Source organism: Rhinopithecus roxellana, chromosome 12, assembly GCF_007565055.1.
Source record: "Rhinopithecus roxellana isolate Shanxi Qingling chromosome 12, ASM756505v1, whole genome shotgun sequence".
Lineage (NCBI taxonomy): Eukaryota > Metazoa > Chordata > Mammalia > Primates > Cercopithecidae > Rhinopithecus > Rhinopithecus roxellana.
The window spans coordinates 112,336,644-112,408,732 of NC_044560.1; the positions used below are offsets into that span (position 1 = coordinate 112,336,644).

Below are 72,089 nucleotides of genomic sequence, written 5' to 3' on the forward strand. Positions count from 1 at the left end.
GAACTGAATTGGAAGACACCCAACTGGTGTCCACTTCTTGGTGTGTGGGGAAAACCCCTACATTTGGTCACATAAGGCTTATTCTGTGTTGATGATTGTGATGGTAGTGTGAGTGCAGAGGAAAAACACGGTTGGAGAGAGTTTTTCCTCCACCTGTGAAAGCAGTGAAAGAAGGAAGGACTAGGTAGCAAATGAGTCATATCTCAGCACACTTCTGATAAGTTTTGGACCAGGCTAGTGGGGAGTCCTGGAGCCATACAAACCCTGTAGAGGATTATCCCACTGGGCAGGAAAGGCCAGATTCTTGTACCTTTGCTGTACATGGTCATTAGATGGGAGGAGCCTAGGGGAAGGGAGACCTGGAATAAACCCTGTGGTGTATCTAAAGCGCAGCTCCTGGAAGCTGTCCATCAGCTGTGCCTGTGCCCTGACAGGTCTCATGAAGGTAGATCCAAGGGAGCACTTCCATGGCCACCACAGTCCACCCCTGGTGCTGCAAAGAGCCACTTCCCTGGGCACATTCATGGAGCAGCTCTTCCAAAGTCCCCAGGGGGAGCAGCCATGACTGCTAGCTAGTTCAAAAGGATCCTGCTGTGTCCCAGTCAACAGTGGGCTCTTTTGGAATTAGGACCACTAACCCAGCAGATCCTAAAGATATGGGTACTCCAAGCTGTAAAGGTAAACTGAGGCTGGAGCCGAACCGGGAACGAAGACACAAGGTAAATGGCAGTGAGAATAGCCTTTTATTAGGGCTTGCGGGTGAGGTTCCTCGGTCCAAAGGCGTGGGCCGAGGAAGTTGTGCTGAGGGAGGAAGGTAGGGGCTTCTTATAGCCTGAGAGGTAGGGAAGCTGGTTGTGCAAACAGGGCCTGGGGGGGTCTTGAAACTACTAGGGCAGGAGTTGAGTAAGGGTCATGAGGAAGGGGTCTTTGGAAACTGTCAACCGAAACTGCTGTTTACGAACTTGTGGAATGCAGGTGAGCTGCAGGTCATGGGGGAGTGTGGTTGCCCAGCCGGAACTCTGACGCATGTAAGTCTGCGGGTGTGTACAAGGGTGAAGGGAGTCTTTAACAAAAGGCCTGCTACGCCGGGTAACGCCGCCATGTTGGGTCTAGATTCCTGCCTAACACAAGCTAATGTCTCATTTCTAGCATCTGAGCTTTTATGACATAATATATAGAAGTTGTCTCTTTGTAATAGCTTATGAAAGTGACAATATTTCTCAATATTTTAGAGGAAGTTTCTGATCACGGCAGGGTATCAATAAATATTCTTTCTCCTTACCTCCAAGGACATTCCTTGTGGTGAGTCCTGCTAAAATGGCAGAGCACATGGCCAGTCCTTGAAGTGCTCCTAGAAGTAGTCTTTGGGAACAACAAGTGGAGCTCACATAGCACCTTTCAACTGCAAAGATACAAACTTGGAGCCAACCTGTTCTGTTCCCTGAAGACCCTCGCAGGCACCTGTGCTCACTAGGCTTCTTAGAGACTGCTCTAGCCAGCTCTTCCCCACACAAGTAGTCAGGCTGGAGGTTCTACTGCTTTCTATGAAGGTCAGCCACTTGTTCTTTCCCCTCTGGAACATGTTAGCACTACCTTCACAATGCTCTCTTTCCCTGTTCTGAAGAACATACTTCAAAGGGTCCCCCAAAAGCATGGTGGGATATGTCCCCATATCTGAGGACAGGATCCAGGACCTGAGAATCACCTCAAGAAGTGCTGAAGTGGCCCAGAACACAGTGTGGATTGGCGCTTCCCCTGCACACCTCTGCAGAGTGGCCAGTTCTCTATGGGGATGCCATTTCCTTTTTTTCTCCGTCAATTTCCTCTTCTCAAAATAACACATTTCCCCTCCCTCCCTCCCTCCCTGTCTCTCTTTTTCTTTTCCTTCCTTCCCTCTTCCCTTCCCTTCCCTTCCCCTCCCTTCCCCTCCCCTCCCCTCCCCTCCCTTCCCCTCCCCTCCCCTCCCCCCTTCCCCTCCCTTCCCCTCCCCTCCCTTCCCCTCCCCTCCCCTCCCTTCCCCTCCCCTCCCCTCCCCTCCCTTCCCCTCCCCTCCCCTCCCCCTTCCCCTCCCTTCCCCTCCCCTCCCTTCCCTTCCCCTCCCCTCCCCTCCCCCCTTCCCCTCCCTTCCCCTCCCCTCCCTTCCCCTCCCCTCCCCTCCCTTCCCCTCCCCTCCCCTCCCCTCCCTTCCCCTCCCCTCCCCTCCCCTCCCTTCCCCTCCCTTCCCCTCCCCTCCCTTCCCCTCCCCTCCCCTCCCTTCCCCTCCCCTCCCCTCCCCTCCCTTCCCCTCCCCTCCCCTTTGTCTTGCTCTGTTGCCCATGCTGCAGTGCAGTGGTGCGATCTCAGCTCACTGCAACCTCAGCCGGTTCAAGTGATTCTCCTGCCTCCTAAGCAGCTGAGACTGCAGGTGCTCGCCACCACATGTGGCAATTTTTTTTGTATTTTTAGTAGATACGGGATTTCGCCATGTTGGCCAGGCTTGTCTTGAGCTCCTGACCTCAAGTGATCAGCCCACCTCAACATTCCAAAGTACTGGGATTACAGGCGTGAGTCACCACATCCAGCTTCATCTTTCTGTCTTGGCCTTCTGTCTTTTCATTGTTCTGTCTACATTATCTGTGATTTCAGTTTTATTTTTATTTTTAGAAGTTGGCCAGTAGATATGAATAAGGAGAAGGAGTGTTTGTATGTTGACATATACTCTCCGAAATGTAGGATGAATGTATTTTTCCAAACTGAGTGTTGATATACATATAGGAAAAATCTCACAAAACAGGATGCAAATAAAATCAAATGATGGATCAAAAAACAGTAACAAAGAGGCCATGCAGGATTTCTATATCCTTAAATGATGATCAACTTATTAATTGATAGATCTTTTATTTTAATTTTATTATTGTTATCATTATTATTATTATTATTTTTGAGATAAGAGTTTCACTCTTGTTGCCCGGGCTGGAGTCCAGTGGTGTGATTACAGTTCACACTCAAACTCCTGGGCTCAAATGATCCTCCCACCTCAGCCTTCCAAGTAGTTGGGACTATCGGCATGCGCCACCACACCCGGCTAGACCTTTTAAGATTTTTATACTTATAAGATTGTTTATTTATTTAGAGACGGGGTCTCACTCTTTCACCTAGGCTGGAGTGCAGTAGTGCGATCATGGCTCACTGCAGCCTCCATCTCTTGGGCTCAAGCGATCCCCCTGCCTCAGCCTCCTGAGTAGCTAATACCACAGGTATGTGCCACCACACCTGGCTAATTTTTAAACTTTTTGTAGAGACAGGGTTGCTATATTGACCAGGCTGGTTTCGAACTCCTGGGGCTCAAGCAGTCTGCCTACCTCAGCCTCCCAAAGTGCTGGGATTATAGGCATGAATGCTTGGCCTTATAAGATTATATAAACAATCAATCTAAACTTTATATTTTCTTTAATAATAAAACATTGCTTTATTAGTAAATGTTTAAAAATATTAACAATAAAACACTTAATGTTTTTTCTACTTTAAAAATGTTATGCAACCCCTTGTTCTGTCAAAGCTGATTCATTGTTCTTCAAGGTTGTTGTGACCTTCCTGCTCCTACCTGATTATCGTGTACAACCCAGGGAGCAGATTCATTCTTCCTATTCTTGGTATCTTTCATCCATATCTGAAACTCTTTAGTGTACTCAAATTCTTCGTATATCTTTTGTTCGTTACTGACACAAAAAGGGAAGAATACACATTTCTAAGTAAAAAATTGTCATATAAAAAATCCCAGGATATATATACATATATGTCACATGCATGTGTATGTTTTTCTCCTAGATGAAATGGACAAATCTTGGAAACACACAAGCTACCAAAACTGACTCAAGAAGAAATAGAAAATCTGAATAAATTTTAAGAGATTGAGCCAGTTTTCAAAAACCCCACACAAAGAAAAGCCCAGACTGGATGACTTCTCTGATGAACTCTAAGCACAGCAACATGAACCTAGTGGGAGCAGCAGATGGAAAGGAAATAGTGACAGACCAGAGGTAATGTTCCATCACTATTGCCAAATCTGAGCCATCACTGTCCCTCGCCCTGACCACAGCCTTAGCCTCTTGGTGTTCTCCTGGCTTCCATGCTCCTGCCCAGCTACAGAACAATGCTGTCAGAATGGCTGTTATTAAAAAGTCAACAGATGCTAGCAGAGTTGCAGAGAAACAGGAACAGGAATTTTACACGGTTTGTGGGTGTGTAAATTAGTTCAACCATTGTGGAAGATGGTGTGGCGATTCTTCAAAGATCTAGAACCAGAAATACTATTTGACCCAGCAATTATATACACGAAGGAATATAAATCATTCTGTTACAAAGATACACACACGTGTATGTTCACTGAGGCACTATTCACAATAGCAAAGACATGGAATCAACCTAAATGCCCATTAGTGGTAGACTGGATAAAGAAAATGTGGTACATATATACCATGGAATACTATGCAGCCATAGAAAGGAATGAGAACATGTCCTTTGCAGGGACATTGATGGAGCTGGAAGCCATTATCCCCAGCAAACTAACTCAGGAACAGAAAACCAAACACCACATGTTCTCACTTATAAGTGGGAGCTGAACAATGAGAACACATGGATACATGGAGGGGAACAACACACACTGGGGCTTATTGGGGAGTGCGGTGGGGGAAGGGAGAGCATTAGGAAAAATAGCTAATGCATGCAGGGCTTAAGACCTAGGTGATGCGTTGATAGGTGCAGCAAACCACCATGGCACACATTTACCTATGTAACAAACCTGCACATGTATCTGGAACTTAGAATAAAAATTAAAATTAAAAAAAAAAAAACCAAAGTCTTCCAATCATTCCCATTTCTAAATTAAAGGCCCCTTTCTTATGACTTCTAACAAGGCCTTCATAGACTGTGCCCTGTCCTCTGCACTCTCCTCCTCTTGCTGTCATACTTGGCTCCATGCTATCTCCATTGGCTTTGATATCTACTCCCTGGGACCCCGGGCAGCCTTCTTCTGGGCCTTTGCAGTGGCTATTCCCACTCTCTGGGTTGTTCTTCTCTCAGATATCTGCGTGGTTCCCTCAACTGCCTGCTTCTTGATTTTGCTTAAATTTCATCTTCCTAGGGGGACCCATTCTGTCCATCCTGTGTAAAAACAGACACCCATGATTCTCCTTACTCCCAAATTTAGTTTCCCACAAATTGCTTTATCCTCTATAGCACTCATTAACTAGCTAATCTGCAAAATAATGCACATATTTTTTATGTGTGTTGTTCATATTCTCCCCCCGCCCCATTAAGATAGAGGCACCAATAAGGCAGGGATTTACCTTTTTTTGCAATTGATGCTACTTGAAATTGTCCCGAGTACATCCTTGATATTCAATAAATATGTTAAATTGATAAATGAGCCGGGCGCGGTGGCTCACACCTGTAATCCCAGCACTTTGGGAGGCCGAGGTGAGTGGATCACCTGAGGGTCAGGAGTTCGAGACCAGCCTAGCCAAGATGGTGAAACCCCATCTCTACTAAATATACAAAAAAAAATTAGCTGGGCATGGTGGAGGGCACCTGTAGTCCCAGTTACTCGGGAAGCTGAGGCAGGAGAATCGCTTGAACCCAGGGGGCAGAGATTGCAGTGAGCCGAGATCACACCACTGCACTCCAGCCTGGGCGACAGTGAGACTCTGTCTCAAAAAAAAAAAAAAAAAAAAAAAAAAAGATAAATGAATGAATGGCCTCCTGAGTAGTACCTGGACTTCACAGCTAAAAACTGAACTCACTATATGTTTGTCCAAATGACTCATGTCCATTTATCCAAGCCAGATGGCTAGAATAGCCCTGGCCTTGCTGTCACCTACTCTATCTTCTGTTGCCTCCTCGCCATCCCCACTGTCAAGTCCTCACCTTTGCTTTAGTCACAGCTTTAGCCATTGTCTCACTTTGCTTTAGTCACTGCAAGGAGTCCCTTAGTCTGCTCACCCCTGGTGTGGCACCCATCTAATCTCCCTCTCAGGTAGCCACAGTGTATTTCTCAAGCGTACATAGAATCGTGCCACTTTTTTTTTTGTTCCCAATCCCTTGGTGACTCCCTATATGCTCAGGATAATGAACAAATGTCCCATCATTGTATATATATTTGTCAAAATGTGTCCTTGCCAAATGCTGCAGCCACATCTCCCACTTTGGTTTCAGTTTCTACGCATACCTGACTATCTTCCTGGTGTCCCACTGGCTCTCTTTCTTCCCTGCCTCTTCACATGCTATTTTCTTGACCTTGGAAATAGACTTTCTCCACCTAGTTGGCTGTTCTTCCTTCTTTAAGATGCAGTTCATGTTTTATCTCCCCCAGACTTAGTTTTATGTCCTTCTTCCTCACCTGCTCCCTTCTCCCTATCACCATTCCTTCTAGTTGCAATTTCTGGTTGTTCATTTATCTCCCACACTGCCTTGTAAATTCTGCTGGAGTGAAAGATGTCGTCTTCTTCTTTTTTTTAATTTGAGACAGGGTTTGACTCTGTTATCCAAGTCGGAGTGCATTGGTGCAATCACAGCTCACTGCAGCCTTGACCTCCTGATCTCAAGTGATCCTCCTGCTCTCTAGCCTCTCAAGTATCTGGGACTACAGGTGCATGCCACCAAGCCCAGTTAATTTTTTAGATTTTGTAGAGGTGGGGTCTTACTATGTTTCCCAGGCTAGTCTCCAGCTTCTGGCCTCAAGTGATCCTCCTGTCTCAGCCTCCCAAAGTGCTGGGGTTATAGGCATGTGTCACTGTGCCTGGCTAAGAGATGTCTTTGAACTCAATACGAGTAAGGCCCGAGAAAGACTCTCATGTAGAATCATAACTGTTTTATAAACTAAAATTTAAGGAGTTGAGGAAATGCTTGTATGCATCACTTTCACTAGCTTCTGATGGTTCTCCTGGTATATGAAAATATTTTACTTTAGCACATAAGTCTAGCAGAGATGAGAACTGCTCTATCATCAGCCAGATCTGGATGAAATTTTAGCACTTGTGGGGTAATATTTAGGGGTTTAGAGTACAGCCAGCCTAGTCAGTTTTCCAAATAGGTCTCATCTGGGCATTTCCTTGATTTTTTTTTTTTTTTTTTTTGAGATGGGAGTCTTGCTTTGTCGCCAGGCTGGAGTGCAGTAGCGCGATCTCGGCTTACTGCAGCCTCTGCCTCCTGGTTCAAGTCATTCTCCTGCCTTAGCCTCCCAAGTAGCTAGGACTACAGACATGCGCCCCCACGCCAGGCTAATTTTTGTATTTTTATGAGAGACAGGGTTTCACCATGTTGGCCAGTATGGTCTCAATCTCCTGACCTCATGATCTGACCACCTTGGCCTCCCAAAGTGCTGGGATTGCAGGCATGAGCCACCACTCCCAGCCAAATAATGATTTCTTTTTAAAGCAGCATGCTAACAGCTTCTAAAAACAGGATATTTGTGCATATCTCTCATATATATGTGTATATACATATTCTCCTAGATGAAATGGAAAAATATGCTCACCTAGGCTTAACATTTTCAGTAATTACAGAATACGAGCTTTTAGTTCCTTTGTTTCTACAGGCCCAGGAGCCTGGATACCACATCCACTCTCTCTGGTTCAAGTATGAATGTTTGGGATGATTGACCTAAGTCAAAGTGAAAGAAAAAGACACTTCAGATGTTTAAGCATTTTTATTTTTTTCAAGACAGAGTCTCACTCTGTCACCCACTCTGGAGTGCAGTGGTGCAATCTCCGCTCACTGCAACCTCCACCTCTTAGGTTCAAGTGATTCTCCTACCTCAGCCTCCTGAATAGCTGGGACTACAGGCATGTACCACCTCTCCTGGCTAATTTTTGTGTTTTTAGTAGAGATGGGGTTTTACCATGTTGGCTGGGCTGCTTGGAACTCCTGACCTCAGGTGATCCACCCACCTTGGCCTCCGAAAGTGTTGGGATTACAGGTTTGAGCCACCACCCCCCGGCCAGTTAAGCATTTTGAAAGGATAAAATTGTCAAGTGTCATGTAACACATGTCCAGAATATCTGGCCTACATTGAGGTCAGATGGTGGGGGGAGAAGCACAGAGGGAGGAGGAAAGGACAAGTCATCCCATCTTATATATAATCTAGGAAAGAAAGGTGAGGGCCCACCAAGGCAAATGGGTGATGGGAAATGAGACAGCTATAGGTAGCATGGAGCATCCTTCTAGTTTCTTTTTTTCTTTCCTTCTAGTTTCAAGACAGGAAAATTGGGCCAGGGGTTAGGTCTGGCAGGCTGACAGTCAAAGCCAGGGATGCATGGTTGATGATACCTAACTAGTTTTCTTTACTCCCCACAGTGGAACTGCTTGATACCAGTGTGTTGAATTCTGACTGGTCTCATCTGCCTCACAATGTGTGGGCTTCCACCTTGCTTTAGCAGGACAGAGAGCAGGTTTGGTTTGTTTGATATCTCTAGGTGGGACTGAGCCTCCATCCTCAAGTGTAAGGTCTATTCATGACTGATAGTGGCCTCTCTCTGCTTCTAGAGGAAGCTTTTGCTCCTTAGTTGGTGAGATCCTCATTCTTTCACCAAATAAATCAATTGGCCACCCCAAATCTCTGTCTCCAGTGAGCTCTGAGCATGCACAAAAGTGCCCCAAAAGCAAGACTGTTGCTTGCCATGTCCACACCAGAAAGGAAGTTGCTCTGACCAAAGCTAGGAACACAAATGCTTCCAAGCACAAGAATTTTCTCAATGGTTCTGAAAGGGGGCTGAGCACAGTGGCTCACATCTGTAATCCCAGCACTTTGGGAGGCTGAGGTGGGCAGATCACCCAAGGTCAGGGGTTCAAGAGCAGCCTGGCCAACATTCTGAAACCCTGTTTGTACTAAAAATACAAAAATTAGCCAGGTGTGTTGGTGGGCACCTGTAATACCAGCTACTCGGAAGCTGAGGCAGGGAGAATTGCTTGAACCTGGGAGGTGGAGGTTACAATGAGCCGAGATCATGCCACTGCACTCCAGCCAGGAAAACAGAGCAATACTCCATCTCAAAAAAAAAAAAAAAAAAAAAGTCAAAAGTGCTACTCTGAATGGATGGACTCTGGGTGTTCTGACTGAAGGCAAGAATAGGAGTGGCTCCCTAAAATTATATGCTGTTATACCCTCTGATTACAACAAATATGGTCTGGTCAGGAATATCTGAGTCATTGTAGAAAGAGACATATAGACACGCACAAGTATGGTGTAGTCTCCACCCCTTATAGCTCTGTGCTTTGTCCAGGTGAGCCCTTACTACTCTGATTGGGAGACAGGAATATGGGGACTTTTAAACACACATTTGCACCTGCAGCAGACGTGCTACACCCACCTGAACCCCAGGCACTCTGACTGAGGTCATAAGCTTTGTACAGAAGTCATCTGTCTCCAACCAGAGGTATGGCACTGTCCCCTCTGATAGCAATTCAAGAGCACAGTGCTGGCATCTGGTGAGGGCCTTCTTGCTGCGTCATTACATGGTGGAGCACATCACATGGCAAGAGCAAGATCCTGTCAGCTCAGGTGTCTCTCTTTTTTTTTTTTTTTTTTTTTTTTCTTGAGACGGAGTCTTGCTCTGTCTCCCAGGCTGGAGTGCAGTGGCCGGATCTCAGCTCACTGCAAGTTCCTCCTCCCGGGTTTATGCCATTCTCTCGCCTCAGCCTCCCAAGTAGCTGGGACTACAGGCGCCCGCCACATCGCCCGGCTAAGTTTTTTTTGTATTTCTTTAGTAGAGACGGGGTTTCACCGTGTTAGCCAGGATGGTCTCGATCTCCTGACCTCGTGATCTGCCCGTCTCGGCCTCCCAAAGTGCTGGGATTACAGGCTTGAGCCACCACGCCCGGCCAGGTGTCTCTTTCTCTTACCAGTCCCATTATAGGGGTCCACCCTGATGACTTTATCGAATCCTCATTACCTCCCAAAGGCCCCCACCTTCAAACATATTGACATAGGAATTTGGGGATTGAGTTTTTAATACACGAAATTTGGTTGACACATTCAAACCATAGCAGATGCCAAAGGTGGACATGGGGGAGTCAAATTCCCAAAAGCTGACACAGTGGTGCTGTCATTGGTTAAGTTTGAAGGGTTTTGAGGGGCTGCCAGGTTCTTCAAAGGGAAACAGCTGTTAATGTTGCAGGGAGAGACAGGAAGATAACAGATGGGGAAATGGGCATGGTATCCATGTTGATTTCATCAGAGTCAAAGGCAGTCTGAAGAGGGTCTGCTTACTATAGTGGAAGTGACTGCAGAAGCAGTGGTAGGAGGGCCAGAAAAGATAGGGCATTGAAGAGAGTGGCTTCCTGTTGAGGCCTGTCAGGAACCCTAGATTTCAGCTGACAGGTGTTTCCTGGGTCAAAAGGCAATGTTGGAAATTCAGGTAGGGCTGTTGACCATAAAAACAGGTGGGTGGGTGGAGACTGCATTCCTTACAAGGGATATCTGCTCCATACTGGGATGGAACTGGTCAAATGGGAGAATACTCATCCTAGATCCTAGGGGAGACCAGGAGATGGAAACCTGTGAAAAGGGATTGGTATCCATGTAGTTTATACCAGAGTACAAAGTAGGCTTGAGGTTATGTCTGCAGATGACTGGCTGTAATAGTGAAAATGCTTGAGGCACCAGTGATGGGCTGCTCTGTGAAGATGGGCATACAGGTGGAAGAATCTGTAAGAAAAAGGGAGAAAAATCCACAACGAATTAATTCTGATTAGATGACTAGATAGATTCTGATTAGATGACTAGACTGATAGATGACTCAATTCTGCAGGAGGTAGACTTGAAGCAAAGGGCAAGGGGTTAGGAGATGTGGTGAGGTCAAAAGTAGAGATCTAGGCTAGGCGTGGTGGCTCACACCTGTAATCTCAGCACTTTGGGAGGCCGAGGCAGGCAGATCATGAGGTCAGGAAATAGAGACCATCCTGGCCAACATGGTGAAATCTTCCTGGGCAGGGATCTAGGCGGTAAGGATGGGACTGACCACACAGAGGAGACTGCCTACTAAAAATACAAAAATTAGCTGGGCGTGGTGGCACATGCCTGCAGTCCCAGCTACTCTGGAGGCTGAGGCAGGAGAATCGCTTGAACCTGGGAGGTGGAGGTTGCAGTGAGCCAAGATCGCACCACTGCACTCCAGCCTGGTGACAGTGCGAGACTCCGTCTCAAAAAAAAAAAAAAAAAAAAAAAGTAGTGGTCTGGGCTGGGTATGGTGGCTCACATCTGTAATCCCAGCACTTTGAGAGGCTGATGCACAAGGATCACTCAAAAGCAGGAGTTCCAGACCAGCCTGGGCAACATAGCGAGATTCCATCTCTACAAAAAAATAATGCCTGTAGTCCTAGCTGCTCTGGCGGCTGAGGTGGGAGGATGGTGTGAGCCTAGGAGTTTGAGGCTGCAGTGAGCCATGATTGCACCACTACATTCCAGCCTGGGATGAATAAATAGTGCCCCCCCCTCCAAAAAAAAAAAAAATCTGCAGATGAGGGATAGAAATGGAAATGGCTTTTATTCCCATAAAGGGGAACTCCCCAAATGATATCGAACCTAAGGGGAGAAACAAGAACAGAAAGAAAAAAAAAGGAGAGTTAATGATCTGTATATGGGGTGAGGACTAGTACAGGGGCAGAAGGGACTGGGAGCCTGGAAGACAGGACAGCCAAGTCAGTGGCTGATAACATGGTAGTATCAGCAAACTACAAGGTGAAAATGGCCAAGGGTGGGGTGCCTGCTGTCCCTGCAACAAGCAGGAAGAAGGAAGGGGCAGGCTGAGGGGCACTGCACTGCTATCTGAAGGGGCCTTGATTTTCTCTTCTAAGAACATGTGGTTAGACTGGGGCTTTCTTATTCGAGCCTACATCTTCTCCAATGACTATACAAAAAAGCTTAGGAGAGGTTGGGCAGCTCACCTTGACCTCAAAAAATAGCAGCGGCAGTGGGAGCAGCAGGCGAGTTGGAACTTTGTTTACAGAGTCTACAACTGGCAGACGTGGGTTGAGAGTTCCTGTTTGAAACCCTTCTTCCCTTCATCTTCTCTGTCTTCAGAGAGAACTGGACCTCCAGAGAGGTAGGAATCCCCTAGCGGCACTGCCTGAGCTGGTATTGGCATGGCCTTTGATGAATGAGCTCATACAATACCTCTTTCTCATCGAAGGCGTCTTCCGGGGGTTGGAGAGGAGGTTTCCCTTCAATGGCCCGGGACTGCACGGGAATGAAGTTAGGACTTCGTTGTCTTGGGGATAGATCTGATGACTCACTCCCACTGCGATGGGTGGGGGTAGGGGAGCTTCTCTGCGCTGGGATCACTATACTCATCCTTCACCTTCACTATGCCTGGCTGCTCTCTCCTATGGTCCTCATCTCCGTCTTCCTGGGCAGGGATCTAGGCAGTAAGGATGGGATCGACCTCACAGAGGAGACTGCCTACTCAGATAGCAATGGAGGAGAGTCGGTTTGGGCCCTGGATGACAGATCGTAACTGTCCTGCGTGGCTGAGCATCTTAGAGTGAACAGCAGACAGCACCGGCTTCATGTGAGAGTCCTGCCTGGACATTGAGGATGGATCCGAATGAGGAGCGCAGAGCCTGATGGATCAGACACCACCACCCCTTAGCGGCGATGAAACCGAGGGGTAGAGGTGCAGGATCGCGGGAAGCACTTGTCGAGCTAGGCCAAGGAGAGAGGTGCAGGGAGAGCGAGGTGATCCAGACCAGACAGGGAACTCTGTGGGGCGTGGCGGGGCCGGGGTGAAGCTTGCAGAGGTAGTTGCCCGTGAAGAGCAGCTTGTGCGCTGTTGGATCCTTGGAGTGGAGTGGGAACTCCGAGGCGAAGCGCACCCTGTTTTAGCCAGATGCCGGTGAGCGGCCGTTGGAACGCTTGGCAGAGAAAGCTTGCGCGAGCCCAGGGCGCGAAGAAATACAACAAAGGGCCAACGGTGAGGTCCAACGGTCCGATCCCATCCGGACTCGAGCTGCAACCGAGTGGTTGCAGGCGTTAGGCTCCCAGCGGCTCCCGGCCATTAAATGGGGATTCAGGACTGCCGAGGCTCACTCGGCATCTGGCCTGAGGGTGGGAGATTTGGCAACCAGTGCCCGTGGGTGCGCCCGCCCTTGCCGCTGGGGACTCTGGAGGCAGACCTTGCCCAAAGCTGGAGGCGGGAACTCCCCAGATCCTCCCACAGTAGGGAGCTGGCTCACAGGGAAGGTGCCTGGGGAGGGGCCGGGCGGTGCTGTCTCCTGACTCCGCCCAGGCAGCCCCGCCGCTGCAGCCGGCCTGGGCTAGTGTAGGGAGAAGACACCAGCGCAGGCAGGGAGCAAGCGCCCCCAGCTGCTTCCTTGCAGGCAGCGGCCACATTGCCAGAGAGGACCCAGTTTCCCTTCTCTCCTCTCTATACAGGTAGCGTGGGAGGATGCCGCCTCCTTCAGGAAGCTCTCTTGCGCCTCTCCGAGTCCTGGAGGCAGGCGGCACTTCTCTGTGGTCGCCTAGAAGGGTATGAACTTAGGGCATCCCCATCTGGGCTGTGAAGGTTTCTGACTTGGGGACCAGATGCTCAGACCTTCCTGGATGTTGCTTCCCACAATAGCTCTACCTGGCAGGCAGGTTCTCTTCATTTTGCAAATTTGGTAAAACAGCATTTGCAAAACTTTAGAACCTTCCTTGGCTCACACAGGTGGTAGTGGCCCTGCCAGGATTTGACCCAGGCTCTCGGATTCCAGAGTTCCTGAATTTAACTACCTGTACTGTGATGCCGCCTTATCATGTGTGCATCGTGCATTACTATTTTTTTATAGCCTGTAGGGTACTTAGCCCCATGCACACCTACAGTGATCACAGGCACTGCCCACTGGAAGGTCTTCTTTGGCTGGGTTCCAGTTTCCTCAGAAGATGTAGGGCAGGGAGTTCCACTTGTCAGCACATGCCACAGGGCCTTTCTCTTCAAATGGACCCCAGCAACCAACCACTCAGCTGTCTCAGCAAACATAAAAGATGGCACATCAGGTGGATGCAAGATTCACCGTGGCTTAACATCCTTGTGCCCCAAGGGACCAGGATCTCCCATAATAATTCCACAGAACAGATTTCAGAGTTTGGCCAAAATGGAAAACTTACCAATATTAACTTTTCTAATCCATCTCATGGGATATATTTCCATGTATTTCAATCTTTTACATTTTTTCTCAGCAATGTTTTATACCAAGGGTCAGCAAATTTCAGCCCATGGGCCAAATATGGCCCATAGCCTGTTTTATTTTCATTTTTATTTTTGAGAGGGAGTCTTGCTCTGTCACCCAGGCTGGAGTGCAGTGGCATGATCTTGGCTCACTGCAACCTCCACCCACCCCCGAGTTCAAGCGATTCTCTTGCTTCAGCTTCCTGAGTAGCTCAGATTACAGGCACCCGCCACCATGCCCGGCTAATTTTTGTATTTTAGCAGAGACAGGTTTCACCATGTTGGTCAAGCTGGTCTCGAACTCCTGACCTCAAATGATCCACCCGCCTTGGCCTCCCAAAGTGCTGAGATTAAGAGTGTGAGCCACCACGCCTCACTCAGCCTGTTTTTATAAGGCCAGTTAGCTAAGAATGATGTTAGTGTCTTTAAAAGGTCTTTAAAAACAACAGAAAATTCCAGAGAATATGTGACAGAGATCATACGCGACCTATAAAGCCTATATTATTTACTCCCTGGCCCTTTACAGAGAAAGTTTGCAGCTACTCTTTTGTAGTTTTCTGTGTATAGGTCTTACTTGGCTTTTGCTAATTTATCCCTAAGTATGTTATGGGATTTGCAAATGTTATTTTCAAATAGTTCATTGGTAGAACACAGAAAATGCATTAAATATATATGTATATATATAGTCCTTGTATACACACATACATATATACACACACACCTTATATTATTGGGGTCTTGCTAAATTCATTGTTTATTTTTGGTTTTGTGTGTGTGTGTGTGCAGATTCCTTTGGGTTTTCTACATATATTTTCCATGCATCATGTATGAATAAAGTCAGTTTTACTTTTTTTTTTTTTTTTTTGAGACGGAGTCTCGCTCTGTCACCCAGGCTGGAGTGCAGTGGCTGGATCTCAGCTCACTGCAAGCTCTGCCTCCCGGGTTTACGCCATTCTCCTGCCTCAGCCTCCCGAGTAGCTGGTACTACAGGCGCCCGCCACCTCGCCCGGCTAGTTTTTTTATTTTTTAGTAGAGACGGGGTTTCACCGTCTTAGCCAGGATGGTCTCGATCTCCTGACCTCGTGATCCGCCCATCTTGGCCTCCCAAAGTGCTGGGATTACAGGCTTGAAGTCCTGGGATTACAGGCTTGAACAGATTACTTCTGTTTCAACCTGCATGCCTTTTATTTCTCTTATCTTCTACGTTTGCAGAGACCAACAACTGTCAGCACAGCAAAACTGGGCATTTCTTTTCTAACTGAGCTTTGCAGCTACCTACACAGTTGTGTGTGGCATCTTCTCCTGGGGGCAAGGACATGAGATGACATCAGGTGGGTGCAGGATCTATCCTGGCTTAAAAGCTTTATGCCCCATGGACACCGATATCTCTGGTAATAATTTCATAGAAAACTTTCAGGGTCCTGGTCGAAATGGATGATTTACCTGTCTTAAACGTTATCTTAAGTGAATGACTTAACTTTTTCTGGTCCACTATCATAGTATGCATTTTGTGTATATGTGTGTGTGTACATATAGATAGACTTATATATATATATATGCATGTATATATATGCATGTACTCACATATATGCGTATATATACGTGCACATATATATCTATGCCTATGTATCTGTCTATTGGTATGTAGTTGGATACAGCAAAAGTAATTGCTTTTTTATATGGCACCTCAGTAAATTCCCTTCTTATCTCTTGTAGTTGTTTTGTATATCGGGTAGTGTTTTCTACATATACAATTATGTTTTCTATGCATAAAGGGACTTTTTTCTTTTTAATCTGTATGATTTTATTTTTCTTACCTTTTACAGTTACTGTGATCTCCAGTAAAATGTTTAATACAAGTGGAGACAATAGATAACCTTTTCCAACTCCTGATCGGGGGAAAAGTGCTCAGTGTGCGATTAACTTAAGGCTTTTATAGATGTGCTTTATCATGTAAAGGCTGCTCCCTTCAATTCTTTCTATACTGAGAAATTTTTTGAAAGCGGTGTTAAATTTTTTCAACCCATGTCACAAATCTGCATATGTACTCCTCTAAACCTAATATAAAAGTTGGAAAGAAAAATAAAACTATTACTTGAAACCCATGTTGTCATAGAAGAGATGTTTTTATAAATTAAGTAATGATTGCTTGTGAGCTATTGTGTCTGGAGTCAAAGGTGTATTAAAATTAATCTAAGAACTCTTGCCATAACTACAAAAACAAATGTGCCAGGCCACAAAAAAATACATGTTAAAAAGTTTTGTGCATCAAAAGACACTATCTAACAGAGTGAAAAGACAACCCAGGCAATTGAAAAAAATACTTGTAAGTCATATATTTGAGAAGGGATTGATATCCAGAATTAAAATTTTTTTCAATTACTTTGTCCAAAGCTATTGAGATAATCATATGACTTTTTGTTTGTTCTCTTAATATGGTGAATTACATTTTTAATTTTGAGTGTTAGACCAACCTTACATACCTGGGACAAACCCCACTTGGTCATGCTAAGTCATTCTTTTCTGTTTGGTTGAATTTAATTTCCAAGATGTTGTGAAAGAATTTTATGTTGGCCGGGCATAGTGGCTCACGCCTGTAATCCCAGCACTTTGGGAGGCTGAGGTGGGTGGATCACCTGAGGTCAGGAGTTCAAGACCAGCCTGATCAACATGGTAAAACCCTGTCTCTACTAAAAATACAAAAATTAATCGGGTGCGGTAGTGCATGCCTGTAGTTACAGCTACTCGGGAGGCTGAGACAGGAGAATTGCTTGAACCTGGGAGGCAGAGGTTGCAGTAAGCCGAGATCACGCCACTGCACTCCAGCCTGGCTGACAGAGCGAGAAGAAGAAAATAAAAAAGAATTTTATGTCTATTTTCATGAGGTTTATTAATCTGTTGTATCCCTTTCTTGCTCGGTTTTTATATTAGGGTAATGTCAGTTATACAGAATGAGTTAGGAAAAATTGCTTTCTCTATTCTCTGAAAGAATATGTTTAATGCTGGTAAAACATCTTTCTTATATGTTTCATAGAATTCACCATTAAAATCATTTGGACCTGCTGTTTTCTTTTTGGAAAGATATTTTTAGTTCCTTTTTGTTCCTTTAATATCTTTCAGATCTGCATTCATGCCCCATTTTTATTCATGATATTGGTAATTCTTGTTATGTTTTTACACTTTATTGAGATGTAGTTCACATAGCCATATAATGTACTCAATCAAAGTGTATAATTCAGTGTTTTGTAATATATTCATAGATATGTACAACCATCACCAGAGTCCATTTTAGAACCTTTTATCATCTCAAGAAAACCCTCTACTTTTCAGCTATGAGTCTATATCCTTCAACTCTTGGAACCCACTGATCTGTTTTCTGTTTCTATGGATCTCCTGTTCTGGACATTTCATATAAATAGAACCGTAAGATATATGGTCTTTTGTGTCTGGCTTTTTTCACTTGGCATAATGTTTTCAAGATTCATCCATGTTGTAGCACGGATGTTTTTATGGCCAAATAATGTGCGTTTTTATGACCAAATAACATTCTGTTATATGGATGTACCACTTTCGTTTACCCAGTAATCACTTTGGATTGTTTCTACCTTTCAGCCATTACGAAAAATGCTGCAAACACTGATATACAAGTTTTTGTGTGGGCATGGGTTGCTTTCATTTATCTTGGGTACATGCTTCAAAGTAGAATTACTAGGTAATACAGTAACTCTTTTTGATAGTTTGAGAAACTGACAGATTGTTTTCCAAAGTAGCCACCCCATTCAACATTCCCACCAACAGTGTTTGAGGTTCCAGGTTCAAATTTCCCCAGGTTTTTGCTTATTTGACTTTTTGATTCTAGCCATCCTAGTGGGTATGAAATGACACATCACTGTGGTTTTGATTTGCATTTCTCTAATGACTAATGTTGCTAACCATCTTTTTGTTTGCAAATTGACCATTTGTATGTCTTCTTTGGAGAAATGTCTATTCGTATCCTTTGCTTATTTTTAAATAGGTTTTTATCTTTTATAATTGAGTTGTAATAGTTAGTTATACATTATGAATACAAGCCTCTTACCGCATATATGATTTGCAAATATTTTTTTCCCATTCTATGGGTTTTATTTTCAATTTCTTGATGGTATCTTTTGAAGCACAAAAGTTACTCATTTTGATGTAGGAAAAAATTTATCTAGTTTATCTTTTGCTTGTTATTTGCTGCCACGTCTAACAAACCATTCCCAAAATCAATGTCATGAAGCTTTTTCTATATGTTTTCTTCTAAGAGTTTTATAGTTTTAACTCTTAATTTATGTAGTCAATTCACATTGAGTTAATTTTTGTATATGGTGCAAGGCAATGGTCCAACTTTATTCTTTTGCATGTGACTATCCAGTTGCCCCAGCACTATTTGTTGAAAGATTACTTTTCCCTCATTGAATGGTCTTAGCACCTTTATTAAAAAATCAGTTGACCAAAGATATATGGGTTTTGCACTGGTACTAGGTCCAAAATGGTGGAGTAGAAGCAAGCTGGCTTCACTCTCACCACAGAAAACAGAAACAAATATCCAGCACAAAGATAATCACCAGCAATATCCCAGAACTCAGATGAGAGGGTCCCCTGGGCAGAAACCCCTAGCTAGCCTTCCTACCCTGCCAGGGTAGCCCCTTTGGGACTCCCTCATTCAGGATGGGCAGATCTCAAAATGTTTGCTAGAGCAAAGACACACCTGGGCTTAAGGTGCCACCTAGCACCATAAAGGAGAGAGTGACCTAGTAAAAAAGATACTCAACAGATAAACTGCAAAGAATCTCTAAGCAAACATATCTAAGAAAAACAAAAACAAGGCCGGGCGCGGTGGCTCAAGCCTGTAATCCCAGCACTTTGGGAGGCCGAGATAGGCGGATCACGAGGTCAGGAGATCGAGACCATCCTGGCTAACATGGTGAAACCCCGTCTCTACTAAAAATACAAAAAACTAGCCGGGCGAGGTGGCGGGCGCCTGTAGTCCCAGCTACTCTGGAGGCTGAGGCAGGAGAACGGCGTAAACCCGGGAGGCGGAGCTTGCAGTGAGCTGAGATCCGGCCACTGCACTGCAGCCTGGGCGACAGAGCAAGACTCCGTCTCAAAGAAAGAAAAAAAAAAAAAAAAAAAACCAGACAGAGAAAGCTGGAATAACTAACACATCCTTCAGTGCAAAGACATAGATGTAGATCCATAAGAAACAATAGCAGACAGGGAACCATGACCTCCCCAAAAGGACAAAGTAAAGAGCCAGTGACCAATCCTAGCAAGATGACAATAGGCAAGCTCTATGATCAGGAATTCAAAACAGCAGTTTTAAGGCAACACAGTGATTTCCAAGATAATACCGAAAAGCAATTCAGAAATTTATCAGAGAAACGTAACAAAATGATTGAAATAATTAAAAAATCGAACAGAAGATTTATGGGTTTATTTCATGCAATTGTAGACACTCTATTTTATTGATCTATATGTCTATCCTTGTGCCAACACCACACAGTCTTGATTACTATTATATTGCAATAACTTTTTTTTTTTTTTTTTTTTTTGAGACAGGGTCTTGCTGTGTCATCCAGGCTGGGGTGCAGTGATATGAGCATGGCTCACTGTAGCCTTGATCTCCCAGCTTCAAGCAATGCTCCCACCTTGGCCTCCCAAAGTGCTGGGATTACAGGCATGAACCACCATGCCTGGCCCATTGCAGTAAGTTTTGAAATCAGTAAGTGTGAGTTCTCCTACTTTGGTTTCCTCCCTCCCTCCCTCCCTCCCTCCCTTCCATCCTTCTTTCCTTCCTTCCTCCCTCCCTCTCTCCCTTCCTCCCTTCCTCCCTTCCTTCCTTCCTTTCTTCTTCTTTCTCTTTTTTTATTTTTTTGAGATGGAGTCTCACTCTGTCACCCAAGCTGGAGTGCAGTGGCGTGATCTTGGCTCACTGCAACTTTTGACTCCCTGATTCAGGCGATTCTTCTGCCACAGCCTCTCCAGTAGCTGGGATTATAGGCACGTGCCACCACACCTGCCTAATTTTTATATTTTTAGTAGAGATGGGGTTTCACCATGTTGGCCAGGATGGTCTCGACCTCTTGATCTTGTGATCCGCCTGCCTTGGCCTCCCAAAGTGCTGCGATTACAGGCATGAGCCACCACACCTGGCCTCGTTTTTGTATTTTTAGTAGGGATGGGATTTCGCCATGTTGGTCAGGCTGATCTCAAACTCCTGACCTCAGGTGATCTGCCCGCCTTGGCCTCCCAAAGTGCTGGAATCACAGGCGTGAGCCACCATGCCCGGCTGTTTTTCTTTTTCAAACTGTTTGGCTACTTAGGGTTCCTTGTGATTCCATATGAATTTTACAATCAGCTTATCACTTTCTGCAAAGTGGTCAGCTGGGATTCTGCTAGAGTCGGCATTGAATCTGTAGATCAGTTTGGGGAATATTGTCATCTTAACAATATCAAGCCTTCTTATTCGTGAATGTGCATTCTTTTTCCTATTCTGTAGATATTTTTTATTCTTTTTTTTTTTTTTTTTTTTTTTGAGACGGAGTCTTGCTCTGTCGCCCAGGCTGGAGTGCAGTGGCTGGATCTCAGCTCACTGCAAGCTCCACCTCCTGGGTTTACGCCATTCTCCTGCCTCAGCCTCCCGAGTAGCTGGGACTACAGGCGCCCGCCTCGTCGCCTGGCTAGTTTTTTGTATTTTTTTAGTAGAGATGGGGTTTCACCGTATTAGCAAGGATGGTCTCGATCTCCTGACCTCGTGATCCGCCCGTCTTGGCCTCCCAAAGTGCTGGGATTACAGGCTTGAGCCACCGTGCCCGGCCGATATTTTTGACTCTCTTTAAACAATGTTTTGTAGTTTTCAGAGTATATATTGAAAATGTTTTTGTTAAATTTATTCCTAAATGTTTTATTCTTTATGATGTTACTGTAAATGAAATTGTTTACTTAATTTTAGTTTTGGATGATTCATTGCAAGTGTATACAAATACAATTGATTTTTATATATCAATTTATATCTTATAATACTGCTGAACTAGTTTATTAGTTCTAATAGATTTTTCATTGGATTCTTTTGGACATTTCCCACAAAATAACTCTAATCTGCAAATTTCCCTAGCTACAGACTCAAGTACAATAATAAATAAAAGTGATGAGAGTAGACATTATAATCTTGTTTTTTTGTTTTGTTTTGTTTGTTTGTTTTTTGAGACAGAGTCTTACTTTGTCACCCAGTCTGGAATGCAGTGGCATAATTACAGCTTACCACAGCCTTGACCTCCTGGGCTCAGGTGATCCTCCCACCTCAGCCTCCCAAGTAGTTGGGACTACAGGTGCCCACCACCATGCCTGGCTAATTTTTTTGTAATTTTTGTAGAGACAGGGTTTTGCCATGTTGCCCAGGCTGGTCTCGAACTCCTGGGCTCAAGCAATCTGCCTGCCTCAGCCTCCCAAAGTGGTAGGATTACAGACATGAGCCACTATGCCCAGCCTATAATCTTGTTCTTAAACTTAGAGGGAAAGCATCCAACTTTAATCATTATGATGTTTGCTGTGGGTTTTTTGTACTTGCTCTTATCAGGTTGAGGAAGTTCATTTTTATTACTACTTTGTTGAGTTTTAAAAAATTATTATTATGGCCAGGCATGATGGCTCACACCTGTAATCCTAGCACTTTGTTTTATTTTTTATTTATTTATTTATTTATTTATTTATTTATTTATTTATTTATTTATTTATTTTTTTGAGACGGAGTCTCGCTCTGTCACCCAGGCTGGAGTGCAGTGGCCAGACCTCAGCTCACTGCAAGCTCCGCCTCCCGGGTTCACGCCATTCTCCTGCCTCAGCCTCCCGAGTAGCTGGGACTACAGGCGCCGCCACCTCACCCGGCTAGTTTTTTGTATTTTTAGTAGAGACGGGGTTTCACTGTGTTAGCCAGGATGGTCTCGATCTCCTGACCTTGTGATCCGCCTGTCTCGGCCTCCCAAAGTGCTGGGATTACAGGCTTGAGCCACCGCGCCCGGCCAATCCTAGCACTTTGGAAGGCCAAGGCCAGCAGATCACTTGAGCTCAGCAGTTTGAGACCAGCCTGGGCAACATGGCAAAACTCCATCTCTATATTGAAAAATAAAAATAATTAAAAAATTACTATTATGAAAAGATGTTGAATTTTGTGATATGCTTCTTCTGCATGTGTTGAAATACCATATGATTTGTTTTTTGTTCTACTGATATTATGTATTACAATAGTTTATTTTTGGATGTTAAACCAACCTTGCATTGCTGGCATACATTCTTTTTATATATTGTTGGGCTTTGTTTACTAGTGCTCTGTTGAGAGTTTTGCATCCATATTTATAAGAATCATATTGGCCTGTACTTTTCTCTTTTTATGATGTCTTTGTCTTATTTTGGTATCAAGATAATGCTGGTTTCATAAAATGAGTTAACTGTCCATAAAATGAACAGTTCACAAAGAATTGGTATTAATTCTTTGTTAAATGTTTAACAAAATTCAGTCATCTGGACCTGGAAGTTTTTTTTTTTTTTTTTAGATGGAGTCTTGCTCTGTTGCCCAGGCTGGAGTGCAGTGCAGTGGAGTGATCTTGGATCACTGCAGCCTCCGCATCCTGGGTTCAAGCGATTCTCCTGCCTCAGCCTCCTGAGTAGCTGGGACTACAGGCATGCACCACCACACCTGGCAAATTTTTTTTTTTTTTTGTATTTTTAGTAGAGATAGGTTTCACCATGCCGGCCAGGTTGGTCTTGAACTACTGACCTCAAGTGATCTGCCTGCCTTGGCCTCCCACAGTGCTGGGATTACAGGGGTGAACCACTGCTCCTGGCCCGGAACTGGAATATTTTGTGGGTGGTTTTTTTTTATTATGAATTAATTACTCCTCACTTGTTGTACGCCTGTTTAGATTATCCTATTTCTTCTCAAGTTAGCTTTCATAGTTTCTATGATTCTAGGGATTTGTCCATTTCACCCAAATTATATAATTTCTAGGTATAAAATTGTTCTAGTATTCCTTTATAGTTCTTTTAATTTCTATAATGTTGGTAGTAACGTTTCCTCTTTCATTTCTGATTTTGGTAATTTGAATCTTTTCTCCTTTTATCTTGGTCAGTATAGCTAAAAGTTTGCCAATTTTTATTCAATGGCCTGATATTTTATAATTGAGTTGTAGCAGTCCTTTGTTAGATACATATTTTGCAAATATTTTTTCTTGTTAAGGTTTACCTTTTCATTTTCTGAATTCTGCCTTTTTTGAACAGTATTTTTTTTTTAGATGGAGTCTCGCTCTGTCGCCCAGGCTGGAGTGCAATGGCGTGATCTCCGCTCATTGCAACCCCCACCTTCCAGGTTCAAGTGATTCTCCTGCCTCAGCCTCCTGAGTAGCTGGGACTACAGGCGCGCACCACCATGCCCAGCTAATTTTTTTTGTATTTTTAGTAGAGACAGGGATTCACCATGTTGGCCAGGATGGTCTCTATCTTTTGACTTTATGATCCGCTGCCTTGGCCTCCCAAAGTGCTGGGATTACAGGCATGAGCCACCATGCCCAGCTGTTTTGTTGTGAGACAGAGTCTCGCTTTGTCTCCCAGGCTAGAGTGCAATGGTGCAATCTCGGCTCACTGCAACCTCTGCCTCCTCCTGGGTTCAAATGATTCTCCTGCCTCAGCCTCCCAAGTAGCTGGGATTACAGGTGCCTGCCACCACGCCCAGCTAATTTTTGTATTTTTAGTAGAGATGGAGTTTCACCATGTTGGCCAGGATGGTCTTGAATTCCTGACCCCATGGTCTGCCCACCTAGGCCTTCCAAAGTGCTGGAATTACAGGTGTGAGCCACCGTGCCCGGGCTGAGTTCTCAGTTTTCTTATGGATTCTTTAGAATTCTCAATATGTACAATCACATCATCTGTGAACACAGACAATTTTACATCTTTCTTTCTAATTTGGATGCCTTTTATTTATTTTACTTGCTTAATTGCTCTGGCCAGGACTTCCAGTAGTAAGTTAAATGGAAGTAGTAAGAGCAGGAGTCCTTGCCTTGTTCCTAATTTTAGAGGAAAAGCTTTCAGTTTTTCACTGTTGACTGTATGTTAGCTATGGCCTTTTCCTATTGGCCTTTACTGTGTTGAGATACATCCCGTCTAATCTAATTTGTTGAGATATTTTTTCTTACGAAAGGGTGTTAAATTTCATCAAATGCCTTTTCTGCATATTCCAATTTCCAAAAGCTGATGGAGTTGTGCTGCCATTGGGTTTCAGAGCCACATAAAATGATTTTTATCCTTTATTATGTTAATACAGTAAATCACATTAATTGATTTTCATATATTGAACCATACTTGCATCTCAGGGATAAATCCCACTTGATTATGGTATCTGATTATTTTAATGTGCTGTTAAATTCAATTTGCTAATATTTTGCTAAGGATTTTTGCATCTGTGTTCATCAGGGATATTGGCCAATAGTCTTCTTTTCTTGTGCTATCTTTGGCATTGGTGTCAGGGTAGTGCTGGCGTCATAAAATGAGTTTGGAAGTGTACTCTCCTCTTCAATGTTCAATTTCCACATATACATGAATTTTCCAGTTTTCCTTCTGGTGTTGATTTCTAGTTTCATTCCATTTGGCTCAGATAAGATACTTGATATGATCTTCTTAAATTTGTTATTTGATCTTTTCCCCTCAGTTTCAGCTGGCTCTCCTAAACTGTGAATTATCTTAGAAAAGACTATATTTTCAGGAATTAAGTCTAGTGGAGACATAGCAGGACTCGACAGCCAGCCAGATCTAGATAAAATTGTAATTGATCTATACCCAAGAATATTTTATGTGGGCTTGAGAATAATGTGTATTCTGTTGCTATTGAGTGAGATGTTCTGTATATGCCTGTTAGGTCTATTTGGTCTTCAGTGTTGTTTAAGTCTTCTGTTTACTAATTGATCTTCTGTCTGCATGTTCTTTCTATTCATACAGAAAGTCAGGAATTGAAGTCTCCTATTATTGTCTATTTCTCCCTTTAGTCCTGTCAATGTTTGCTTTATATATTTAGGTGTTCTTATGTTTGGTTCATATATATTTATAATTGTTATATTTTCCTGATGAATTGACCCATGTATCATTATATAATGTCCTTCTCTGTCTCTTACAGTAGTTTTTGACTTAAAGTCTATTTTGTCCAATATAAGTGTAGCTACCGGACTCACTTGTGGTTACTATTCATGGAATATCTTTTTCCATTCATTCAATTTCAAACGATATATGTCCTTAATCTAAAGTGAGTTTCCTGTAAACAGAATGTGGTTGGGTAATTCTTTTTTTTTTTTTTAGACGGAGTCTTGCTCTGTCACCCAGGCTGGAGTGCGGTGGCGCAATCTCGGCTCACTGCAAGCTCCGCCTCCTGGGTTCATGCCATTCTCCTGCCTCAGCCTCCTGAGTAGCTGGGACTACAGGCATGCACCACCACACCTGGCAAATTTTTTTTTTTTTTGTATTTTTAGTAGAGACAGGGTTTCACCGTGGTCTCGATCTCCTGACCTCGTGATCCGCCCGCCTCGGCCTCCCAAAGTGCTGGGATTACAGGCGTGAGCCACCGCACCCGGCGGTAATTCTTTTTATCCATCCAGCTACTCTGTGTCTTTTGATTGAGAAATTTAATCTATTCATATTTAAAGTAATTATCGTTAGGGAAGGATTTACTATTTTTTTTTGTTCATTGTTGTTAGTCTAGTTCTGTTAGTTTCTGAAGAAATATTCTTAGTTTAGTGTTTTTACTGCTCCCATATCCCTACTAGTAACCCCTCCAACTTTACTTTTGATATATTCACCCGTCAGTCCTACTATATTGTAAATTCTGTTGAGGCAATAGATGCCTTTCAGCTATATGTCACTAGGCTCAAGCACAATGTCTATTGTAGAATCAACTCTGAATAAATATTTAGTAAAATAATATGTGTCAGCTAAGTGAAATGCTTATATTTTTCTTCTCCTCCCAGCTTCAACTGGTTCTCCTGAACCATGAATTATCTTAGGAATGATTGTATTTTCAGGAATTAAATCTAGTGGAGACGCAGCAGGACTCCACAGACAGCTAGATTTGGATAAAATGGTAAGGACTGTAATTTGCCATTTTAGGGTTTTATACTAGAGCCAGACCAATTACTTTTCCAAATAGACCTTATCTAGGTATTTTCTTGAAAAAATAATCTTTTCTGAATTTTCATGGAGCATGAAAACACTTCTATATAATTTGTGACATCCTAGACTTAAAATTTCCAATAATCACAAAGGAGCCATGAGCTTTTTCTTCCTTTTTTTCTTCTAGACATAAGGGCCTCTATGCCATACCCATCCTCTCTGGTCAAGGTGTGAATATGTGGGGATGATTTTCTTAAGTCTAAATGAAAGAGAAAGACACAAAGGAGACATTTAATTATTTTCAAAAGACCAAATTTGTTAAGTTTGTTTCCCTAACACACATCAGGGGTGGTCTGGCCTACAACCAAATCAGAGTAATGGGAGAGACGCAGAGAAGGAAAAGGCAAGGGCGGGTCACCCATCCCTTCCTCCTTTGAGCTTCTCTTCCTCATGGCTGCTATCCCTTACATCAAAACACAGAGATGTCAGATGTCAGCCTGTGCAGTTGTAAAGTGTGGCTGCACCACATCCTACTTGCTGAGCCACAGAACTTTGAAAAGTTACATCTGCCTCAACACAGCACCACTTATAGAAGTCAATTCTTCTTCCACAATTGAGTAAAAGAGCAAAGACATGTGAGCAGGAGGATCAATGAACAAAAACAAGGCATTCTCTCTCTCTCTATATATATACACACACAAACACGATGTATATATGTAATACACATACACATAATGTATATGTGTGTGTATATATACATACGCACATACATATAATGTGTATGTGTGTGTGTGTGTGTGGTGTGTGTGTTTATCAATCTAGGAAAGAAAGAAAAGGGCCCACAGAGGCAAATGGGCCAGACAAAAGGAGGCAGCTACAGGCAGCAGGGGGTCCTGCCAGTGTAAGACGGGAGGAAAACTGGCCCATAGCTTGGTTCTACCAGACTGACAGTTGAAACTGGGTGTGGTGTGGTGGATACTTACTGATCTTTTTCTTCTTTCCACAGTAGACCGCCTCAAGGCCAGTATATTGACTTCTGACCAGCCTCATCTGAACCCACACCCTTTAATATCTATACAAAACACCCTGAAGGGTTGGGCTGCCAGCTTTCTTTAGGATAACAGAGGGCAGGTTAAGTTTGTTTGACATAACTAGAAGAGGCAGAGCCTCTTCCTAATGGAGCAAGGTCCATTTATGGCAAGTTGTGGTCCCCAACCACTACCAGCTACTTCTGGATAGCTTTTGCCTAGAGTTGATGAGATATTGTTTCTTTCACTAGAAGAAAATGAATGAGTTGGTGATCCCAAACTTCGATCTCCAAAGGAAGCCTGGGCAGGTGACAAAGGTGCCTTAAGCAAGACTGCTGCTTCCATGCTCACGCTGGAGGTACATTTGCTCTGAAAGATGGAGCAAAAGTGCTGAAGCTTAGCACAGGATTAATGAACAAGAACAAGTCTATATTATATTACATTATATTATGTTATATTACATTATATTATATTATATTATATATTATATTATATTTATATAGCAATCTGGGAAAGAAAGAATGGGGCTTGTTAAGGCAAATGGGCAAGACAAAAGGGGATAGCTATAGGCAGCAAGGGGTCCTGCCAGTCTAAGACTAATGGAAAACTGGCCCATAACCAGGTATTTTCTCAGTGGTGTTCACTACACCAAGTCAAAGGGCTACTTTGTCTAGATAGAGCCCAGGTATTCTGAGTGGGTGCAGGAATAGAAGTGCCTCCCTAAAAGTGTATGCATGGTGTTCTCCTGTGAGACTGTATCAGATGTGCCCTAAGCATGACCACACCAGCAGCGGTGAATGACGGTGAGCATACAAATACCCTGGAGCACAGAAATGGGGCTGCCTCCTCCCAGAGTATCGCCTGTGCTCCAGACTGTGTACCCCAGGTCCTCTGCCAGTAGCATCTCCAATCACAGGTGAAATGCCAGCCCTTCAAACAGCACAGGTGGGCCCTAGGTATCTGATGGAAGGAATGAACAGATATATCACATGGCATGCATTTCTTCTCAGTGGTGCAGGTATCTCCAGCAGGTTTGCTCTGGCCAGGTGGGCCCCAATACTTAGACCATATGCAGGAAGAGAAGACTTTCCAAAAATAGTTATGATGTTGGCCCCTTCCATTGCAACACATGTGCCCTGGACAGGTGGGATTCAGGTGTTCTGGCTATAGGTAGGAACGTAACGGCATCCAAGCATAGATACAGTGCTGGTCCCTTAGACTGCAATAGGTATAGTTAGGTGTGCCCCAGGTGGCTTGACTGGGGGCAGGAAGAGAAGGATCTCAGCACAGGTGTGGTGCTGGTCCCTTCCACTGGAACACAAGTGCTCTGGCTAGACAGGTCCCAGGTGATCTGAACAAAAGGGGGAACAGCCATGTCTTCTGAAACCCTCTTTCTCAGTGCTGACAAATCTTCCAGTAGTGGTAGGTGTGTTTTGGCTGGGCCGGCACCAGGTGCTCTAACTACAGTTGGGAAGGAAAGTGTTTCCCAGGACAAATTTGATTTGTTCTTAGCAGTGCTGTCTTCCCCAATTGCAGCAGGTGTGCATCAGGGCTGACAGAACCCTGGTGCTCCAGTCTAAGCCTCCCCCATCATGAGCTGTGGTACTGGCTGTCCCCCAGTCATTTTGCTCCAAAACTAAGTGATCCAGATGTGGTGGTAGACTCTGGGTGGTAGACCCAATGACCCCAAAGCTTTTACTATCCATGAGGGCTTCAGATCCCACAAATACAAATTGGTTTGGATTGGCATCAGCAAGAAATGAGCAACAGTCCTCAGTGTTGTGCTTTCTGGTAGCATTTCATGGCAAGAATAAGAGTGGCCACACCAATGGGTAAAACACCTGAGGCATCACCATGGGCTGGCTGAATGCTGACATTGATGCCAAAGTGGACATGGGAGTGTCTAGTTCCCAAAAGCTGAATGAGTTGTGCTGCCATCGGGTTCTAGGGCTGCAGTAGAGGTTAAGTATGAAGGGTTTTCAGGGACTGGCAGGTTTCTCAAAGGGAAACAGCTGTTAACATTGCAGGGAGAGACAGGATGATAACAGATGGGGAATGGGCATGGTACCCATGTTGATTTCCTTAGAGGCAAAGTCAGGCGGAGACACCGAGTCTGAAGACGGATTGCATACTGGAGTGAAGGTGACTGCAGAATCAGTGGTAGGTGGGCCAGAAAAGACAGGGCATTGGGGAGAGTGGCTTCTTGGCAAGGCCCTGAATCAGTACCCCAAGATTTCAGCTGATAAGTGTTTCCTGAATCAAAAACAAGCTTAGAAGTTCAAGTAGGGCTGCTGACCATAAAAACAGGTGGGCTGGTGGGGACAGTGGCCTTTGCAGAGGATATCTGCTCCACACTGGGATGGGCCTGGTCCAATGGGAGGAAGCTCACCCCAGATCTTGAGGGAGACCTGAAGAAAGCTTGGAAGGAAGAGTACTATCCACATCAATTATAACACAGTCCAAGTAGGCTGGGAAAGCCAGTCTGCAGACAGGCTGCCTGGCATGCTAGAAGTAACTGCAGAAGCAGTGATGAGTTGGCTGGTAAAGACAGGGGTACTGGTGCAAGCAACTTAAGGAGGGATCTGTAAGAAACGGGGAGGAGAATCCACATGCACAGGTGTATATGACAGAAGGCAAACTTTAAGGAGAGGGAGAAAGTTCTAGGACATGTGGGTTAGGCAGAAGTAGAGGATCCTGCAACTATGACTGAGGGACTGGAATGCAGAGGGCCCCTGTTCTCATTAAGTGGAATAGCAAACATAGGTTGGAAGCCAAAGTGAGAAATAGCAGGAAGAGCAAAAGGAGAGTCAGGAACTGTGCGTCTCATTTCATGATCAGTATCTGATGTGCGTGTAGGTACAGAGGCAAAGAGTACGGGTGGCCTAACAGGCCAGTCACGTCAATGACTGCTAATTTGATAGTTTCTGGAATCTGCAAGGAAAAGGTGACCAATGGCAAAGGATCTGTGGCCTCCACAGCAGATAGGGAGAACAAGCAGGCTGAGCTGCTCTGCTGTCTGAAGGGGCCTCAATATTATTCTCCCACCTTGAGGTTCCATTGGTGTTCAGGGTTCTCCAAGCTTAGGTCTTCTGCAGTAACTATTCAGGCAAGGTAGGAGATGGGGGCAGCTCTCTTCACTCTCACAACAGTGGCAATAGGGGCAGCAATGGCAGCAGCAGGGGCATTGACAATTTCTGTTCACAGAGTCTACAACTGGCAGATGTGAGTGGAGAATTTCTCATTGACAGAGTATCTGAAAGCTTTCCTCTGTGAGTTGTTGTCTTTGACTTCAATGTGGCTGGTGAGCTGAGTTGATAATGGCCTTCATCAAGCTCTTCCTTTCTCTGGCAGCAGGAAGGAGAATGTGGCTGGCCATTCAGCCCTGCTGCACCTCCTTCACTGCCATGAAGAGGCAGGAAGCCTGCAGCAGGCAGGACTATCTGGGCTGGTGATGGCATGATCTTTTGTGAGTGAGCTCATAGAAGACATCTGTAACATCTAACCTCAGCTGTCTTCTGAGTGATTGGAATAGAGGCTTATCTTCAGGGGTCCAGCACTGCTCCCAAATATGTGATGCTTCTGTTGGTTGCTAGGGACCTAGATGCTGATCGTACTCTCCCACTGCTATAGGGGTCCCTTTTCTCTAACTCTGTCTTCTCCCACACTGAGGATCTTCCTCCTTCAGTATCCGTTTCCTTCATGCCCCTGGTATCTTCATCTCGGTCTCCTTTAAGCAAGGATCTGGGGGGAGGTGTAAGTGGCTGTCCCAGGCCTCAAAGGTGACTGATCAGGTGATGAGGGAGGAGAGTCCATTTGTGCCTTGGAGGAGGGATCTTTGTCATTCTGGAGTGGCCACTTTGTGGTACAAGCAGACAGCAATGTCATTTTCAGAGCGTCATCTCAGGATCCCCAGAGAGGAACACTGAGGCTTCCTGGTGGGACACTATCCTTTAGGGGTATATGACACCAGGATCCCAGTAGAACTACCAGGCAAAAAGCCAAAATAGAGTGATCCCAGCCAGAAGGGGGAGCACACTGTGTAGGATTGAACAAGTGCGTGATAGCATGGCCAGGCAAGCAATCAGGATGGGGGCAAAGCTTGCTAAGCAAGTTGCCTATGAAGGGCAGTTTATGTGCTGTCAGGTCCTGGGAGGATATGACATTTGGAGAGGTCTCCTAACTACCTGCTACCTCCATGGCAAACCAGGTACTGTTCAGCTTGATGCATGTGACACATGGGACATGTGACAGAGAAAAAGTGCCCCAGCTAAGGGCATATTGCCAGGAAAATGCATGAGGAAAAGCACTGAAGGGCAAGAGGCCCAGAGGCCGAACCCCAGCAGGACTCTCTAGTACTTCTTGGCATTCCTACTACAGGTTGCAGGTGTTTGGCAACAGACAGTCTTGGTGGCAAGGTGGGACTGTCCAAGACTGAACTCCAGGAGCCTACATAATTGTCACTTCCAGGGCACCATGTCTGCAGGCACCTCAGTGCCACAGGGCGAATTTCAGGCTGTTCCTTTTGGACAACTGCTGCAGATGACACCAGTTCACCCTCAACACCTATCCCCACTCCTCCAGGCTGGTAGGTCAAGTCTCCAACACCAGCTCCTCCAGGGCCCTCCCTAGCTCTTCTTCAGTTCCAGGAGCTGGGTGCACCTTTTCTGTGGCCACCCAGGACAGGTGAGTATCCCAAGCATCTCTGGGGGACTGCTAGGCTTTCTGAGGTGGCAACGAGGATACCACAACACATTCTTTCCTGGCAGGCAGTTTATCTTCACTTATTTTTACAAATTTAGTAAGACAGCATTTAAGCTGTAAAACCTTCCTTGTATCACATGTGTACTAGTGGCCCACATTCCACACTGGGTGGAATTTGAACCCTGGTTGTCTGATTCCAGAGCTCATACATTTAACCACCAGACTATGGTGTCTTCCCATCATGTAGACATCACATATTACCATTTTTGACAGTCCTTAGGGTACTTAGTACAATTACACCTCTATAATGAACACAGGCACTGCCTATGGCTTTTCTCCTTTATTTTCTTAATATGGTGAATTACATTTATTTCTTAAATATTAAACCAACCTTGCATTTTTGGGAAAAACCCCACCCAAAAGTGGTCATGTTAGATCATATATATTATAATTGTTATATCTTCTTGATAAGCTGACCCTTTTATCAGTATATAATGTCTCTCCTTTTATAGTCTTTTTTTTTTTTTTTTTTTTGAGACAGAGTTTTACTCTGTTACCAGGCTGGGGTGCAATGGCGTGATCTCGGTTCACTGCAACCTCCGACTCCCTGGTTCAAGTGATTCTCCTCCCTCAGCCTCCTGAGTAGCTGGGATTACAGGCACATGGCACCATGCCCAGCTAATTTTTGTATTTTCAGTAGAAACAGGGTTTCACCGTGTTGGCCAGGATGGTCTTGAACTCCTGACCTCATGATTCATCCACCTCGGCCTCCCAAAGTGCTGGGATTACAGGCGTGAGCCACCGTACCTGGCCCTTTTAATAGTTTTTAACTTTATGTCCAATATTAGTATAGCCACTTCAGCTCTTGTTTGGTCATTATTTTTATTGGATAACATTTCCCATCCTTTCGATTTCAACCTATATGTGTCTTTAGATCTAAACAAATCTTGTTTAGACAGCATATCATTGGGTCTTGGTTTTCATTTATTATGCCAATATTCACATGTTTATTGGAGAGTTTAATTCATTTACATTTTAAGTAATTACTGATAAGGTAGAACTTCTGCCATTTTATTTGTTTTCTGTATATCTTATGCCTTTTTTGTTCTTTTCCTCCATTACTGCTTTTTTTTGTGTGTTTAACTGCTATTTTATAATAAATGTTTTTGATCCCCTCTTCATGACCTTATGTATATTTTTAAAGATACTTCCTGTGGTTTCCATGAGAATTATATTTAACATCCTATAACAATGTAGTTTGAAATTATTGCAAGTTAACTTAAGTGGCATATAAAGTATCTACTCCTATACAGCTCCTCCCTCTTTATCTTGTCACAGATTACCTCCTTATATATTGTGTGCCCAGTCATATACACTTATAATTTTTATGTACTCATCTCTTAAATTATGTAAGAAAAAGTGGATTTACAAATCAAAAGCACAGCAACACTGACTCCTATTTTTGCTTGTGCAGTTATCATTACCAGAAATCTTTGTTTCTTCCTACAGCCTTGTGTTACTGTCTAATGGTCTTTCTCTTCAATTTGAAAGGCCCATTTTAGAGTCTCCTGTAGGGAACAAACTCCTTCAGATTTTGTTTACCTGGGAATATCTTAATTTCTGCCTCATTTTTGAAGGACTGTTTTGCCAGATATACAATTCTTGGTTGACAGTTCATCTTTTTCTTTTAGCAACCCAATACCTCTGGCTTTTATGGTTTCCAGTGAGAAACTGGTTGTTGGGTAGGCATGGTGGCCCATGCCTGTAACCCCAGCACTTTGAGAGGCAAAGGCAGAAGGATTGCTTGGGCCCAGGAGTTCAAGACCAGCCTGGGCAGCATAGTGAAACTCATCTCTGCAGAAATAACAATAATAATAATAATAATAATAATAATTTAAAAATTAGTAGGCATGGTGGCATATACCTGTAGTCCTAACTACTCAGGAGGATGAAGTTGGAGGATTGCTTGAGCCCAGGAGGTTGAGGATACAGTGAGTGATGATCATGCCACTGCACTCCAGCCTGGGCAAAAGTGAGATCGAGTATCCCTTGTACATGATAAGTTCCTTCCCTCTTGTTGCTTTTGAGAGAATTTGTGCTTGTCTTTCAACAGGTTGATTGTAATGTATTTCAATGTGTATCTCTTTCAGTTTATTCTATGTGGAGTTTGTTGATTGATATGTCCCCACCCAAATCTCATCTTGAATTGTAATTCCCGTAATCCCCATGTGTCATGGGAGGAACCCAGTGGGAGGTAATTGAATTATGGGAGCGGTTACCTCCATGCTTCTGTTCTCAAAATAGTGAGTGAGTTTTCACCAGATCTGATGGCTTTATAAAGGACTTTTTCCCCTTTGCTTGACACTTCTCTCTCCTGCTGCCTTGTGAAGAAGTATGTGTTTGCTTCCCCTTCTGCCATGATTATAAGTTTCCTGAGGCCTTCCCAGCCATGCAGAACTGTGAGTCAATTAAGCCTCCATCCTTTATAAATTACTCAGTGTTGGGTATGTCTTCATAGCAGCATTAGAACGGACTAATACATTGATCATAGATTCATGTACTTCATCAAATTCGGGAAGCTTTCAGGCATTCTTTCTTCAAATGTTATTTCTTCCTCTTTTTCTCTTTTTGCTTCTGGGAATCCTTTACTGCACATGTTAATGTGCCTAATGGTGTCCTGCAGGTCTTGTTTTTTTCCACTTCATTTTTTTTTTTCTGCTCCTCAGACTACATACTTTTCATTGTTTTGTGTTCATGTTCACTGAATCTGTCTTCTGCCTGCTCAAATCTACTGTTGAACCCCAATAGTGAGTTTTTCACTGTAATTATTATACTTTTCAGCTTCAGAATGTTTTGGTTCCTTTTTGTAATTTCTATCTCTTTACTGATATTCACTACTTATTCAAACATAATTTTTCTGATTTCCTTAATTCTTTGTCCATGTTTTTCTTTCACTCTTTGACCATATTTAAAATGGTTGTTTCAAAGTCTTTGTCTCGTAAGTCCAATATCTGAGCTTCCTGAGGAATAGTTTCTGTGAATTTTTTCCCTTTGAATGGACCATTTGAAAGTTACAGTATGATAATTCTGGATGTCATATTTTCACCTTACCCAGGGTTTGCTGATTTAATTATTGGAAGCTATAGTAGTTCAATTGTTTACTGACTTTTCCCAACTACTTTTGCATAGACTGTTTTTCTTGTTATGTGTCCAACTGATGTCTCTCTTCCTTAGCTTATGTTCAGCTACTGTTTTGACCGAGTATTCCTTGAATGCCAAGGCCAAAAAAGAGAGAAAGATAAAGTGTATTAGGATTCTCCAGGGAGACAGAATAAATAGGATATATTGATAGAGGTACAGACATATGGGAGGGGATTTATTAGGGGGATTGGCTCATGTAATTATAGAAGCTGAGAAGTCCTGAGACAGGGCATCTGCAAGCTGGAGACCTGAGGATGCTGGTAGCATGGCCCAGTCCAAGTCTAAAGGTCTCAGAAACAGAGAAGCTGATGGTGTAACTCTCAGTTCGAGGTCAAAGGCCTGAGAATCCAGGAACCACTGGTGTAAGTCCTGGAGTCCAAAGGCTGGGGAGCCTAGAGTTGTTGTCCAGGGACAGCAGAGGAAGAGTGTATCCCAGTTCCCACAGATAGATTGACACATTCACCTTTTCTCTGGTTTTGTTCTCTCCAGACCCCAAGCAGATTGGATGGTGCCTACCCACATTGAGGATGAATCTTCCCCACCTAGTCCACTCAGACTCACATGGTAATCTCCTGTGGAAACACCCTCACAGACACACCCAAAATAATGTTTTACCCAATTTCTAAGTATTCCTCAATCCAGCCAGACTGACAGCTGAAATTACTATCAGAGAGAAAGGCATTGGGGTAGGGCAATAAACAAACAAAGAAACAAAAAACAGATGAGAGAAGAAGAAGCAGCTCTCTCTTCCAGTATTTTCAGACTGGCTCTGTGCTATGGCCCTCATTAACACTTAGCAAGGCTTTTATTGAGCCTGGGGACGAGCCCAAGGTGAAAGCTAAGGGTCTGTCTTTTCAGGTCTTTCTGAACATGTGTCTTGCCTTGAACATGCATGGAATTTTCTAAATTTAGTCATATTTAAGGGCGCTTTTAAGGCCCTAATTTCCCAGAGCAACTCTCTTCCTACTCTTCCTCTCTGGCTTAGGTGGTCTATTGTTTCTTTCAACCATAACTTTTGCCCTACACCACCACTTCAGGTTGTTTGCATTACAATATTTTCAAGCAATATCTGTCACTTTTCCAGCCTGTGTGACTTGAAGTTAGATTAATTGGAAATGAACACTTTGCATTGGTCCTTCATGTGTCCCCTAAGCAGGTTAGCACAGCAATACATGATAATTTGTGAGTAAGGTCTGCTCTGCTCCCTCTGAAACCAGGGAACAGGATCCTATGGTAGGAATGCGAACTGAAGTCTTCAGAACTGCCACTGAGCTGAAAAGGGTATGGGGCAAAGGCCAGTAGGAATGTATAAAGCTTTCCTACCACTTAGCTTTTTCTTGATTCAGCATCTTCTTGGTTGGTATAAACCTTTGACGGTTTTCCAGCATTCTAGCAAAGTTGTTTCTAACAATTTCTGCTGGTTTTTGTTTGTTTGTTTGTAGAGATGGGGTCCTACTATGTTGCCCAGGATGATCTCAAACCCTTGGCCTCAAGCAATTCTCCCAGCTCAGCCTCCCAAGTGCTGAGATTACAAGCATGAGCCACCATGCTTGGCCCTGCTTTTTACTTATGTTTCCGTGGGAGGATGAGAGTTTATAGCTGCCTACTCCACTATTTTGCTGATGTCACTGTTAATTACATTTCATTTTCCAATTTTAGCTTGTTATTTTTAATAGAAAAGATGATGTGCAAAACCCTGGTTATCACATATTTACCGATTTTGTTAAAATGAAGGCAAGAAAAGTAAATTTTGTAGAGTAAATATAGACTAATAAAATAAATTTTTTGTAATGTCAACCCAAATGAGGGACTGAGACAGGGATCACAATCTAATAAGGTTTACTAATCTGGAGCTTGAAAGTGTGCATCAGGGGAGCCAGGATTACCGCAGTCTGTAACTGAGTTCTAAAGTCAATTACATAAAGCACAGTATTTTTTTTTTTTTTTTTTTGAGACGGAGTTTCACTCTGTCGCCCAGGCTGGAGTGCAGTGGCCGGATCTCAGCTCACTGAAAGCTCCGCCTCCCGGGTTTACGCCATTCTCCTGCCTCAGCCTCCCGAGTAGCTGGGACTACAGGCGCCCGCCACCTCGCCCGGCTACTTTTTTGTATTTTTTAGTAGAGACGGGTTTCACCGGGTTAGCCAGGATGGTCTTGATCTCCTGACCTCATGATCTGCCCGTCTCAGCCTCCCAAAATGCTGGGATTACAGGCTTGAGCCACCGCGCCTGGCCATAAAGCACAGTATTAACATATTTTTTTTTAAATCAGGGATACTGTGGTACAGAGGGTGGGCAGGGAAACAACCATTACATTCCTGTGATTTTGATCAGTGTTTAGAGAGGTTATACATAAGGTAAAGCAAATGTGTGGTTGAGTGGGTAAGAGATGGAGGCATCTTAGGGCCTGGTGGAAGGATAATTGATTTTATCTTGCCTTGTTTTACATCTGATAAACAAGTTTACAACCAGTACCCATCAGTGAAATATTTAACAGACTCTAGGTACACAGGAAGTGGTCAACTTTAGTTTATAGGCCTTGGGATTGAAGCTGACACGTGTCTATCTATGGGAGGTTGCAACACATATCTTTGACTAGCATAGCTGCTCTTGCACATACACACATTCTTGAGCTAGTGTTAGTTTACAGTAGGCCTGTGTTAGTTTCCCTTTTACTTATTTTCACAATAATGAACCCAAACTTCACCAGCCTATCAAGAGAACACATAGGCATGCATAATAACAATAATGAAATTTCCTCATCTTTGATTCTTTTTGGACAACTTCTAGTCCTATAAAATCCATGGATTTTAAAATTTGTTTCTATTTTGTCATTATGAATAAATATTTATCAAGGTAGGAGAATAGGACATATTTCATTGAATTGTGTTTTTGTTCAATTTATTACTTCTACAATTTAGACGCAAGAATACAGTCCTCCAGTGTACTTTTACCCTCCAGTGTACTTTTACACATGGGAACAGGCATGGCTAGGTCCCTGGCAAATTGAAAACCAGTTATTTTCTGAAAGATTAGGGATCATGGTCTCACAATTTAAAAAATTACAAAACACATGAGGAAATAATTGATCATGATGGAAATACAACAGAAAACACACATGCACAGACACACAAAATATACAATCTGACCAGCTGGACTGAACATGCTTGAAGTATTGAATATAATACAAAATATACTTCTCTAATAGGGTTACGGTTTAGAAGTAAGGCATTAAGTTTATGAGATCAGAGGGTAGGTCAAGAAGTCCAATATACATCTATCAGACTTCCAGCAGGCGCTAACCTAAAGATGAGGGAATAATATATTCATGTATGGGAATCTGATAACGTGACAGAGGAGGCAACACAGGTTAGCTGAGAAAAGATGGCCCAATCAATAAAGCATGCTTGAATAATTGATTGGCTATGGAACTGAAAAAATGAAAACAAATCCCTACTTCAGGTTATATTCAAAATTCAATTAGAATCCCTTGAGGCCAGGAGTTCAAGACCAGCCTGGTCAACATGGTAAAACCCTGTCTCTACTAAAAATAAAAAAATTAGCTGGGTGTGGTGACGCATGCCTGTAATTCCAGCTACTCAGGAGGCTGAAGCAGGAGAATTGCTTGAACTTGGGAGGTGGAGTTTGCAGTGAGCTGAGATCGCAATGCTACACTCCAGCCTGGGTGACACAGTGAGACTTTGTCTCAAAAAAAGAAAAAGAAAAATTCAATTAAAATATAGGAAAATATTTTATGATTTCAAGTTAAAGAAGAATGTTTAAAGACAATGCAATAAGCATAAGCCCCAAAGGAAAACACAACTAAATTCAAGGACTTTGTTAATCAAAGATGTCAAAAAGAGCATGAAAACATATACCTCAACTGGAAGAAGATATGTGCATCATATATAACTGAAAAGGACTGATGTAAAGAACACTAATGATTCAATAAGGAAATTAAACATAGGCCAATAGAAATGTGGGGAAATACATGCTATTAGGCATTTCACAGAAAGGAAAACTCAAGTAGCCATTGTATTAGTCCATTTTCATACCACCATGAAGAAATACTGGAGACTGGGTAATTTATAAAGAAAAATAAGTTTAATGGACTCACAGTTCCACATGGCTGGAGAGGCCTCACAATCATGGCAGAAGGTGAAGGAGGAGTAAAGGCACGTCTTTACATGGCAGCAGGCAAGACAGCATGTGCAGGGGAATTGCCCTTTATAAAACCATGAGATCTCATGAGATTTATTCACTATCACGAGAAAAACATGGGAAAAACCCACCTTCATGATTCAATTACCTCCCATCAGGTCCCTCCCATGATATGTGGGGATTATGGGAGCTACAATTCAAGATGAGATTTGCGTGGGGCACAGCCAAACTACACCAGCCATTAAATATAAAAAGATATCTCACTTTATTATTTAATGCAAGACAAGCAAATTAAAACCAGAATCAGCTGTTAGTTCATATCCACCAGGTGGCAGAAATTTCAAAGTTGGATAATTCAGTCATTTAGCACTGCCTAATAAAGTTGAATATGTACATATTGTACAATGAGAAAATTTAACTTCTACAATTCTTTTTTTTTTTTTTTTTTTTTTTTGAGACGGAGTCTCCCTCTGTCGCCCAGGCTGGAGTGCAGTGGCCGGATCTCAGCTCACTGCAAGCTCCGCCTCCCGGGTCCAAGCCATTCTCCTGCCTCAGCCTCCCGAGTAGCTGGGACTACAGGCGCCGCCATCTCGCCCGGCTAATTTTTTGTATTTTTTAAGTGGAGACGGGGTTTCACTGTGTTAGCCAGGATGGTCTCGACCTCCTGACCTTGTGATCCGCCCGCCTCGGCCTCCCAAAGTGCTGGGATTACAGGCTTGAGCCACCGCGCCCGGCCAACTTCTACAATTCTAAACCCTAGATAAACTGGATGTGTCCACAATGAGATGCCATCTCACACCAGTCAAAATGGCTATTATTAAAAAGTCAAAAACTAACAGATGCTAGTGAGGTTGTAGGGAAAAAGGAACGCTTATACACTGTTTGTGAGAGTGTAAATTAGTTCAACCATTTTGGAAGATGGTGTGGAGATTCCTTGAAGACCTAAAGACAGAAATATCATTTGACCCAGCATTCCATTACTGGGTATTCCTTAAACAAAGGAATGTAAGTTGTTCTACTATTAAAAAAAAAAGACACATGCATGTGTATGTTTAATTGCATCACTATTCACAATAGCAATGACATGGAATCAACCCAAATGCCCATTAATGATAGACTGGATAAAGAAAATGTGGTACATATACACCATGGAATACTATGCAGCCATAAAAAGGAAAAGATCAAGTTCTTTGAAAGGACATAGATGGAGCTGGAGGCAGTATCTTTAGCAAACTGCAGAAACAGAAAACCAAATACTGCATGTTGTCACCTGTAAGTGGGAGCTAAATGATGAGAATATATGGACATACAGAGGAGAACAACACATACTGGGGCCTATTGGAGTTGGAGGGTGGGAGGAGGGAAAGGACCAGGAAAAATAACTATTGGGTATCGCTTAATACCTGGGTGATAAAATAATCTTTACAACAAACCCCAAACCTGCACATCCTGTACATGTATCCCTGAACTTAAAAGTTAAAAATGTTTTTAAACAAAATATATTAAAAGTTTTTAAAAATTGGGTGTGTCCAGCAAACAGGTCTGTTTATAATGTCAAAAACTTGGGAACAGTACAATGAATAAATAAATTGTAAATACAAAAAATACTACACAGACATTAAAATGAATAAACCCCAAGTTGACAAATTGATGCATAATGTTGAGCAAAAGAAAAGGTTCCAGATGAATATATACAGTATGATTCTCCTTATCTTTTGTTTTTTTGAGACAGAGTCTCGCTCTGTCCCCCAGGCTGGAGTGCAATGGCATGATCTCAGCTCACTGTAATCTCCACCTCCCAGGTTCAAGCGGTTCTCGTACTTCAGACTCCTGAGTAGCTGGGATTACAGGTGGTGTGCCACCACACCCGGCTAATTTTTGTATTTTTAGTAGAGACATGGTTTCACCACATTGCCCAGGCTAGTCTTGAACTCCTGGACTCAAGTGATCCACACACCCCAGCCTCCCAAAGTGCTGGGAATACAGGTGTGAGCCACCATGCCCTGCCTGATTCTGCTTATCTAATGGTGAAAAGCAAATAAAAGTAAATTAAAGGTGGAGCCATGCAGTCATTATTAAACTATTTTGAAAAAGAAGGATGACTAATAAAAACTGCAGGATAGAGGCAGGAGGGTGGACTAGGACTGCATGCAGATGAGGAGGGATCCAGGGGGCTCTGCACCATGAGCTCACCTGCATGGTGAATTCACAGGTGTTCATTGTCCATTATTCCTTAAAGTGTTCATATAAGTGAACACCTCCTCTTCTTTGTGTATGTGCCTTATTTAGCAATAGAAACGTTTTAAAAATAGTGAGATATACTTCAGATATGAATAGATCTTTGTGGAAACCCAACCATAATAGTTTTCATGTGAAAGGGGCTTGTGAATTTAAAAAAAACCAGCAGCAGCTCCAGTGCAACAGTAAACTGAGACACACACACACAGCCATACATATTCATATAAGAAGGTCTATTGATAAGCCTTTTATTTTATTTTTTGCCTGGTGGTAGGCATAAATAACCTGGTAAGGGTATCTACCCAAAGGGATATAAATCATTCTACCATAAAGACACATGCACACACGTATTCATTGCAGCACTTTTCACAGTAGTAAAGAAACGTAATCAACCTAAATGCCCATCAGTGGCAGACTGGATAAATAAAATGTGATACATATGATGGAAAATATGGAATACCATGCAGTCAGCAAAAAAGAATGAGATCATGTCCTTTATGGGAACATGGATGAAGCTGGAGGGCCATTATCTTTAGCAAACTAATGCAGGAACAGAAAACCAAATACCGCATGCTCTCACTTATAAGTGGTAGCTAAATGAGGAGAACACATGGACACAAAGAGGGGAATAACACACCCTGGGGCCTACTGGAAGGTGGAGGGTGGGAGGAGGGAGAGGATTAGAAAAAGTAACAATTGGGTACTAGGCTTGGTACCTGGGTGACGAAATAATCTGTACAACAGACCCCCTGGACATGAGTTTACCTATGTAACACACCTGCATATGCACCCATGAACCTAAAATAAAAATAAAAAAAAAAAAAGTTACCCAGGAATTTTCATGTCATTTTTGTTTTGACATATGCATATCCTTTGCCCACTTTTTAATGGGGTAGACAAACCTATCTTATAGACAAATTGCAAGAAATACATATGGATGCTCCTTCTTCCAGGAGGTGGAGACTAAATATTCTCCCTCTTTAAGGGTGGGCTGACTTGGTGACTCCTTTCCAAAGACTACAGTAGAGGGAGGAACACATAGCAACTTTACAGTGGGTAAAAAACCATGAAAGACTACATTATTCAAATGATCAAGTTTTACATCACCAGTAATAAGAGATATTGATACCATGTACCCCGATGCAATGTGACAAGAAAGATACTTAACTTCTAAGGTGTCTTTCCAAAAACCTCAAAACTCCAAAACCCCAGTCTCACGGTAAGGAAGCACCAGACATACTCAGACTGGGGGGCATTCCATCTGGCCAGGTCTCTTGAAGACTACCAAGGCCATGAAAAACAAGGAAAGCGTTAGTCCAAACTGCATTATTTTGTAAGCCCCCCACCATTTCACAGACCTTGGTCAAAGTGAAACATTCCACAGGGGTTTGGGCTGTGAGAAACATTCTGCCCGACCACCTGACTTTTTTTTTTTTTTTTGAGACAGTGTCTCACTCTGTTGTCCTGCTGTGGGATAATTAAGGAAAAGTAGAGAGACCGAGGGGTTGAGGAGGAATTATTTAATTATTTAGGTGCACTAACTTAGTCGGATTAACATCCAGAGGACTGAGCCCTGAACAAAGAGTTAAGCTACCTTTTAAGCCTTTCGTGGGGCAGGGGGGAGATCTGTGTAGGGGGAAGCATATTACAGAAGCGAGAAACAAAGACAGTTATTTAACTGAGACACGCATTACATTATTTCTTACTTTTCAAGGAACAACATGTTTTACGACTTAAGATTATCTGTCTAGCAGATCTTGCATCTGCACAGCTAGAGAAACAGAGTCTTCACAATGCCTGGGAAAGGGAGAGATAAGGCTCACTAGCCACAGAAGGAAAAACAGGCAGTTAATTTTGAAGGATTCCAGCTCTTTCTCTTCCTCAGGGGGAATTGGTTTTTTTTTTTTTTTTTTGAGACGGAGTCTCGCTCTGTGGCCCGGGCTGGAGTGCAGTGGCCGGATCTCAGCTCACTGCAAGCTCCGCCTCCCGGGTTTACGCCATTCTCCCGCCTCAGGCTCCCGAGTAGCTGGGACTACAGGCGCCCGCCACCTCGCCCGTCTAGTTTTTTTTGTATTTTTTAGTAGAGACTGGGTTTCACGGTGTTAGCCAGGATGGTCTCGATCTCCTGACCTTGTGATCCACCCGTCTCGGCCTCCCAAAGTGCTGGGATTACAGGCTTGAGCCACCGCGCCCGGCCTTTAATTTCTTTTAATTCCTATTCCAGCAATGGCTGGAGGGCAGTGGTGCGATCTCAGCTCACTGCAAGCTCCACCTCCCGGGTTCACACCATTCTCCTGCCTCAGCCTCCCGAGTAGCTGGGACTACAGGTGCCTACCACCACACCTGGCTGATTTTTGTATTTTTAGTAGAGACGGGGTTTCACCATGTTAGCCAGGATGGTCTCAATCTCCTGACCTCGTGATCCACCTGCCTCGGCCTCCCAAAGTGCTGGGATTATAGGCGTAAGCCACCACACCTGGTCCCAAGGACCTGACTTTCTTATCACATCTTGCTGGGACCTCATTATCATATCCTGCCAGATAAAGAGCCAAACCGCCTCATCATGGGAACATCTTATCAACATCCTCCTGGGGAGTAACCCATACCCCCCCAGACCCCTACCCAGGCGTATAATTGCACCAGTTGTAAGCAGCAGTGGGCCCTGGCGTTAAGCTGGTGCCCCATCTCCAAATAAAACCTGCATTGTAGTAGAGCCGCCATCCCTCCCCTCCTCTGCCCTCCCCTTCCCTTCCCCCCCCTTCCCTTCCCTTCCCTCAGGTATTTCTTTATAGCAACGCAAATGGACTAACCCAATTTAGGACACCCCTGGGGGAGGAGTCAGGCTGCTGGGATATCGCTCCTTTCTGATCCATTTCTGGATGCCTCACTGATTGGATTTGCATTAAACAGTCATTCTGCAGCAAGATCACAAATCTCTTTATTTTTTATTTTTAAGACCAGAGTCTTGTTCTGTTGCCCAGGCTGGAGTGCAGTGGCACAATCTCGGCTCACTGCAACCTCCATCTCCCAGGCTCAAGCAATTCTCCGGCCTCAGCCTCCTGAGTAGCTGGGATTACAGGTGCCCGCCACCACGCCCAGCTAATTTTTGTATTTTTAGTAAAGACAGGGCTTCGCCATGTTGGCCAGGCTGGTCTCGAACTCCTGACCTCAGCTGATCCACCCACCTTGACCTCCCAAAGTGCTGGGATTACAGGTGTGAGTCACTGCATCCAGCCTACTCTTCTTTATTAAGGGGCCTGATTACTTGCTCTGGAAAAAATCTCATCACTGATCCCTTATACGTCAGGACAGGCAGAGACCACCACCTCCTCCACCCTGAAGAGTGTTTTAGGAGAACACAGTGAGAAGCTCAAGGGCGTGAAATTCAAAAACGTGTGCATGAGCTGTGGACTAAGGCCTGCCTAAATGTGTGTATTGGATGGTGGTTGTGGTAGGGGGGTGGTGCTAGGGCTTCCTAAATTTGGGGAGATGATGACAGGCATCAGCAGTTTTTCTTAACCAGATGAAAATAGGTGGAATAATACTTTTTAATGTAAAACTGATTTTAACTCAGGGTAGCATGCCAGGAGGAAGATTAGGGCTGACTGTCAATCACCCCCTCTCTGGTCTCTTTCTGGAAGCTTCCCTCATCCATCTGCATTTCCTCATTGTTCTTTACCAAGACCACAGATCTCTTGCGCGTTATCATAGTGCGCGAACCCAGCAGGTGTTCATCCAACATATACTCCATCGACTTTTTATCCCACATGTACTCAGGAGAGAGGACCTTGGTGGGTTTGTGGTTAAGCAGGTACTTGTTTAAGTGGCTTTCGTCATCACACAGGGCCTCGATGTGGTTGGCTTGCTCGATCGTCATCACCTGGTGACAGGCCGTGGTGAGCCTGTAAACCTTCAGCACAGATCCACCAGATAAGGCCCCTGTGTAATAAAAGTCCCCTTTACCATCAGGAATATGAGCTTGGGACCGAGGCTGGTGTTCATAGGCAAAGGTGTCCCAATGGAACCTATAGAAACCAGGATGGATGGTAGCAAACAGGGAAGAGAGGATCTCCACACCCACGTGGTCACTGAACTTCATGTCCACATCTGCGCACACAAGATAATCCACCTCTCTGAGGAAGTGCTGCTGGGGAAAGTTTCTGATCACCTCCATGAGGTGCATGGTGATGTCCTGCCAGTGGGCATAGCTCTGGACCTGGAGGATGACCATCCGCTGTCCCTCTTGGAGCTTGATGTATGGAACGTGACCTGGCTGGTGGGTGAAGATGTAGTAGTTCACCCTATGTCCCACCATGAAGTGTGTCTCTGCACTCTCCAGGAACAGCTTCAGGAATAATAGTATTTTTTTTATGGTAAACATGGTTAATCCAATGGTGGCATTCTGGCGCTGGAACTGGTCATTTAGCAGGTCAGTGTTGAAGGTCCCGTCTCACACAATGGGAGCCAGTCAAGGGGTTACAACAAGGACATCGTTTCTGGAGGGTGTTAGGTCATCTGGCTGGGGATACACCATCCTTGATAATTTTACAACTTGCTGGCCGCGGCATTCTCTAAGAGCCACGCTTGCCCCAGCTAGTAAGCTTTTCAGGATCTGGCTCTGTGAGTTCAGGTAACAATAGCCAAAAACCTTCAAGAGGAGAGTTACTAGGGTCTCAGGAGTAGGAGGGTGAAGGCACCTCATGGTCCATGCATTCTGCCTCTCCCCACCAGGAGAGGCCACTGTGGACAGAAGGCTGTGGAGGAGCAGCTGCCCTAGCAGCATCTAAGAGATCCTGGTTGCATCAGTGAGAAGTGGAGCAATGGCCAACCTACAGCAGAAACTGTCCAGGTTTCACCATGTGAGCTTTCTTCTAATAACTCTTGTCTTGACCTTCTTTGACTATTGCTATCTGAACCTACAGAGACAGAAGCTGAAAAGCTTACTAGCTGGGGTAAGTATGGCCCCTAGAGAACACCATGGCCAGCAAGTTGTAGCATTATCAAGGATGGTGTATCTTCAACATTGATCTGCTAAATGAGCAGTTCTGGCTCCAGAATGCTACCACTTGATTAAATGTTTGCCATAAGAAACACATATTATTCCTGAAGCTGGTCCTGCAGAGTGCAGAGACACACTTCATGGTGAGACATAAGGTGAACTAATACATCTTTACCGACCAGCCAGGTCATGTTCCGCACATCAAACTCTGAGACGGACAGTGGATGGTGAGCCTCCGGGTCTGGAGCTATGCCCGCCGGCAGGACATCACCAGGCACTGCATGGAGGTGATCAGCAACTTTTCCCAGCAGCACTTCCTCAGGGAGGTGATTACCTTGTGTGTGCAGATGTGGACGTGAAGTTCAGTGACCATGTGGGTGTGGAGACCCTCTCTTCCCCTGTTTGCCACCATCCATCCTGGTTTCTATTGGCTTAATCAGAAGAGCTTTGCCTATGAACGCCAGCTTCAGTCACAAGCCCATGTTCTCACAAATGAGAGGGACTTTTATTACATATGGGCCTTATTAGGTGGGTCAGTGCCAGAGGTTTACAGGCTCACCATGGCCTGTCACCAGGCAATGATGATTGACCAAGACAACCACATCAAGGCCCTGTGGCATGATGAAAGCCAATTAAACAAGTACCTGCTTCACCACAGACCCACCAAGGTCCTCTCCCCTGAGTGCATGTGTACTCAATGGCTACTGATGTATATGTCCTATCAGGAGCAGATAGGCTTGCTCACCATCATAAAGCCCAGGAGATTCATGGTCATGGTAAAGTACAAGGAGGAAATACAGACTGATAAGGGATGCTTCCATAAAGGGATTAGATCAGGGTTGATGGCCAGTCAGACCTGTCTTCCTCCTGGTACGCTACCCTGATTTAAAACCAGTTTTACTGAAAAGGTATAATTCGACCTCTTTTTTCTGTCTGGTTAAGAAAAATTGCTGGCACTTCCCACCATCTCACCAAGTAGCTGGGATTATAGATGGGTACCATCATACCTGGCTAATTTTTGTATTTTTAGTAGAGATGGGATTTCACCACATTGGCTAGGCTGTTCTTGAACTTCTGGCCTCATGTGATCCTTCTGCCTTGGCCTCCCAAAATGCTGGGATTAAAGGCATGAGCCACCATACCGAGCCAAGATTTCCCTTTTTAAAGGGAAGTTAGTGTTTTACAGAAAAACGTGTGGAAGCTACAAAGAGTTCCCATAACTATTCTCTTCACCTCACCTGTGACCCCATGCACACCATTTCCCATTGCATACGTGTGGTATGTTTTTTCACAACTGATGAGCCAACATTGATACATTAACCAAAACCCATAGTTTACAGTAGGCTTTATTCTTTGTGCTATACATTCTATGGGTTTTGACAAATGAATAATGACATGTATTCACAGTATCATACAGAATAGTTTCACTGCCCTAAAAATTCTCTGTGCTCCACCTATTCATCCCTCCCTCCCTCTTTCAGAAGCTATGGCAGCCACTGATCTTTTTAGTACTTCCATATATTTGCCTTTCTAGTATGTCATATTGTTGGAGTCACACAGTATGCAGTCTTTTCAGATTGTCTTTTTTAACTTAGTGATATACATTTAGGCCTCCTCTGTGAGTTTCAGTGGCTTAGTATCTTATTTCTTTGTGTCACTGAATAACATTCCATTGCATGGATGTATCACAGTTTGTTCACACATTCACCTGTTGAAGGATATATTTATTGCATCCAGGTTTTGGCAATTATGAATACAGCTTCTATAAACATTTGTGTGCAGGACTGTGTGTGGACTTAAGTTTTCAGTTCATCTAGGCAAATACTAAGGAGCATGACTGGTGGATAGTATGGTAAGAGTCTGTTTAGCTTTCTAAGAAACTGCCAGTCTCCCTAAGTGACTTTACCACTTTGCATTCCCACCATGAGTGAATGGGAATTCTTGTTCCATATCCTTCCATCATTTAGTGTTGGTAGTTTTGGATATTGGCCATTCTACTTGGTGTGTAGTGGTACCTCATTACTGTTTTAATTTGCAATTCCTTAATGATGTTATCTTTTAATATGCTTATTTGCCATCTGTATATCATCTTTGGTAAGATGTCTGTTTCAATCTTTTGTGCACTAATTGGATTGTTTTTCTTATTGAGTTTTAAAAGTTATTTGTATATTCTAGATACCAGTCCTTTTATCACATATGTGTTTTGCAAATATTTAGTCTAAGTCAGTGGCTTTTTCGTTCTCTTACCCCTGTCTTTTGCGGAGCAGCAGTTTTTAATTTTAATGAAGTCCAAATTACCATCTTCTTTCTTTCACGCACTGTGCTTTTGATGTTGTACCTAAGAAGTTTTCCCCAAACCCAGTCACCTTAGTTCTCTCCCATTATCTTCTAGGTGGTTTCATGTTTTTTTGTTTCATATTTAGGTCAATGAACAATTTTGACCTAATTTTTGTTGAAAGTGTAAGGTCTATGTCTAGATTCTGTTTGTTTGTTTTGTATGTGAATGTCCAGTTGTTCCAGCACCTGTTGTTTATTTTTTTAATTTTTAAATTTTGCAGGTACATAGTAGGTATACATATTTATGTGATACACAAAATATTTGATTACAGGCATGCAATACATAATTGTCACATCATGGAGAATGGGGCATTCATCCCCTCAAGCATTTATCCTTTTCAGCACCACTTGTTGAAAAGACTGTTTTCATTGAACTGCCTTTAGTCCTTTGTCAAAGACCAGTTGATTGTATTCGTGCAAGTCTATTTCTAGGTTCTCTATTCTGTTCTATTGACCTACATGTCTATTCTTTCACCAATAGCAAGTCTTGATTAATACAAGTCTAGTCTGCACTGCCCTAGCAGAGGTTCTCCATGAGGGCTCTATCTCTGCAGCAACTTCTACCCTGGATATCCAGGCATTTCCATACATCTGCTAAAATCTAGGTGGAGGTTCCCAAACCTCAGTTCTTGACTTCTGTGTACCCACAGGCTCAACACCACATGAAAGCCACCAAGACTTGGGGCTTGCCTTCTCTGAAGCAATGACCTGACCTATACCTTGGTCCCTTTTAGCCATGGCTAAAGCTGAAGCAGCTGGGACAAAGGGTACCATGTCCTGAGGCTGTACAGAGCAGATGGGGCCCTGGGCCCAGTCACAAAACCATTTTTTTCCCTCCTAGGCCTCCAGGCCTTTGATGGGAGGGGCTCCCATGAAGGTCTCTGACATGCCTTGGAGACATTTTCCCCATTGTCTTGGTGATTAACATTTGGCTCCTTGTTACTTATGCAAATTTCTGGAGCAGGCTTGAATCTCTTCCCAGAAAATGGGTAAAAACCCTTTTGTATTGCATCATCAGGCACAAATTTTCCAAACTTTCATGCTCTGCTTCTTCTTGAATGCTTTGTCAGTTAGAAATTTCTTCCATCAGATACCCTAAATCATCTCTCTTAAGTTCAAATTTCCACAGATCTCTAGGGCAGGGGCAAAACGTCACTAGTCTCTTTGCTAAAGCAGAGTAAGAATTACCTTTATTCCAGTTCCCAAGAAGTTCCTGGTCTCTATCTGAGACCACTTCAGCCTGGACTTCCTTGTCCATATAGCTATCAGCATTTTGATTAAAGCCATTCAAGAAGTCTCTATGAGGTTCCAAACTTTCCCAAATTTTCCTTTCTTCTGAGCCCTCCAAACTGTTCCAACCTCTGCCTGTTACCCAGTTGTAAAGCTGCTTCCAGATTTTTGAGTATCGTTATAGCAGTACCCTATTCTACTGGAACCAATTTGCTGTATTAGTCTGTTCTCACACTGCTTTGAAGACATACCTAAGACTGGGTAATGTGTAAAGGAAAGAGGTTTAATTGACTCACAGTTCCACATAGCTGGGGAGGCCTCAGGACACGTACAATCATGGTGGAACGCAAAGGGGAAGCAGGCACCTTCTTCTCAGGGTGGCAGGACAGAGTGAGTGCCAGCTGGGGAAATGCCAGACACTTATAAAACTATCAGATCTCATGAGAACTCACTCACTATCATGAGAACAGCATGGGGGAAACCACCCCCATGATTTAATTACCTCCCACAGGGTCCCTCCCACAACATGTGGGGACTATGGAATTACAATTCAAGATGAAGTATGGGTGGGGACATGAAGCCAAATCATATCATCTACAGATCAATTGAAAAGAACTGACATCTTGACAATACTGAGTCTTCCTATCCATGAACATGAAATCTCTCTCCATTTATTTATTTTTTTCATTTTAGCTTCATAGTTTTCCTCATAAAAGACCTTTTGTATATTTTGTTAGATTTACACCTAACAATGTCATTTTGGAGGAAGTTAATGTAAATGATATTTTGTTTTTAATTTCAAATCCCAATTGCTCATTGCTGCTATACAGGAAAGTGATTAACTTGTATATATTAACATATATCCTGCAGTCTTAATAGTTTATTAATTCCAGAAGCTTTTTCTTGATTTTTAAAGATTTTGTACAAAGACAGTCATATCTACTAACAAAGACAGTTCTATTTCTTCCTTTCCAATCTGTATACCCAACTTCCATGAAAACATTGAAAAGTGGTGAGAGGCGATATCTTTACCTTGTTCCTGATCTTATCAGAAAAACTTCCAGCTTCTCTCATTCAGTGTTATGTTAGCTGTAGATTTTTTGTAGATGTTCTTTATCAAGTTGAGAGAGCTCTCTTCTATTCCTAGTTTGCTAAGTGTTTTTCTTTTTCTTTTTTTTTTTTTTTTTTTTTTTTTTGAGACGGAGTCTCGCTCTGTTGCCCAGGCTGGAGTGCAGTGGTGCAATCTCAGCTCACTGCAAGCTCCACCCCCTGGGTTCATGCCATTCTCCTGCCTCAGCCTCCCGAGTAGCTGGGACCACAGGCACCCGCCACCGCGGCCAGCTAATTTTTTGTGTTTTTAGTAGAGACAGGGTTTCACCGTGTTAGCCAGGATGGTCTCAATCTCCTGACCTTGTGATCCGCCCACCTTGGCCTCCCAAAGTGCTGGGATTACAGGCGTGAGCCACCATGCCCGGCTGCTATGTGTTTTTTTAATCATGAATGGGTGCTGTATTTTGACAAATGCTTTTTGCAACTATTGATATGACTATGTGATTTCTTCTTCTTTATCTTGTTAATATGATGGATATTAATTGATTTTTCAATGCTGAACCAGCCTTGCATATCTGGAAGAAACCCAACTTGGGCATAGTGTATAATGCTTTTTATATATTGTTGGGTTTGATTTGCTAATATTTTGTTGAAGACTTTTCCATTTATATTCATAGAACATGTTGACCTGCATTTTTCTTTTCTTACAATGTAATGTTTTAGTATTAGTGTAATGCTGGGCTCATCACATGAGTTAGGAAGTATTCTCTTTACTTCTATCTCCTGGAAGACATTGTAAAGAACTAGTGCTTTCTATTTCACGTGGTTATTACTTATTCCATTTTAAATAGGACAATTCAGATTATCTATTAATTCTTGTGTGAGGTTAGCAAACTGTGTTTTTCATGGAATTGATCCATTTCACTTAGGTTATCAAACTTGTAAGCAGAGTGTTGTTCATGGTATTCCTATGTTATCCTTTTAATGTCCATGGGATCTATAGTGATACTCCCTTTCATTTCTGATTTTAGTAATTTGTGTTCTCTCTCTTTGCCCCACCTCTTCACATTAGCTTGGCTAGAGGCTTATTAATTTCATCTTTTAAAGAAACAGCTTTTTATTTCATTAACTTTCTCTATTGATTTCCTGTTTTCAATTTCATTGATTTCTCCTCTAATTTGTTTTATTTCTTTTCTTTTGCTTACTTTGGATTTACATTGTTCTTCTTTCTCTAATTTTCTAATTTGGATTACTGATTTGGGGTATTTATTCTTTCTAATGTGGGCATTTAATGTTATACGTTTCTTTATAAACACTGCTTTCACTGTATCCCACAGATTTTAATAGGTTGTATTTTCATTTAGTTCAAAATATTTAAATTTTTTTTTGTTTTTTGGATCCATGTGTTTTTTAGACGTGTGTTGCTTAATATCCATATATTTTGGAATTTTCTATATTTCAGAACTATCTGTTACTGATTTCTAGTTTAATTCCACTGTGGCCTTCTCCCTTGCCTCTGCTCCCTGTTCTCCATTTTACAGCCAGAGGATGTTGGTTAAGACCTGATTCTGACCTCCATCCTCTCCACCAAATGTTCCCTGACTCCTCAGAAAAGAGAAACATCTGCTCTGCCTGCCCTTCCAGGCCTGAATCCTGCATCCTCACTCTCTGGTCCCACCAAACATAATGGAGACCTTCAGTTCCCTGAATACCACCAGCTCAGTTTTGCATAGAAGTATGTCCACATGCTGATCCTTGTGCTCATAAAACCATCTACATAGCATTCTGGCAGTTACCAGAAATGGGAACCTCTCCATGTATCTCCTGACCTAGGATTAAGATCCTGAGTCTGAGGGAACTCAGGGGCCCTAAACCCAATGGCCAGGAAAGTGGCAGGTGTACAGTCCCAGGACACCATAATCCCCGAGACTATATGGTTAGGAGATGAGGAGGGTACAGGTCTGAGACACCCTCTACTCACCTGTGCATGACCTACAAGCACTTCTGCAGCCATTAGTATCTGTGAGAAGAACAACACTACAGGCAACTGGCAACCATGGTGGGGTTCTAGGGGTTTGTCCAACCCCTTCTCCTGGTGCTGGAGCAAGATGGCCTCCAGCTGACTGTCTACTGTGGGTCTCACACATTAGGGCAGCCTTTTATCAGCTGTGTGATCTTGGGCTACTCGACCTCCCTGTTCCTCAGCATCTTCATCTGTAAAATGGGAACAGTAATGGAATCAACTCACAGGGGTAGTGTTGGTATCAAACACATTAGTACATATAAAGTGCTAAGTATACGCTATCCTTATCCACAGAATCAAGACTTTTGTTGTTAAAATAAACTACAGCCACATGCATGTCATGAATGCATCTCAGAAAAACAAATACAGTATCACAACATTTATGTAAAGTTTTAAATATGCACAAATAAGTAATATATGGTTATAGGATATAGCCATATATGGCTGAAGAAACAGTATTAGGAAAATAAAATTATTAACTGACTACACAAAATTTAGAATGGATAATTACCTCAAAGCAGGGGAGAGAATACAGACGAAACTTCTAAGATACTGGTAAAATTCTGTTTCTTAAAGGAGATGATAGCTTCATGGCTGTCTGTCTTAGTGTTATTCTTTTTGCCTTACTTATACATCATAAATATTATTTTGTGTAATTTTAATGTAAATCAAAACAACCATAAACAAAGCTGTCTCAGATGTTGACTAAAGCAGTTCATTGTATGTTTGCATGCACAAAAGTGTTTAATTTACAGGTGTTGGGAGCGAGCCCCCCAAAATCTGGCCATAGACTGGCCCCAAAACTGGCCATAAACAGAATCTCTGCAGTACTGTGACATGTTCATAATGGCCCTAACATCCACGCTGGAAGGCTGTGGGTTTACGGGGATGAGGACAAGGAATACCCAGGCAGAAAACCGCTTAAAGGCATTCTTAAGCCACAAACAATAGCATGAGTGATCTGTGCCCTAAGGACATGCTTCTGCATGGAAGGCCCATCCCTTCGTTTCCCATAAGGAATACTTTTAGTTAATTTAATATCTATAGAAACAATGCTAATGACGGGTTTGCTGTTAATAAATACGTGGGTAAATCTCTGTTCAGGGCTCTGAGCTCTGAAGGCTGTGAGACCCTTGATTTCTCACTTCACACCTCTATATTTCTGTGTGTGTGTCTTTAATTCCTCTAGCGCCGCTGGGTTAGGGTCTCCCCGACCGAGCTGGTCTTGGCATACAGGTATCTTTTAGAACTCAAAATTTCACTACCAGAATTTTTATACTGAAAAAATTATTATTATGACATAACGATTTATGTCATCATAAATTGTTTCACCTAATTCACTATCTAAATTAAAACTATGTTATAATACATAAAAAGGAAAAATGAATTAAGGCTTTTGTCAGTGTTCTCAATGCAAAGTGATTGAAATTTTGAATGAGTTTTAGCCACCTTCAAGCATTTAAGAGAAGGTGTGCTAGGTCTGAATACTTGTACCCTCTAAAACTCATATTGAAATTTCATTGCCAACTGGGCATGGTAGCTCATAACTGTAATCCCAGCACTTTGGGAGGCCAAGGCAGGTGGATCATTTGAGGCCAGGACTTTGAGACCAGCCTGGCCAACACCGCAAAACCCCATCTCTACTAAAAATACAAAAATCAGCTGGGCATTGTATTAGTCCATTTGGTACTGCTGATAAAGACATACCCAAGATGGGGCAATTTACAAAAGAAAGAGGTTTAATGGAGAACTCACAGTTCCACATGGCTGGGGAAGCCTCACAATCATGGTGGAAAGGAAGGAGGAGAAAATCACATCTTACATGGATGGCAGCAGGCAAAGAGAGTTCGTGCAGAAACTAACATTTTTAAAACCATCAGATCTTGTGAGCCTCATTCACTATCACTAGAACAGTGCAGGAAAGACCTGCCTCCATAATTCAATCATCATTCACTGGGTTCCTCCTATGACACATGGGAATTGTGGGAGTTACAATTCAAGATGACATTTGGGTGGTGATGCATACCTGTAGTCCCAGTTACTCGGGAAGCTGAGGTGGGAGGATCGCTTGAAGCTGGGAGGCGGAGGTTGCAGTGAGCTGAGATTGCACCACTGCACTCTAGCCTGGGCAACAGAGCAAGACCCTGTCTCAAAAAAGAAAAAAAAGAAAGAAAGAAATTTCATTACCACTGAAACAGTATTATAGGTGGGAACTTTAAGAGGTTTAATGCTTTTTAGAAAAGGCTTCTGAGACCCGTATGCTTTCTTTGCTCTTCTGCCATTTGGGAAAATAGTGTGTCTGCCACTCCACCCAGCCTGACCCTTCTCCCATGCCCCCAAAAATGCACCATTCAAAGTACCATCTTGGAAGCAGAGAACAGGCCTTTACTAGACACTAAATCTGTTGGCCCATTGATCGTGGACTTCTCAGCCTCCAGAACTGCTAGAAAATAAATTTCTGTTCTTTATAAATTGGTCTGTGGTATTCTGTTATAGCAGCACAAAACAAAGACAATGTGATATTTAAGGCTTTTGATTTTAGTATGTTTATAACGCTTAGTGGCATATTAAAAGGTGAACCAAGGGCGGAGCAAGATGGCCGAATAGGAACAGCTCCAGTCTCCAACTCCCAGCGCGAGCGACACAGAAGACCGGTGATTTCTGCATTTTCAACTGAGGTACTGGGGTCATCTCACTAGGGAGTGCCGGACAATCGGTGCTGGTCAGCTGCTGCAGCCTGACCAGTGAGAGCTGAAGCAGGGTGAGGCATCGCCTCACCTGGAAAGCGCAAGGGAGAAGGGAATCCCTTTTCCTAGCCAGGGGAACTGAGACACACAACACCTGGAAAATCGGGTAACTCCCACCCCAATACCGCGCTTTAAGCAAACGGGCACACCAGAAGAATATATCCCTCACCTGGCCGGGAGGGTCCCACGCCCACGGAGCCTCCCTCATTGTTAACACAGCAGTCTGCAGCGATCTAACGGCAAGGCAGCAGTGAGGCTGGGGGAGGGGTGCCCGCCATTGCTGAGGCTTAAGTAGGTAAACAAAGCCGCTGGGAAGCTCGAACTGGGTGGAGCTCACAGCAGCTCAAGGAAACCTGCCTGTCTCTATAGACTCCACCTCTGGGGGCAGGGCTCAGCTAAAAAAACAACAGGGGAAGCAGCAGAGGCCTGAGCAGACGCGAACGACACTGTCTGACAGCTTTGAAGAGAGCAGTGGATCTCCCAACACGGAGGTTGAGATCTGAGAATGGACAGACTGCCTGCACAAGTGGGTCACTGACCCCTGAGTAGCCTAACTGGGAGACATCCCCCACTAGGGGCAGTCTGACACCCCACACCTCACAGGGTGGAGTACACCCCTGAGAGGAAGCTTCCAAAGTAAGAATCAGACAGGTACACTCGCTGTTCAGCAATATTCTATCTTCTGCAACCTCTGCTGCTGATACCCAGGCAAACAGGGTCTGGAGTGGACCTCAAGCAATCTCCAACAGACCTATAGCTGAGGGTCCTGACTGTCAGAAGGAAAACTATCAAACAGGAAGGACACCTATACCAAAACCCCATCAGTACGTCACCATCATCAAAGACCAGAGACAGATAAAACCACAAAGATGGGGAAAAAGCAGGGCAGAAAAGCTGGAAATTCAAAAAATAAGAGCGCATCTCCCCCTGCAAAGGAGTGCAGCCCATCGCCAGCAATGGATCGAAGCTGGTCAGAGAATGACTTTGACGAGATGAGAGAAGAAGGCTTCAGTCCATCAAACTTCTCAGAGCTAAAGGAGGAATTAAGTACCCAGCACAAAGAAACTAAAAATCTTGACAAAAGAGTGGAAGAATTGACAGCTAGACTAATTAATGCAGAGAAGGTCATAAACGAAATGACAGAGATGAAAACCATGACACGAGAAATACGTGACAAATGCACAAGCTTCAGTAACTGACTCGATCAACTGGAAGAAAGAGTATCAGCGATTGAGGATCAAATGAATGAAATGAAGCAAGAAGAGAAACCAAAAGAAAAAAGAAGAAAAAGAAATGAACAAAGCCTGCAAGAAGTATGGGATTATGTAAAAAGACCAAATCTACGTCTGATTGGGGTGCCTGAAAGTGAGGGGGAAAATGGAACCAAGTTGGAAAACACTCTTCAGGATATCATCCAGGAGAACTTCCCCAACCTAGTAGGGCAGGCCAACATTCAAATTCAGGAAATACAGAGAATGCCACAAAGATACTCCTCGAGAAGAGCAACTCCAAGACACATAATTGCCAGATTCACCAAAGTTGAAATGAAGGAAAAAATCTTAAGGGCAGCCAGAGAGAAAGGTCGGGTTACCCACAAAGGGAAGCCCATCAGACTAACAGCAGATCTCTCGGGAGAAACTCTACAAGCCAGAAGAGAGTGGGGGCCAATATTCAACATTCTTAAAGAAAAGAATTTTAAACCCAGAATTTCATATCCAGCCAAACTAAGTTTCATAAGTGAAGGAGAAATAAAATCCTTTACAGATAAGCAAATGCTTAGAGATTTTGTCACCACCAGGCCTGCCTTACAAGAGACCCTGAAGGAAGCCCTAAACATGGAAAGGAACAACCGGTACCAGCCATTGCAAAAACATGCCAAAATGTAAAGACCATCGAGGCTAGGAAGAAACTGCATCAACTAACGAGCAAAATAACCAGTTAATATCATAATGGCAGGATCAAGTTCACACATAACAATATTAACCTTAAATGTAAATGGACTAAATGCTCCAATTAAAAGACACAGACTGGCAAACTGGATAAAGAGTCAAGACCCATCAGTCTGATGTATTCAGGAGACCCATCTCACATGCAGAGACATACATAGACTCAAAATAAAGGGATGGAGGAAGATCTACCAAGCAAATGGAGAACAAAAAAAAGCAGGGGTTGCAATCCTAGTCTCTGATAAAACAGACTTTAAACCATCAAAGATCAAAAGAGACAAAGAAGGCCATTACATAATGGTAAAGGGATCAATTCAACAGGAAGAGCTAACTATCCTAATATATATGCACCCAATACAGGAGCACCCAGATTCATAAAGCAAGTCCTTAGAGACTTACAAAGAGACTTAGACTCCCATACAATAATAATGGGAGACTTCAACACTCCACTGTCAACATTAGACCGATCAACGAGACAGAAAGTTAACAAGGATATCCAGGAATTGAACTCATCTCTGCACCAAGCGGACCTAATAGACATCTATAGAACTCTCCACCCCAAATCAACAGAATATACATTCTTCTCAGCACCACATCGCACTTATTCCAAAATTGACCACATAATTGGAAGTAAAGCACTCCTCAGCAAATGTAAAAGAACAGAAATTATAACAAACTGTCTCTCAGACCACAGTGCAATCAAACTAGAACTCAGGACTAAGAAACTCAATCAAAACCGCTCAACTACATGGAAACTGAACAACCTGCTCCTGAATGACTACTGGGTACATAACGAAATGAAGGCAGAAATAAAGATGTTCTTTGAAACCAATGAGAACAAAGATACAACATACCAGAATCTCTGGGACACATTTAAAGCAGTGTGTAGAGGGAAATTTATAGCACTAAATGCCCACAAGAGAAAGCAGGAAAGATCTAAAATTGACACTCTAACATCACAATTAAAAGAACTAGAGAGGCAAGAGCAAACACATTCAAAAGCTAGCAGAAGGCAAGAAATAACTAAGATCAGAGCAGAGCTGAAGGAGATAGAGACACAAAAAACCCTCCAAAAAATCAATGAATCCAGGAGTTGGTTTTTTGAAGACTATTCCAATCAATAGAAAAAGAGGGAATCCTCCCTAACTCATTTTATGAGGCCAACATCATCCTGATACCAAAGCCTGGCAGAGACACAACAAAAAAAAGAGAATTTTAGACCAATATCCCTGATGAACATCGATGCAAAAATCCTCAATAAAATACTGGCAAACCGGATTCAGCAGCACATCAAAAAGCTTATCCACCATGATCAAGTGGGCTTCATCCCTGGGATGCAAGGCTGGTTCAACATTCGCAAATCAATAAACATAATCCAGCATATAAACAGAACCAAAGTCAAGAACCACATGATTATCTCAATAGATGCAGAAAAGGCTTTTGACAAAATTCAACAGCCCTTCATGCTAAAAACGCTCAATAAATTCGGTATTGATGGAACGTACCTCAAAATAATAAGAGCTATTTATGACAAACCCACAGCTAATATCATACTGAATGGGCAAAAACTGGAAAAATTCCCTTTGAAAACTGGTACAAGACAGGGATGCCCTCTCTCACCACTCCTATTCAACATAGTGTTGGAAGTTCTGGCTAGGGCAATCAGGCAAGAGAAAGAAATCAAGGGTATTCAGTTAGGAAAAGAAGAAGTCAAATTGTCCCTGTTTGCAGATGACATGATTGTATATTTAGAAAACCCCATTGTCTCAGCCCAAAATCTCCTTAAGCTGATAAGCAACTTCAGCAAAGTCTCAGGATACAAAATTAATGTGCAAAAATCACAAGCATTCTTATACACCAGTAACAGACATACAGAGAGCCAAATCAGGAATGAACTTCCATTCACAATTGCTTCAAAGAGAATAAAATACCTAGGAATCCAACTTACAAGGGATGTAAAGGACCTCTTCAAGGAGAACTACAAACCACTGCTCAGTGAAATCAAAGAGGACACAATCAAATGGAAGAACATACCATGCTCATCGATAGGAAGAATCAATATCGTGAAAATGGCCATACTGCCCAAGGTTATTTATAGATTCAATGCCATCCCCATCAAGCTACCAATGAGTTTCTTCACAGAATTGGAAAAAACTGCTTTAAAGTTCATATGGAACCAAAAAAGAGCCCGCATTGCCAAGACAATCCTAAGTCAAAAGGACAAAGCTGGAGGCGTCACGCTACCTGACTTCAAACTATACTACAAGGCTACAGTAACCAAAACAGCATGGTACTGCTACCAAAACAGAGCTATAGACCAATGGAACAGAACAGAGTCCTCAGAAATAATACCACACATCTACAGCCATCTGATCTTTGACAAACCTGAGAGAAACAAGAAATGGGGAAAGGATTCCCTATTTAATAAATGGTGCTGGGAAAATTGGCTAGCCATAAGTAGAAAGCTGAAACTGGATCCTTTCCTTACTCCTTATACAAAGATTAATTCAAGATGGATTAGAGACTTAAATGTTAGACCTAATACCATAAAAACCCTAGAAGAAAATCTAGGTAGTACCATTCAGGACATAGGCATGGGCAAGGACTTCATGTCTAAAACACGAAAAGCAACGGCAGCAAAAGCAAAAATTGACAAATGGGATCTAATTAAACTAAAGAGCTTCTGCACAGCAATAGAAACTACCATCAGAGTGAACAGGCAACCTACAGAATGGGAGAACATTTTTGCAATCTACTCATCTGACAAAGGGCTAATATCCAGAATCTACAAAGAACTCAAACAAATATACAAGAAAAAAACAAACAACCCCATCAAAAAGTGGGCAAAGGATATGAACAGACATTTCTCAAAAGAAGACATTCATACAGCCAATAGACACATGAAACAATGCTCATCATCACTCACCATCAGAGAAATGCAAATCAAAACCACAATGAGATACCATCTCACACCAGTTAGAATGGCAATCATTAAAAAATCAGGAAACAACAGGTGTTGGAGAGGATGTGGAGAAATAGGAACACTTTTACACTGTTGGTGGGATTGTAAACTAGTTCAACCATTATGGAAAACAGTATGGCAATTCCTCAAGGATCTAGAACTAGATGTACCATATGACCCAGCCATCCCACTACTGGGTATATACCCAAAGGATTATAAATTATTCTACTACAAAGACACATGCACACGTATGTTTATTGCAGCACTATTCACAATAGCAAAGACTTGGAATCAACCCAAATGTCCATCTGTGACAGACTGGATTAAGAAAATGTGGCACATATACACCATGGAATACTATGCAGCCATAAAAAAGGATGAGTTTGCGTCCTTTGTAGGGACATGGATGCAGCTGGAAACCATCATTCTTAGCAAACTATCACAAGAAGAGAAAACCAAACACCGCATGTTCTCACTCATAGGTGGGAACTGAACAATGAGATCACTTGGACTCGGGAAGGGGAACATCACACACTGGGGCCTATCATGGGGAGGGGGGAGGGGGGAGGGATTGCATTGGGGAGTTATACATGATATAAATGATGAATTGATGGGTGCTGACGAGTTGATGGGTGCAGCACACCAACATGGCACAAATATACATATGTAACAAACCTGCACGTTATGCACATGTACCCTAGAACTTAAAGTATAAAAAAAAAAAAAAAAAAGAAAGACCCAGAGTAAGTTACCATGAAAAAAAAAAAAAAGGTGAACCAAATATGAAGTACTTGCATAAGTTTAACTTCTTAAATCCATATATTTTCAATGTTTAATTCACTACCTACATGCACATATTAAGCACGATATTAATTGTTTAATGTTGAAATAAATGGTGTTTCATAAATTCATAAGTTAAAAATAGTGAGTGGAGAAAGTAACTCCAGGTCTCCGGTGTGAGCACTAATTCTCTATCCTTAAAATACTCCTCCATTCTTAAGACCTGCCCTGAATGGTATCCCTTCTACCCCTAGCCAAAACAGCCTGAACATTCCTTCAGCTTGACTAAATTTAGACAGGTTTCTCCTCTTATAGGCCCCTGGCCTCCCTTTCCTTAGAGCATTCACTTCAGGAAACTTTTAATTGTAATCTTTCTACGCCCCTTGAAATGTACTTAAATCTTCTCCCAGCCTCTTGCCACTTTCACAAACCAGGAAATGTGTTTCTAAAGGACTTGGAAAGTTTTGTTTTAAAACGTAGATATCGTAGATATGGAAGGAGGCAGCACACCTATCTGTGGGAGGGTAGGAGCCTGACATCAATGGGTACCTATTATCAAACATTCAGGGCTCTGAGCAAAACATTAGCAAATTCATGAATAATTCACGGTGGTTCACAGATCCCACTGGTCAGCCTCCCCACCTAACGTGTTCCAGTACTTTTCCACTAGCTCACTCCAGTGCTTAAAAAACCTGCCACCTTTTGGTCCAATGGCGCTGACTTCGGTACCTCTCTCATATTGCAAAAGTCTTGAATAACGTCTTCTCTGCCTGTTTCAACTTTTTCCAGTTCATTTTTTATTCTGACAGTCTTCTATGGCTTCTCCTCTGGCTCCCCCACGGTAACTCTCCTGTTGTCTGTTCAGCAGCCTCCCCAAGGTCTTCCACTTTCACTCTTACCACCCCCCTTCCTCAGTCCTGAGCAGCCTTTGGGAAACTTTTCAAATCCTATCTCAGTTGGAATCTCTCAGTTTAACACCCCCGGAGCTAATCTTCTATGGCGACCTCAGAAGGAAGGGGTAATAATGCTCAGGCAACCAAGTCACATGTGACTCATGTCCTGGCAATCTCTTTCCTGTGGATAGGTGACAGGTCCCGGTTTCCCTACTGCTCCACACACTGGGACCTCCAAGCCCCCGCATGTGCTGGCTCTACTCGTAACACTCTTCCACCCTTATCACGCTGGGTGTCAAGACGAGAACACAACCAGGAACGCGCCACCGTCCTGAACAAACTTCACGGAAGGTAAACTGAGTGGGTGCCCCTCATTCGGGTCTTAGGATTGAGAGGTGGGAGTTCTGCCCGGTGAGGGTTTAGGGGACACAGCACTAACCTGCGCCGGGTTGATTAGCTCAAGCTTCGCCATTAAAGGCCGTTGGCGGGGAGGACCCCCGGAGAGGTGGACTCGGCCGCATCCGGCCTGGCGCGAGGTCGCCCCGGCAGAGCCCTCGCCAAGCTTCAGAACCGCCTCTGTCCGTTGGGCAACACCGGCTCTAGGGCTTTTCCCACTCACTTTATTTTGTGCCCCACTGACTACTGTTCTATCAGGTGACCCGCCTGAAAACTACCAAAATGACCGCCTCCAGGAGGACGCCGGAAGTCCCGCCTTGTCGCTTTTATGTGCTCGGAAACGCCTCTTTCTTCGGCCTCCATTGGCCCAACTCCGCAGGCGCATGGCGCAGAGGCATCTGGGTAATGTAGTTCCCACAGAGACAAGGGTCCTGGCTAGGCACACTTGCTTCAGACCACCGAGCATAGGCTAAGGGGCCCTTGGAAGGGCTTAAGGAAATGCTTTTTCCAAGCTCCAAGAACTGAACCGGGCGGGACATGGTGGCGCGCGCCTGTGTTCCAGCTATTCGAGAGACTGAGGCCAGGACATGCTTGAGCCCAAGAATTTGAGGCTGCAGTGAGCTAGGACTGTGCCGCCGCGCTCCAGGCTGGGACCCAGAGCAAGACCCCGTCTCTATAAAAAGGAAAAGGGGGAAAAGAAAAAAAAGCTTGGGGGCAGTATTTCACATGCCCTCCAAAGCTGCAACATCAATATCAATTAGGTACACAACACCGTAATGCCAGTCCAATACCGTGTGCCTATCAGCTGGGAGCTAATGAATGCAGGCAACCTCAGAGACGCTGCAAACTGGGTTCCAGACCATTGCAATAAAGCGAATATCGCAATAAAGCATGTCACAGGAATTCTTTGGTTTCTCAGTGCCTATAAAAGTTATGTTTACACTATACTGTAGTCTATTAAGTGTGCAATAGCATTGTCTTTTAAAAAATGTAGGTACCATCATTAAAAATACTTGATTACCAAAAACGTTTGTGATCATCTGAACCTTCTGCCAGTTATAATCTTTTGCCTTGATATTGATGGCTGTTGACTGATCACGGTGGTAGTTGCTGAAGGTCGGGGTGGCTGTGGCAATTTCTTAAAATAAGACAGCAATGAAATTTGATGCATCAATTGATTTTTTTCCTTTAAGGAAATATTTATCTGTAGCAAGCAATGCTGTTTGATAGCATTTTGTCAGTAGAACTTCTTTCAAAATTGGAGTAAATCCTCTCGTATACCCTGCCACTGCTTTATAAATTATTACTAAGTTTATGGAATGTTCTAAATACTTTGTTGTCTCTTCAACAATGTTCACAACATCTTCACCAGGGATAGAGTCACTTTCCAAAAACCACTTTCTTTGCTCATCCATAAGAAGCAACTTCTCATCTGTTCAAGGTTGATCATAAGATTGCAACAATTCAGTGTCATCTGAAGGCTCCACTTCCCATTCTCTTTTCTTGCTATTTCTACCACATCTGCACTTACCTCCTCCACTGAAGTCTTGAACCCCTCAAAGTCATCCATGAGAGCTGGAATAAACTTCTGCCAAACTCCTGTTAATATTGATATTTTAACCTCCTCTCCTGAATCACGAATGTTCTCCATTGCATCTAGAATTGCAAATCCTTTCCAGGAGGTTTTCAATTTACTTTGCCCAGATCCATCAGAGGAATCACTATCTACGGTAGCTATGGCCTTACAGAATGTATTTCTTAAATAATAAGACTTGAGAGTTGAACTTACTCCTAGATTTATGGTCTGCAGAATGGATATTATGTTAGCAGGCATGAAAACCACATGAATCTCCTTACACATCTCCATCAAAGTTCTTGGATGACTAGGCACATTGTCAATAAGCAGTAATTATTTTGAAATGAATCTTTTTTTCTAAGCAGTATTTCTCAACAGTGGGCTTAAAATGTTCAGTAAACCATGCTGTAAACAGATGTGCTGTCATCCAGGCTTTATTGTTCCATTTATAGAGCACAGGCAGAGTAGATTTCATGTAATTCTTAAGGGTCCTTTGGTTTTTGGAAAAGTAAATAAGCATTGGCTTCAACTTAAACTAATCAGCTACAATAGCCCCTAATAAGAGCCAGCCTGTCCTTTGAAGCCAGGCACTGACTTTTTTTTTTTTTTCTAGCTATGAAACTCCTAGATGGCATCTTCTTCCACTAGAAGTCTGTTTAATCTACATAAAAACATCTGTTGTTTAGCATAGCCACTTTCATCAATGATCTTAGCTAGATCTTCTGGACAGCACTTGCTGCTTCACCTTGCACTTTTAAGTTGTGGAAATGACTCCTTTCTTTAAGCCTTATGAACCAACTTTTGCTAGCTTCCAACTTTTCTTCTACAGCTTCCTTACCTCTCTCAACCTTCATAGAATTGAAGAGAGTTAGGGCCTTGCTCTGGATTAGGGTTTGGCTTAAGGGAATGTTGTAACTAGTTTGAGCTTCTACCCAGACCACTCAAACTTTCTCCATATCAGTAATAAGACTGTTTCCCTTTCATATCATTTGTGTGTTCACTAAAGTAGCACTTTTAATTACTCTCAAGAAATTTTCCTTTCCATTCACAACTTGGCTAATCATTTGATGTAACAGGCCTGCCTTTTGGCCAACCTCCCTCTCTAAATTAATCATTTCTAGCTTTTGATTTAAAGTGAGAGACATGTGACTCTTCCTTTTGCCATTATAGGGTTATTAATCGGCCTAATTTTAATATCGTTGTGTTTCAGGGAATAGGGAGACCCAAGGTGAGGGAGAGGGTTGGGAGAATGGCCGGTTGGTGGAGCAGTCAGGAAATATACATTTCTCCATGAAGTTCACCATCTTATATGGTGGTGGGCGTGGTTCGTGGTGCCTCAAAACAACGACAGTGTAACATCAAAGATCAGTGATCACCGATCACCATAAAAGATGCAGTAATAATGGAAAAGTTTGAAATATTTTGAGAATTGCTTAACTGTGACACCGAGACCCAGAGGGAGCATTGGCTGCTGGAAAAATGTGCTGATAGACTTGCTCAGTGCGACGTTGCCACAAACCGTCAATTTGTAAAAAACACAGTTTATGCAAAGCTCAAGAAAGCAAAGTGCCATAAAATTAGTTATACTTATTCTCCTTTAATATGTGATCAAACCAATCCCTAAATCCCATTTTGTACATCTGTTTCCTGGGATCTTCTTGGTTCCAATTACTCTTGTCAGTGAGGGTCCTGGAAGGTAACAGGCAACTGTTTTCAAAGCAGGGTAATTAAGAGTTTAATGAAGTGATTCTTTGTAAAAGCAATATGAAGTTAAAGGAAATCAAAGTGGGCCAGCAAAGGACCTTTGTATAAAACACCTGGCTGTGTAAAGATAATTTTAAAAATTCAACTAGTAAGACAATACGGGACCAGCTACTTGCAGTCTTTGGTATTGTGGCTGGGGAAGCGGCAGCTGAATAAAGCAATATGGGAGCCTCAGTTGAATAAAACAATCAGGTCATTGAAAAGAAAATTTTACCATAGGGGTAAAAATGGGAAACAAAACAATTAAATTAAGTTCTTTTGAAAGTTTTCCTTTGGATATCAATGTTTGAAAAAAACTACACAACCATTCATGTTAAGAAAGAAGATGCACATTATAACTTGGAAAATACATTCTGCTTGAAGACCATTAAAATATTTTGACCAAAATGAGAAGTTAACTACCTACACTGAAGTGAAACATGTTTAATTGACTACATACTATGTGCTTTATAATTAACAGAGCTGATGATTCACACATATGACTGAACCCTTTCATTGATTGGCTTTTACTTTTAGGACAAAGCTTAGAATTCTTGTCTAATCTCCTGTATTCTCTGGGACACACTGGATAGCTTATTTTTGGTTCAGTTATGTTATATGTACATTGCCTACATGGGTCATTTTCGATGATTTTTTTCTCTTCCAAATGCAGCTGTGTGGCATATCTGTGCTTAGAAAACATGAAAATGGTTAAGACACAGGCATAGTGCCAACTACTTCTTTAACATTCCTTAATTTGGTAGTCTTTCTCAATTATACTTCCTTGAAAGACTCCAAAATTCTGCATCAATGAATGACACAGGACTAGATTGAGTCACCCTTGTAAATTTTGTAAATAATTTCATATTTGGGGTCTACAATGAGCTTTATGAAAGCTGGGTATTGCCACTCTTAATCAATGAGTATACCAAATTCCTAGAATTATAACTAGCACCTCATAGTCACCAACATATTAACAAAGGGTGAAATAAATAATAGACTTCCCTGCACAGATCACAAGATTCATAGCTGTATTACTACCAGATTAAGGGAGGAAAACAACACATTTTTCTAGTCCAGCAGGTAAAACATAATTTGGAGATTTAGATGTCACAGCTGATGAGCTCAAAGGGGTGAAATGTTGGGAAATACAAATCCATGAGCATGATGATGTCCATCAACCACTGACTTAGATGTGCCATTAATGTTATGCAAAGTATCAACATGAAAGGGAGAGAGAGAAGACAAAGTTGTCCACCAGGATTGGGACGGGGTGTGTGGCTCTGGCTTTCTGGGAATGATGAAGGAGAGGTTGTTGCTGCAAATGTGCTGTGCTTACTGCTTGTGCATAGAGTACAGGGACCACATAGCCACAAGCCCAGATCATGAGGTCGAAACACAAAGTTTCGGCAAACAAAATTAATGGCAATGTAAAATGAGCCTCTAAACTTCACTGGTCTGAACATTAGCCACATTTTTGTTTTTCAAATTTATACTTTTAGTGTTCAATGGGCCAGTCATTTTCATGGGGATAAAGGTACGTACTAAGAATGCAGCAGAATCCACTAAAGGACTAAAGAGGAACCTGTCGTCCAGTGTATATGGTAACTGTTTCTATGAATGTGGTCCTTCTAGGTACCTTATAGAAGGTACAGCATATTGTGGAAGGGAAATAAAATGTCAGGGCCCCAATTCACTCTGCTAAAAGGAAAAAAATTCAACTGGGAGCTGAGTCATGCAAGAAGCTGCTTTCCCTTTTGTTCCTAAGTATGGAGCTATGGATAAAAGGCCAGATATCTTCACAGGTAGCTACTCTACGTTCACCTTATCTTATGTAAAGTGCCGATTTACTGAGCATGAAACAAATACGTAATTGACTATTCCCTTACCTGCTCCTTTTCTCTTATAACATGAGGATTCAGTAATGTGACCATACCCTCCCTCTTTCCCCTCCAGCCTGCTTTGCCCCGTTAAATATCGAAGCCCTCAAAATCATCTTTAGAAAAAGGCACAGACCCACAGAGTGTCCATGTGGTTTTGTGTTCCTTTTTTTTCACACTCACCCCCCAACCCTCAGCATGTTCTTAACCTTAGCTAAATTAACCTCTAGGTTGATGAGACCTGTCTCAGATACTTTTTGGTTTACAATGCAACATTTGCCCATATATATCTGACTCATTTCATTTGGCATAATGTTTTCAAGGTTCCTTCATGTATCAAAACTTTCTTCACTTTTAATAATGAGTTGTACATAATACATCTTGTTTTTCCATGCATCAGTTGATGGATATTTGCATTGATTCCACCTTCTGGCTATTGTGAATAATGATGCAATGAATATGAATGTACAGACATCTGTTTGAGACCTGGCTTTCAATTCTTTTGGGTATAGATCTAGAAGTGGAAGTATCAGAACATATGGTAACTATGCTAATTTTGACAGACTGCTGCATTGCCTTCCACAACAGGGTAGCATTTTACATTCCTGCCAACAGTGGCAATTTCTCCACATTGCCATTACTTGTTATTTTCCATTGTTGTTGAGAGTTGTTTTTTTTTTTTCTTTTTGTAATAACCATCCTGATAGATATAAAGTGATATCTCATTGTGCTTTTTTCTTTTCTATTTTCTTCTCTTTTTTTTTTTTTTTTTTTTTTTTGAGACAGTCTTGCTCTGTCATCCAGGATGGAGTGCAATGGCACATCTCGGCTCACTGCAACCTCCGCCTCCCAAGTTCAAGTGATTCTCCTGCCTCAGCCTCCCAAATAGCTAGGACTACAGGCATGCACCACCGTGGCCAGCTAAATTTTGTATTTTTAGTAGAAACCGGGTTTTGCTATGTTTTGGCCAGGCTGGTCTCAAACTCCTGACCTTAAGTGATCCTCCCACCTTGGCCTCCCAAAGTGCTGGGATTACAGGCATGAGACACTGTGCCTGGAATCATTGTGCTTTTGATTTTCATTTACCTAATGATTAGTGATATTGAGCATCTTTTCATTCGCTTCTTGGCCATTTATACATCTTCTTTAGTGAAATGTCCACTAATTGCATGGCCCATTTTTTTCAATGGTCTGCTTGTGTGTGTGTGTGTGTGTGTGTGTGTGTGTGTGTGTGTGTGTGTGTATGGGGTTGGGGTTGTATATATATGTGGGTGTGTGTGTATATATATAGTTGTAGGGGTTCTTCATATATTCTGTATATAAATCCTTATCAGATATATAATTTGCAAATATTTTATCCTGTTCAGTAGGTTGCCTTTTCACTGTCTTGAAAGTGTCCTTTGATGGAGGAAAGTTTTTAATTTTGATGTAGCCCAACTTGTCAATTTTTAGTTTTGTGGTCTGTGCCTTTGGTATCATCTAAGAAATCATAGCCTAAATCCAATGCCATGACGTTTCACCCTATTTCCTTCTAAGAGATTTAGCTCTTAGGTTTAGGTCTTTGATCCATTTTGAGTTAATTTTTGCCTATGAAATAAACTAAAGACCCAACTTCAGGCTTTTGCATGTGGACATCCAGTTATCCCAGCACAATTTGTTGAACATGGAACCACAAAAGACTCCTAACAGCCCAAGTAATAAGGAGAAAGAAAAATAAAGTTGAACACATCACACGTCCTGATTTCAAATTATATTGTAAAGCTCTAGTAATCGAAACGATATGAAACTGGCATTAAAAACAGATACACAAACCAATGGAACATAACAGGCAGCCCAGGCTTATTGTGAAGATTGAACAACATAATGCACATTCAGCTTAGCAGCCTAATCCCAACAGAAAAAGCCTGATACTTGAAAAGTAAATGCTCAGTAGATTTGATGTGACTATTGGGAGAATAAAGGAAAATGAACATTAATCTGTAGATCTGTCACATCCACTGTGGTACCAAATTGGGCCTCCCAAGAGATGGCTCACACCAGCCTGTCTGGAGGTTTGATCTTGAAGACAGTCTGGTTTCAATTTTATTCATTTTCCAGGAAACTCCATTCTCTGCTAAAGGTCTCACAGCTAGGAAGTGTCAAGGGCAGGTGAGACCACAAGCCCTTTACCCACCAGGCCAGGTCCCCTGATAGCTCCTGCCCAGCTCTGCTTTCATCAGAATCCCTGTCCTGGGCTTGTTCAGTGGCCTCCCTTGAGCCAGTTTCCTAAGCCTGTTTCAGGAGCCCTGACTTCTCTCCCATATGCTGGTCCTTCAGGTCTAGTTGTCTGTTGACTGAGACAGACTATAACTGAATTTATCAGAGTTCTGCTGTGACTCCAAGTCTTCCAACAGCCCTGGTGGCCCGTGGCACCAGAGTAAGCCTCGGTGAGCTGGGGAATTTGCTGGACTAGTAGACTGCATGTAGGGGCTTGGAGGCCTCAGGACCTCAGATTCAGCCTCATCCCACCCAGGAGAGGTCGCCTTCACAGCCTGCAGGAGACACACAGAGCCATGGCCAACCCACTACAGAAGCTTCCTGGGAAATCAAAATATTACTCACTTTGTAGTGTAACATTTCTTTTCCCGCTAACTATCATCTTGGCCTTCTTTGGGTATAGTTTCCTGAACCTAAGAAGCCAAAAGCTAGAAAGTGTTCTGGCTGGAGCAAGCATGGCAGTGAGAGAAACGGACTGCCTGCCAGTGGTGAATATGTCTAGGATGCCACATTCCCAGGTGAATCTACTGCTGGCCGCTAGGATGGACGTCCTTGTTATGACTCCTTGGCTGGCTCCCATTGTGTGGGAGGGGATCTTCGACATTGCCATACTGAATGAGCAGTTCTGGTTCGGGAATACCACCATTGGGTTACATAGGTATACATGTGCCATGGTGGTTTGCTGAACCTATCAACCTGTCATCTGGGTTTTAAGCCCCACATGCATTAGGTATTTGTCTGTGTTTGCCTTTGGAAAACATGTAGTCTTCCTGAAGCTGTTCCTTCATGGTGGGATTCAGGGTGAAGTATTACATCTTCACCAACCGGCCAGATCTCATTCTGCTCATCAAGCTCCAAGAGGGACAGCGGATGGTCATCCTCCAGGTCCAGAGCTATGCCCGCTGGCAGGACATCACCAGGCACCGCATGGAGGTGATTAGCAACTTTCCCCAGCAGCGCTTCCTCGGGCAGGTGGATTATCTTGTGTGTGCAGATGTGGACATGAAGTTTGGTGACCATGTGGGTGTGGAGATCCTCTCTTCTCTGTTTGCCACCACCCATCCTGGCTTCTATGGGTTCCATCGGGACACCTTTGCCTATGAATGCCGGCCTCAGTCCCAGCTCATATTCCTGAGGGTGAAGGGGACTTTTACTACACAGGGGCCTTATTTGGTGGGTCGGTGCTGGAGGTTTATAGGCTCACCACAGCCTGTTACCAGGCAATGATGATCGACCAAGCCAACCACATCGAGGCCAGGTGCCGTGATGAGAGCTACTTGAACAAGTACCTGCTTCACCTCAAACCCACCAAGGTCCTCTCTCCTGCGTACATGTGGGATAAACAGCTGCTGACTGCCCACCGTCAGGGGCAGGATGGCATGTGAGTATCTGTGGCTGCTCCAGAGGATCACCAAGCAATCCACAACTGATGATTGAGGCTTTTAGGAAGGGCTGGGGAAGGACAACAGACAGCTCTTCTGAGTCTTCCTCCTGGCATGCTATCCTAAATTGAAACCAGTTTTAGTAGAAAGGGTACAACTCTTTGCTCCTTTTTCCTGTCTCATTGAGAAAATTTTCTGGGGCCTAGCACACTCAG

The 72,089-nt window shown here is 43.1% G+C and overlaps 2 protein-coding genes and 1 long non-coding RNA gene across 5 annotated transcripts; all 3 read right to left on the bottom strand.

Moving 5' to 3' along the window:
- Nucleotides 1-9,966: 9,966 nt before the first annotated feature.
- LOC104667127 lies at nt 9,967-39,450 on the bottom strand. 3 transcript variants are annotated; one of them, XR_004052182.1, is made up of 2 exons: nt 39,393-39,450; nt 9,967-10,681 (listed from the first exon to the last, which is right to left on the bottom strand). XR_004052182.1 is itself a non-coding variant. In XM_030913226.1 (2 exons), exons 1-2 carry the CDS (start codon nt 12,323-12,325, stop codon nt 10,388-10,390), a joined length of 471 nt encoding a protein of 156 aa, XP_030769086.1. In that variant the 5' UTR covers nt 12,326-13,808; the 3' UTR covers nt 9,967-10,387. The 3 variants fall into 3 exon arrangements, 1 of the variants encoding a protein (XP_030769086.1); XR_748638.2 differs by lacking the exon at nt 39,393-39,450 and adding an exon at nt 11,920-13,820; XM_030913226.1 differs by lacking the exon at nt 39,393-39,450 and adding an exon at nt 12,149-13,808.
- A 5,389-nt stretch (nt 39,451-44,839) lies between these two features.
- Nucleotides 44,840-50,572, bottom strand: LOC115892285 (histo-blood group ABO system transferase 2-like). Its single transcript, XM_030913227.1, has 2 exons — nt 50,537-50,572; nt 44,840-45,613 (listed from the first exon to the last, which is right to left on the bottom strand). Exons 1-2 carry the CDS (start codon nt 50,544-50,546, stop codon nt 45,270-45,272), a joined length of 354 nt encoding a protein of 117 aa, XP_030769087.1. The 5' UTR covers nt 50,547-50,572; the 3' UTR covers nt 44,840-45,269.
- A 9-nt stretch (nt 50,573-50,581) lies between these two features.
- LOC115892286 lies at nt 50,582-55,394 on the bottom strand. Its single transcript, XR_004052183.1, has 3 exons — nt 55,340-55,394; nt 53,272-53,504; nt 50,582-50,641 (listed from the first exon to the last, which is right to left on the bottom strand). It is a non-coding gene; the product is annotated as an uncharacterized LOC115892286 (long non-coding RNA).
- Between the last annotated feature and the right edge of the window lie 16,695 nt (nt 55,395-72,089).

What these genes read in the sequence shown, in the direction of transcription:
- LOC104667127 (XM_030913226.1), bottom strand. Translation starts at nt 12,325, where the DNA reads ATGAGTATAGTGATCCCAGCGCAGAGAAGCTCCCCTACCCCCACCCAT. An exon ending in ACGCCTTCGATGAGAAAGAG is followed by an intron (nt 10,682 to 12,148) that starts GTATTGTATGAG and finishes TTTTTCTTACAG; the next exon opens with ATTCTTCCACCTGTATGCCC.